Source organism: Somniosus microcephalus, chromosome 23 (genome assembly GCF_052327205.1).
Source record: "Somniosus microcephalus isolate GS21.2 chromosome 23, FLI_Smic_1.0, whole genome shotgun sequence".
Taxonomy (NCBI): domain Eukaryota; kingdom Metazoa; phylum Chordata; class Chondrichthyes; order Squaliformes; family Somniosidae; genus Somniosus; species Somniosus microcephalus.
Window position 1 is genome coordinate 71,603,731 of NC_141009.1, and position 72,089 is coordinate 71,675,819.

Sequence of the window (72,089 nt, forward strand, 5' to 3'; positions counted from 1 at the left end):
CAGTCCCCGATCACTGGGAGTTTATCCGGAGAGTCCCCAATCACTGGGAGGTTATCCGACAGTCCCCGATCACTGGGAGTATTTCCGACAGTCCCCGATCACTGGGAGTTTATCCGACAGTCCCCGATCCCTGGCAGTTTATCCGACAGTCCCCGATCACCGGGAGTTTATCCGACAGTCCCCGATCACTGGGAGTTGATCCGAAAGTCCCCGATCACTGGGAGTTTATCCGACAGTCCCCGATCACTGGGAGTTTATCCGGTGAGGCCCCGATCACTGGGAGTTTATCCAACAGTCCCCGATCACTGGGAGTTTATCCGACAGTCCCCGATCACTGGGAGTTTATCCGGTGAGGCCCCGATCACTTGGAGTTTATCCGACAGTCCCCGATCACTGGGAGTTTATCCAACAGTCCCCGATCACTGGGAGTTTATCTGACAGTCCCCGCTCACTGGGAGTTTATCCGACAGTCCCCGATCACTCGGAGTTTATCCGAGAGTCCCCGATCACTGGGAGTTTATCCGGAAAGTCCCCGATCACTGGGAGTTTATCCGACAGTCCCCGATCACTGGGAGTTTATCCGGAGAGTCCCCGATCACTGGGAGTTTATCCGACATATCCCCGATCACTGGGAATTTATCCGACTGTCCCAATTCACTGGGAGTTTATCCCACAGTCCCCGATCACTGGGAGTTTATCCGACAGTTCCCGATCACTGGGAGTTTATCCGGAGAGTCCCCGATCTCTGGGAGTTTATCCGACAGTCCCCGATCACTGGGAGTTTATCCGAGATTCCCCTATCACCGGGAGTTTATCCGACAGTCCCCGATCACTGTGAGTTTATCCGACAGTCCCCGATCACTGGAAGTTTATCCGGAGAGTCCCCGATCACTGGGAGTTTATCCGACAGTCTCTGATCACTGGGATTTTATCCGACAGTCCCAATTCACTGGGAGTTTATCCCACAGTCCCCGATCACTGGGAGTTTATCCGGAGAGACCCCGATCACTGGGAGTTTATCCGACAGTCCCCGATCACTGGGAGTTTATCCGACAGTCCCCGTTCACTGGGAGTTTATCCGACGGTCCCCGATCACTGGGAATTTATCCGACAGTCCCCGATCACTGGGAGTTTATCCGACAGTCCCCGATCACTGGGAGTTTATCCGACATATCCCCGATCACTGGGAGTTTATCCGACAGTCCCAATTCACTCGGATTTTATCCCACAGTGCCCGATCACTGGGAGTTTATCCGACAGTCCCCGATCACTGGGAGTTTATCCGACAGTCCCCGATCAGTGGGAGTTTATCCGGAGAGTCACCGATCACTGGGAATTTATCCGACAGTCCCCGATCACTGGGAGTTTATCCGACAGTCCCCAATCACTGGGAGTTTATCCGATAGTCCCCGATCACTGGGAGTTTATCCCACAGTCCCCGATCACTGGGAGTTTATCCGACATTCCCCTATCACCGGGAGTTTATCCGACAGTCCCCGATCACTAGGAGTTTATCCGACAGTCCCCGATCACTGGGAGTTTATCCTAATGTCCCCGATCACTGGGAGTTTATCCGACAATCCCCGATCCCTGGGAGTTGATCCGACAGTCCCCGATCCCTGGGAATTTATCCGACAGTCCCCGATCACTGGGAGTTTATCCGACAGTCCCCGATCACTGGGAGTTTATCCGACAGTCCCCGATCACTGGGAGTTTATCCGACAGTCCCCGATCACTGGGAGTTTATCCGGAGAGTCCCCGATCACTGGGAGTTTATCCGGAGTGTCCCCGATCACTGGGAGTTTATCAGACAGTCCCCGATCACTGGGAGTTTATCCGAAAGTCCCCGATCACTGGGAGTTTATCCGATAGTCCCCGATCACTGGGAGTTTATCTGACAGTCCCAGATCACTGGGAGTTTATCCGGAGAGTCCCCGTTCACTGGGAGTTTATCCGACAGTCCCCGATCACTGGGAGTTTATCCGACAGTCCCCGATCACTGGGAGTTTATCCCACAGTCCCCGATCACTGGGAGTTTATCCGACAGTCCCCGATCACTGGGAGTTAAACCGACAGTCCCCGATCACTGGGAGTTAATCCGACAGTCCCCGATCACTGGGAGTTTATCCGACAGTCCCAGATCACTGGGAGTTTATCCGACAGTCCCCGATCACTGGGAGTTTATCCGACAGTCCCCGACCACTGGGAGTTTATCCGACAGTCCCCGATCACTGGGAGTTTATCCGACATTCCCCGATCACTGGGAGTTTATCCGACAGTCCCCGATCACTGGGAGTTTATCCGACAGTCCCAGATCACTGGGAGTTTATCCGACAGTCCCCGATCACTGGGAGTTTATCCGACAGTCCCTGATCACTGGGAGTTTATCCGACAGTCCCCGATCACTGGGAGTTTATCCGGAGAGTCCCCGATCACTGGGAGTTTATCCGACAGTCCCCGATCACTGGGAGTTTATCCGACAGTCCCCGATCACTGGGAGTTTATCCGACAGTCCCCGATCACTGGGAGTTTATCCGACAGTCCCTGATCACTGGGAGTTTATCCGACAGTCCCCGATCACTGGGAGTTTATCCGACAGTCCCCAATCACTGGGAGTTTATCCGACAGTCCCCGATCACTGGGAGTTTATCCGACAGTCCCCGATCACTGGGAGTTTATCCGACAGTCCCCGATCACTGGGAGTTTATCCGACAGTCCCCGATTCCTGGGAGTTTATCCGACAGTCCCCGATCACTGGGAGTTTATCCGACAGTCCCCGTTCACTGGGACTTTATCCGACAGTCCCCGCTAACTGGGAGTTTATCCGACATTCCCGGATCACTGGGAGTTTATCCGACAGTCCCCGATCACTGGGAGTTTATCCGACAGTCCCCGATCACTGGGAGTTTATCCGACAGTCCCCAATCACTGGGAGTTTATCCGGAGAGTCCCCGGTCACTGGGAGTTTATCCGGAGAGTCCCCGATCACTGGGAGTTTATCCGACAGTCCCCAATCACTGGGAGTTTATCCGACAGTTCTCGTCCACTGGGAGTTAATCCGGAGAGTCCCCGATCACTGGGAGTTTATCCGACAGTGCCCGATCCCTGGGAGTTTATCCGACAGTCCCCGATCCCTGGGAATTTATCCAACAGTCCCCGATCACTGGGAGTTTATCCGACAGTCCCCGATCCCTGGGAGTTTATCCGACAGTCTCTGATCACTGGGACTTTATCCGACAGTCCCCGATCCCAGGGAGTTTATCCGACAGTCCCCGATCACTGGGAGTTTATCCGACAGTCCCCGTTCACTGGGACTTTATCCGACAGTCCCCGCTAACTGGGAGTTTATCCGACATTCCCGGATCACTGGGAGTTTATCCGACAGTCCCCGATCACTGGGAGTTTATCCGACAGTCCCCGATCACTGGGAGTTTATCCGACAGTCCCCAATCACTGGGAGTTTATCCGGAGAGTCCCCGGTCACTGGGAGTTTATCCGGAGAGTCCCCGATCACCGGGAGTTTATCCGACAGTCCCCAATCACTGGGAGTTTATCCGACAGTTCTCGTCCACTGGGAGTTAATCCGGAGAGTCCCCGATCACTGGGAGTTTATCCGACAGTCCCCGATCACTGGGAGTTTATCCGACAGTCCCCGATCACTGGGAGTTTATCCGACAGTCCCCGATCACTGGGAGTTTATCCGACAGTTCCCGATCACTGGGAGTTTATCCTAATGTCCCCGATCACTGGGAGTTTATCCGACAGTGCCCGATCCCTGGGAGTTTATCCGACAGTCCCCGATCCCTGGGAATTTATCCAACAGTCCCCGATCACTGGGAGTTTATCCGACAGTCCCCGATCCCTGGGAGTTTATCCGACAGTCTCTGATCACTGGGAGTTTTTCCGACAGTCCCCGATCACTGGGAGTTTATCCGACAATTCCCGATCACTGGGAGTTTATCCGACAGTCCCCGATCACTGGGAGTTTATCCGGAGAGGCCCCGATCACTGGGAGTTTATCCGACAGTCCCCGATCACTGGGAGTTTATCCGGAGAGTCCCCGATCACTGGGAGTTTATCCGACAGTCCCCGATCACTGGGAGTTTATCCGACAGTCCCCGATCACTGGGAGTTTATCCGGAGAGGCCCCGATCACTGGGAGTTTATCCGACAGTCCCCGATCACTGGGAGTTTATCCGGAGAGTCCCCGATCACTGGGAGTTTATCCGACAGTCCCCGATCACTGGGAGTTTATCCGACGGTCCCCGATCACTGGGAGTTTATCCGACAGTCCCCGATCACTGGGAGTTTATCCGACAGTCCCCGATACCTGGGAGTTTATCCGACATATCCCCGATCACTGGGAGTTTATCCGACAGTCCCAATTCACTGGGATTTTATCCCACAGTGCCCGATCACTGGGAGTTTATCCGACAGTCCCCGATCACTGGGAGTTTATCCGACAGTCCCCGATCACTGGGAGTTTATCCGGAGAGTCACCGATCACTGGGAGTTTATCCGACAGTCCCCGATCACTGGGAATTTACCCGAAAGTCCCCAATCACTGGGAGTTTATCTGACAGTCCCCGATCACTGAGAGTTTATCCCACAGTCCCCAATCACTGGGAGTTTATCCGACATTCCCCTATCACCGGGAGTTTATCCGACAGTCCACGATCACTGGGAGTTTATCCGACACTCCCCGAGCACTGGGAGTTTATCCAGAGAGTCCCCGATCACTGGGAGTTTATCCGACAGTCCCCGATCACTGGGAGTTTATCCGACAGTCCCCGAGCACTGGGAGCTTATCCGACAGTCCCCGATCACTGGGAGTTTATCCGACAGTCCCCGATCACTGTGAGTTTATCTGACAGTCCCCGATCACTGGAAGTTTATCCGGAGAGTCCCCGATCACTGGGAGTTTATCCGACAGTCTCTGATCACTGGGAGATTATCCGACGGGCCCCGATCACTGGGAGTTTATCCGACAGTCCCCGATCACTGGGAGTTTATCCAACAGTCCCCGATCACTGGGAGATTATCCGACAGTCCCCGATCACTGGGAGTTTATCCGACAGTCCCCGATCACTGGGAGTTTATCCGACAGTCTCTGATCACTGGGAGATTTTCCGACGGCCCCCGATCACTGGGAGTTTATCCAACAGTCCCCGATCACTGGGAGTTTATCCGACAGTCCCCGATCACTGGTAGTTTATCCGACAGTCCCCGATCACTGGTAGTTTATCCGACAGTCCACGGTCACTGGGAGTTTATCCGACAGTCCCCGATCACTGGGAGTTTATCCGACATATCCCCGATCACTGGGAGTTTATCCGACAGTCCCCGATCACGGGGAGTTTATCCGACAGTCCCCGTTCACTGGGAGTTTATCCGACAGTCCCCGATCACTGGGAGTTTATCCGACAGTCCCCGATCACTGGGAGTTTATCCAACAGTCCCCGATCACTGGAAGTTTATCCGACAGTCCCCGATCACTGGGAGTTTATCCGACATTCCCCTATCACTGGGAGTTTATCCGACAGTCCCCGATCACTGGGAGTTTATCCGACAGTCCCCGATCACTGCGATTTTATCCGACTGTCCCCGATCACTGGGAGTTTATCCGACAGTCCCCGATCACTGGGAGTTTATCCGACAGTCCCCGATCACTGGGAGTTTATCCGACAGTCCCCGATCACTGGGAGTTTATCCGACAGTCCCCGATCACGGGGAGTTTATCCGACAGTCCCCGATCACTGGGAGTTTATCCGGAGAGTCCCCAATCACTGGGAGTTTATCCGACAGTCCCCGATCACTGGGAGTATTTCCGACAGTCCCCGATCACTGGGAGTTTATCCGAAAGTCCCCGATCACTGGGAGTTTATCCGACAGTCCCCGATCACTGGGAGTATTTCCGACAGTTCTCGTCCACTGGGAGTTAATCCGGAGAGTCCCCGATCACTGGGAGTTTATCCGACAGTCCCCGATCACTGGGAGTTTATCCGACAGTCCCCGATCACTGGGAGTTTATCCGACAGTCCCCGATCACTGGGAGTTTATCCGACAGTTCCCGATCACTGGGAGTTTATCCTAATGTCCCCGATCACTGGGAGTTTATCCGACAGTGCCCGATCCCTGGGAGTTTATCCGACAGTCCCCGATCCCTGGGAATTTATCCAACAGTCCCCGATCACTGGGAGTTTATCCGACAGTCCCCGATCCCTGGGAGTTTATCCGACAGTCTCTGATCACTGGGAGTTTATCCGACAGTCCCCGATCCCTGGGAGTTTATCCGACAGTCCCCGATCACTGGGAGTTTATCCGACAGTCCCCGTTCACTGGGACTTTATCCGACAGTCCCCGCTAACTGGGAGTTTATCCGACATTCCCGGATCACTGGGAGTTTATCCGACAGTCCCCGATCACTGGGAGTTTATCCGACAGTCCCCGATCACTGGGAGTTTATCCGACAGTCCCCAATCACTGGGAGTTTATCCGGAGAGTCCCCGGTCACTGGGAGTTTATCCGGAGAGTCCCCGATCACTGGGAGTTTATCCGACAGTCCCCAATCACTGGGAGTTTATCCGACAGTTCTCGTCCACTGGGAGTTTATCCAGAGAGTCCCCGATCACTGGGAGTTTATCCGACAGTCCCCGATCACTGGGAGTTTATCCGACAGTCCCCGATCACTGGGAGTTTATCCGACAGTCCCCGATCACTGGGAGTTTATCCGACAGTTCCCGATCACTGGGAGTTTATCCTAATGTCCCCGATCACTGGGAGTTTATCCGACAGTGCCCGATCCCTGGGAGTTTATCCGACAGTCCCCGATCCCTGGGAATTTATCCAACAGTCCCCGATCACTGGGTGTTTATCCGACAGTCCCCGATCCCTGGGAGTTTATCCGACAGTCTCTGATCACTGGGAGTTTATCCGACAGTCCCCGATCACTGGGAGTTTATCCGACAGTTCCCGATCACTGGGAGTTTATCCGACAGTCCCCGATCACTGGAAGTTTATCCGGAGAGGCCCCGATCACTGGGAGTTTATCCGACAGTCCCCGATCACTGGGAGTTTATCCGGAGAGTCCCCGATCACTGGGAGTTTATCCGACAGTCCCCGATCACTGGGAGTTTATCCGACAGTCCCCGATCACTGGGAGTTTATCCGGAGAGGCCCCGATCACTGGGAGTTTATCCGACAGTCCCCGATCACTGGGAGTTTATCCGGAGAGTCCCCGATCACTGGGAGTTTATCCGACAGTCCCCGATCACTGGGAGTTTATCCGACGGTCCCCGATCACTGGGAGTTTATCCGACAGTCCCCGATCACTGGGAGTTTATCCGACAGTCCCCGATCCCTGGGAGTTTATCCGACATATCCCCGATCACTGGGAGTTTATCCGACAGTCCCCGATCACTGGGAGTTTATCCGACAGTCCCCGATCACTGGGAGTTTATCCGGAGAGTCACCGATCACTGGGAGTTTATCCGACAGTCCCCGATCACTGGGAATTTACCCGAAAGTCCCCAATCACTGGGAGTTTATCTGACAGTCCCCGATCACTGAGAGTTTATCCCACAGTCCCCAATCACTGGGAGTTTATCCGACATTCCCCTATCACCGGGAGTTTATCCGACAGTCCACGATCACTGGGAGTTTATCCGACACTCCCCGAGCACTGGGAGTTTATCCAGAGAGTCCCCGATCACTGGGAGTTTATCCGACAGTCCCCGATCACTGGGAGTTTATCCGACAGTCCCCGAGCACTGGGAGCTTATCCGACAGTCCCCGATCACTGGGAGTTTATCCGACAGTCCCCGATCACTGTGAGTTTATCTGACAGTCCCCGATCACTGGAAGTTTATCCGGAGAGTCCCCGATCACTGGGAGTTTATCCGACAGTCTCTGATCACTGGGAGATTATCCGACGGGCCCCGATCACTGGGAGTTTATCCGACAGTCCCCGATCACTGGGAGTTTATCCAACAGTCCCCGATCACTGGGAGATTATCCGACAGTCCCCGATCACTGGGAGTTTATCCGACAGTCCCCGATCACTGGGAGTTTATCCGACAGTCTCTGATCACTGGGAGATTTTCCGACGGCCCCCGATCACTGGGAGTTTATCCAACAGTCCCCGATCACTGGGAGTTTATCCGACAGTCCCCGATCACTGGTAGTTTATCCGACAGTCCCCGATCACTGGTAGTTTATCCGACAGTCCACGGTCACTGGGAGTTTATCCGACAGTCCCCGATCACTGGGAGTTTATCCGACATATCCCCGATCACTGGGAGTTTATCCGACAGTCCCCGATCACGGGGAGTTTATCCGACAGTCCCCGTTCACTGGGAGTTTATCCGACAGTCCCCGATCACTGGGAGTTTATCCGACAGTCCCCGATCACTGGGAGTTTATCCAACAGTCCCCGATCACTGGAAGTTTATCCGACAGTCCCCGATCACTGGGAGTTTATCCGACATTCCCCTATCACTGGGAGTTTATCCGACAGTCCCCGATCACTGGGAGTTTATCCGACAGTCCCCGATCACTGCGATTTTATCCGACTGTCCCCGATCACTGGGAGTTTATCCGACAGTCCCCGATCACTGGGAGTTTATCCGACAGTCCCCGATCACTGGGAGTTTATCCGACAGTCCCCGATCACTGGGAGTTTATCCGACAGTCCCCGATCACGGGGAGTTTATCCGACAGTCCCCGATCACTGGGAGTTTATCCGGAGAGTCCCCAATCACTGGGAGTTTATCCGACAGTCCCCGATCACTGGGAGTATTTCCGACAGTCCCCGATCACTGGGAGTTTATCCGAAAGTCCCCGATCACTGGGAGTTTATCCGACAGTCCCCGATCACTGGGAGTATTTCCGACAGTTCTCGTCCACTGGGAGTTAATCCGGAGAGTCCCCGATCACTGGGAGTTTATCCGACAGTCCCCGATCACTGGGAGTTTATCCGACAGTCCCCGATCACTGGGAGTTTATCCGACAGTCCCCGATCACTGGGAGTTTATCCGACAGTTCCCGATCACTGGGAGTTTATCCTAATGTCCCCGATCACTGGGAGTTTATCCGACAGTGCCCGATCCCTGGGAGTTTATCCGACAGTCCCCGATCCCTGGGAATTTATCCAACAGTCCCCGATCACTGGGAGTTTATCCGACAGTCCCCGATCCCTGGGAGTTTATCCGACAGTCTCTGATCACTGGGAGTTTATCCGACAGTCCCCGATCCCTGGGAGTTTATCCGACAGTCCCCGATCACTGGGAGTTTATCCGACAGTCCCCGTTCACTGGGACTTTATCCGACAGTCCCCGCTAACTGGGAGTTTATCCGACATTCCCGGATCACTGGGAGTTTATCCGACAGTCCCCGATCACTGGGAGTTTATCCGACAGTCCCCGATCACTGGGAGTTTATCCGACAGTCCCCAATCACTGGGAGTTTATCCGGAGAGTCCCCGGTCACTGGGAGTTTATCCGGAGAGTCCCCGATCACTGGGAGTTTATCCGACAGTCCCCAATCACTGGGAGTTTATCCGACAGTTCTCGTCCACTGGGAGTTTATCCAGAGAGTCCCCGATCACTGGGAGTTTATCCGACAGTCCCCGATCACTGGGAGTTTATCCGACAGTCCCCGATCACTGGGAGTTTATCCGACAGTCCCCGATCACTGGGAGTTTATCCGACAGTTCCCGATCACTGGGAGTTTATCCTAATGTCCCCGATCACTGGGAGTTTATCCGACAGTGCCCGATCCCTGGGAGTTTATCCGACAGTCCCCGATCCCTGGGAATTTATCCAACAGTCCCCGATCACTGGGTGTTTATCCGACAGTCCCCGATCCCTGGGAGTTTATCCGACAGTCTCTGATCACTGGGAGTTTATCCGACAGTCCCCGATCACTGGGAGTTTATCCGACAGTTCCCGATCACTGGGAGTTTATCCGACAGTCCCCGATCACTGGAAGTTTATCCGGAGAGGCCCCGATCACTGGGAGTTTATCCGACAGTCCCCGATCACTGGGAGTTTATCCGGAGAGTCCCCGATCACTGGGAGTTTATCCGACAGTCCCCGATCACTGGGAGTTTATCCGACAGTCCCCGATCACTGGGAGTTTATCCGGAGAGGCCCCGATCACTGGGAGTTTATCCGACAGTCCCCGATCACTGGGAGTTTATCCGGAGAGTCCCCGATCACTGGGAGTTTATCCGACAGTCCCCGATCACTGGGAGTTTATCCGACGGTCCCCGATCACTGGGAGTTTATCCGACAGTCCCCGATCACTGGGAGTTTATCCGACAGTCCCCGATCCCTGGGAGTTTATCCGACATATCCCCGATCACTGGGAGTTTATCCGACAGTCCCAATTCACTGGGATTTTATCCCACAGTGCCCGATCACTGGGAGTTTATCCGACAGTCCCCGATCACTGGGAGTTTATCCGACAGTCCCCGATCACTGGGAGATTATCCGGAGAGTCACCGATCACTGGGAGTTTATCCGACAGTCCCCGATCACTGGGAATTTACCCGAAAGTCCCCAATCACTGGGAGTTTATCCGACATTCCCCTATCACCGGGAGTTTATCCGACAGTCCACGATCACTGGGAGTTTATCCGACACTCCCCGAGCACTGGGAGTTTATCCGGAAAGTCCCCGATCACTGGGAGTTTATCCGACAGTCCCCGATCACTGGGAGTTTATCCGACAGTCCCCGAGCACTGGGAGCTTATCCGACAGTCCCCGATCACTGGGAGTTTATCCGACAGTCCCCGATCACTGTGAGTTTATCTGACAGTCCCCGATCACTGGAAGTTTATCCGGAGAGTCCCCGATCACTGGGAGTTTATCCGACAGTCTCTGATCACTGGGAGATTATCCGACGGGCCCCGATCACTGGGAGTTTATCCGACAGTCCCCGATCACTGGGAGTTTATCCAACAGTCCCCGATCACTGGGAGATTATCCGACAGTCCCCGATCAATGGGAGTTTATCCGACAGTCCCCGATCACTGGGAGTTTATCCGACAGTCTCTGATCACTGGGAGATTTTCCGACGGCCCCCTTTCACTGGGAGATTATCCGACAGTCCCCGATCACTGGTAGTTTATCCGACAGTCCCCGATCACTGGTAGTTTATCCGACAGTCCACGGTCACTGGGAGTTTATCCGACAGTCCCCGATCACTGGGAGTTTATCCGACATATCCCCGATCACTGGGAGTTTATCCGACAGTCCCCGATCACGGGGAGTTTATCCGACAGTCCCCGTTCACTGGGAGTTTATCCGACAGTCCCCGTTCACTGGGAGTTTATCCGACAGTCCCCGATCACTGGGAGTTTATCCGACAGTCCCCGATCACTGGAAGTTTATCCGACAGTCCCCGTTCACTGGGAGTTTATCCGACATTCCCCTATCACTGGGAGTTTATCCGACAGTCCCCGATCACTGGGAGTTTATCCGACAGTCCCCGATCACTGGGAGTTTATCCGACAGTCCCCGATCACTGCGATTTTATCCGACTGTCCCCGATCACTGGGAGTTTATCCGACAGTCCCCGATCACTGGGAGTTTATCCGACAGTCCCCGATCACTGGGAGTTTATCCGACAGTCCCCGATCACTGGGAGTTTATCCGACAGTCCCCGATCACTGGGAGTTTATCCGACAGTCCCCGATCACTGGGAGTTTATCCGACAGTCCCCGATCACTGGGAGTTTATCCGGAGAGTCCCCAATCACTGGGAGTTTATCCGACAGTCCCCGATCACTGGGAGTATTTCCGACAGTCCCCGATCACTGGGAGTTTATCCGACAGTCCCCGATCACTGGGAGTTTATCCGACAGTCCCCGATCACTGGGAGTATTTCCGACAGTCCCCGATCACTGGGAGTATTTCCGACAGTCCCCGTTCACTGGGAGTTTATCCGACGGTCCCCGATCACTGGGAGTTTATCCGACAGTCCCCGATCACTGGGAGTTTATCCGACAGTCCCCGATCCCTGGGAGTTTATCCGACATATCCCCGATCACTGGGAGTTTATCCGACAGTCCCAATTCACTGGGATTTTATCCCACAGTGCCCGATCACTGGGAGTTTATCCGACAGTCCCCGATCACTGGGAGTTTATCCGACAGTCCCCGATCACTGGGAGTTTATCCGGAGAGTCACCGATCACTGGGAGTTTATCCGACAGTCCCCGATCACTGGGAATTTACCCGAAAGTCCCCAATCACTGGGAGTTTATCCGACAGTCCCCGATCACTGAGAGTTTATCCCACAGTCCCCAATCACTGGGAGTTTATCCGACATTCCCCTATCACCGGGAGTTTATCCGACAGTCCACGATCACTGGGAGTTTATCCGACACTCCCCGAGCACAGGGAGTTTATCCGGAGAGTCCCCGATCACTGGGAGTTTATCCGACAGTCCCCGATCACTGGGAGTTTATCCGACAGTCCCCGAGCACTGGGAGCTTATCCGACAGTCCCCGATCACTGGGAGTTTATCCGACAGTCCCCGATCACTGTGAGTTTATCTGACAGTCCCCGATCACTGGGAGTTTATCCGACGGGCCCCGATCACTGGGAGTTTATCCGACGGGCCCCGATCACTGGGAGATTATCCGACAGTCCCCGATCACTGGGAGTTTATCCGACAGTCCCCGATCACTGGGAGTTTATCCGACAGTCTCTGATCACTGGGAGATTTTCCGACGGCCCCCGATCACTGGGAGTTTATCCGACAGTCCCCGATCACTGGGAGTTTATCCGACAGTCCCCGATCACTGGGAGTTTATCCGACATATCCCCGATCACTGGGAGTTTATCCGACAGTCCCCGATCACGGGCAGTTTATCCGACAGTCCCCGTTCACTGGGAGTTTATCCGACAGTCCCCGATCACTGGGAGTTTATCCGACAGTCCCCGATCACTGGGAGTTTATCCGACAGTCCCCGATCACTGGGAGTTTATCCGAGAGTCCCCGATCACTGGGAGTTTATCCGACAGTCCCCGATCACGGGGAGTTTATCCGACAGTCCCCGATCACTGGGAGTTTATCCGACAGTCCCCGATCACTGGGAGTTTATCCGACATTCCCCTATCACTGGGAGTTTATCCGACAGTCCCCGATCACTGGGAGTTTATCCGACAGTCCCCGATCACTGGGAGTTTATCCGACAGTCCCCGATCACTGGGAGTTTATCCGACAGTCCCCGATCACTGGGAGTTTATCCGACAGTCCCCGATCACTGGGAGTTTATCCGACAGTCCCCGATCACTGGGAGTTTATCCGACAGTCCCCGATCACTGGGAGTTTATCCGACTGTCCCCGATCACTGGGAGTTTATCCGACAGTCCCCGATCACTGGGAGTTTATCCGACAGTCCCCGATCACTGGGAGTTTATCCGACAGTCCCCGATCACTGGGAGTTTATCCGACAGTCCCCGATCACTGGGAGTTTATCCGACAGTCCCCGATCACTGGGAGTTTATCCGACAGTCCCCGGTCACTGGGAGTTTATCCGACTGTCCCCGATCACTGGGAGTTTATCCGACATATCCCCGATCACTGGGAGTTTATCCGACAGTCCCCGATCACTGGGAGTTTATCCGACAGTCCCCGATCACTGGGAGTTTATCCGACAGTCCCCGATCACTGGGAGTTTATCCGACAGTCCCCGATCACTGGGAGTTTATCCGACAGTCCCCGATCACTGGGAGTTTATCCGACAGTCCCCGATCACTGGGAGTTTATCCGACAGTCCCCGATCACTGGGAGTTTATCCGGAGAGTCCCCAATCACTGGGAGTTTATCCGACAGTCCCCGATCACTGGGAGTATTTCCGACAGTCCCCGATCACTGGGAGTTTATCCGACAGTCCCCGATCACTGGGAGTTTATCCGACAGTCCCCGATCACTGGGAGTATTTCCGACAGTCCCCGATCACTGGGAGTATTTCCGACAGTCCCCGTTCACTGGGAGTTTATCCGACAGTCCCCGATCACTGGGAGTTTATCCGACAGTCCCCGATCACTGGGAGTTTATCCGACAGTCCCCGATCACTGGGAGTTTATCCGACAGTCGCCGATCACTGGGAGTTTATCCGGAGAGGCCCCGATCACTGGGAGTTTATCCGAAAGTCCCCGATCACTGAGAGATTATCCGACAGTCCCCGATCACTGGGAGTTTATCCGACAGTCCCCGATCAATGGGAGTTTATCCGACAGTCCCCGATCACTGGGAGTTTATCCGACATTCCCCGATCACTGGGAATTTATCCGACAGTCCCCGATCACTGGGAATTTATCTGACAGTCCCCAATCACTGGGAGTTTATCCGACATATCCCCGATCGCTGGGAATTTATCCGACTGTCCCAATTCACTGGGAGTTTAACCCACAGTCCCCGATCACTGGGAGTTTATCCGACAGTCCCCGATCACTGGGAGTTTATCCGGAGAGGCCCCGATCACTGGGAGTTTATCCGACAGTCCGCGATCACTGGGAGTTTATCCGACAGTCCCCGATCACTGGGAGTTTATCCGACAGTCCCCGATCACTGGGAGTTTATCCGACATACCGCTATCACCGGGAGTTTATCCGACAGTCCCCGATCACTGGGAGTTTATCCGACAGTCCCCGATCACTGGGGGTTTATCCGACGGTCCCCGATCACTGGGAGCTTATCCGACAGTCCCCGATCACTGGGAGTTTATCCGACAGTCCGCGATCCCTGGGAGTTTATCCGACAGTCCCCGGTCACTGGGAGTTTATCCGACAGTCGCCGATCAGTGGGAGTTTATCCGGAGAGGCCCCGATCACTGGGAGTTTATCCGACAGTCCCCGATCACTGGCAGTTTATCCGACAATCCCCGATCACTGGGAGTTTATCCGACAGTCCCCGATCACTGGGAGTTTATCCGGAGAGGCCCCGATCACTGGGACTTTATCCGACAGTCCCCGATCACTCGGAGATTATCAGACAGTCCCCGATCACTGGGAGTTAATCCGACAGTCCCCGATCACTGGGAGTTTATCCGACAGTCCCCGATCACTGGGAGTTTATCCGGAGAGTCCCCAATCACTGGGAGGTTATCCGACAGTCCCCGATCACTGGGAGTGTTTCCGACAGTCCCCGATCACTGGGAGTTTATCCGACAGTCCCCGATCCCTGGCAGTTTATCCGACAGTCCCCGATCACCGGGAGTTTATCCGACAGTCCCCGATCACTGGGAGTTGATCCGAAAGTCCCCGATCACTGGGAGTTTATCCGACAGTCCCCGATCACTGGGAGTTTATCCGGAGAGTCCCCGATCACTGGGAGTTTATCCGACATATCCCCGATCACTGGGAATTTATCCGACTGTCCCAATTCACTGGGAGTTTATCCCACAGTCCCCGATCACTGCGAGTTTATCCGACAGTTCCCGATCACTGGGAGTTTATCCGGAGAGTCCCCGATCTCTGGGAGTTTATCCGACAGTCCCCGATCACTGGGAGTTTATCCGAGATTCCCCTATCACCGGGAGTTTATCCGACAGTCCCCGATCACTGTGAGTTTATCCGACAGTCCCCGATCACTGGAAGTTTATCCGGAGAGTTCCCGATCACTGGGAGTTTATCCGACAGTCTCTGATCACTGGGATTTTATCCGACAGTCCCAATTCACTGGGAGTTTATCCCACAGTCCCCGATCACTGGGAGTTTATCCGGAGAGTCCCCGATCACTGGGAGTTTATCCGACAGTCCCCGATCACTGGGAGTTTATCCGACAGTCCCCGTTCACTGGGAGTTTATCCGACGGTCCCCGATCACTGGGAATTTATCCGACAGTCCCCGATCACTGGGAGTTTATCCGACAGTCCCCGATCACTGGGAGTTTATCCGACATATCCCCGATCACTGGGAGTTTATCCGACAGTCCCAATTCACTCGGATTTTATCCCACAGTGCCCGATCACTGGGAGATTATCCGACAGTCCCCGATCAGTGGGAATTTATCCGGAGAGTCACCGATCACTGGGAATTTATCCGACAGTCCCCGATCACTGGGAGTTTATCCGACAGTCCCCAATCACTGGGAGTTTATCCGATAGTCCCCGATCACTGGGAGTTTATCCCACAGTCCCCGATCACTGGGAGTTTATCCGACATTCCCCTGTCACCGGGAGTTTATCCGACAGTCCCCGATCACTGGGAGTTTATCCGATACTCCCCGAGCACTGGGAGTTTATCCGACAGTCCCCGATCACTGGGAGTTTATCCGACAGTCCCCGGTCACTGTGAGTTTATCCGACAGTCCCCGATCACTGGAAGTTTATCCGGAGAGTCCCCGATCACTGGGAGTTTATCCGACAGTCTCTGATCAGTGGGAGATTATCCGACGGGTCCCCGATCACTGGGAGTTTATCCGGAGAGTCCCCGATCACTGGGAGTTTATCCGACAGTCCCCGATCACTGGGAGATAATCCGACATTCCCCGATCACTGGGAGTTTATCCGACAGTCCCCGATCACTGGGAGTTTATCCGACAGTCCCCGATCACTGGGAGTTTATCCGACAGTCCCCGATCACTGGGAGTTTATCCGACAGTCCCCGATCACTGGGAGTTTATCCTAATGTCCCCGATCACTGGGAGTTTGTCCGACAATCCCCGATCCCTGGGAGTTGATCCGACAGTCCCCGATCCCTGGGAATTTATCCGACAGTCCGCGAACACTGGGAGTTTATCCGACAGTCCCCAATCACTGGGAGTTTATCCGACAGTCCCCGATCACTGGGAGTTTATCCGACAGTCCCCGATCACTGGGAGTTTATCCGGAGAGCCCCGATCACTGGGAGTTTATCCGGAGAGTCCCCGATCACTGGGAGTTTATCCGACAGTCCCCGATCACTGGGAGTTTATCCGAAAGTCCCCGATCACTGGGAGTTTATCCCATGGTCCCCGATCACTGGGAGTTTATCTGACAGTCCCAGATCACTGGGAGTTTATCCGGAGAGTCACCGTTCACTGGGAGTGTATCCGACAGTCCCCGATCACTGGGAGTTAAACCGACAGTCCCCGATCACTGGGAGTTAATCCGACAGTCCCCGATCACTGGGAGTTTATCCGACAGTCCCAGATCACTGGGAGTTTATCCGACAGTCCCCGATCACTGGGAGTTTATCCGACAGTCCCCGATCACTGGGAGTTTATCCGACATTCCCCGATCACTGGGAGTTTATCCGACAGTCCCCGATCACTGGGAGTTTATCCGACAGTCCCCGATCACTGGGAGTCGATCCGACAGTCCGCGATCACTGGGAGTTTATCCGACAGTCCCCGATCACTGGGAGTTTATCCGACAGTCCCCGATCACTGGGAGTTTATCCGGCAGTCCCCGATCACTGGGAGTTTATCCGACAGTCCCCGATCACTGGGAGTTTATCGCACAGTCCCCGATCACTGGGAGTTTATCCGACAGTCTCTGATCACTGTGAGTTTATCCGACAGTCCCCGATCACTGGGAGTTTATCCGAGAGTCCCCGGTCACTGGGAGTTTATCCGACAGTCCCCGATCACTGGGAGTTTATCCGACAGTCCCCGATCACTGGGAGTTTATCCGACAGTCCCCGATCACTGGGAGTTTATCCGACAGTCCCCGATCACTGGGAGTTTATCCGGATAGTCCCCGATCACTGGGAGTTTATCCGACAGTCCCCGATCACTGGGAGTTTATCCGACAGTCCCCGATCACTGGGAGTTTATCCGGAGAGGCCCCGATCACTGGGAGTTTATCCGACAGACCCCGATCACTGGGAGATTATCCGGAGAGTCCCCGATCACTGGTAGTTTATCCGACAGTCCCCGATCACTGGGAGTTTATCCGACAGTCCCCGATCACTGGGAGTTTATCCGACGGTCCCCGATCACTGGGAGTTTATCCGACAGTCCCCGATCACTGGGAGTTTATCCGACGGTCCCCGATCACTGGGAGTTTATCCGACATATCCCCGATCACTGGGAGTTTATCCGACAGTCCCAATTCACTGGGATTTTATCCCACAGTGCCCGATCACTGGGAGTTTATCCGACAGTTCCCGATCACTGGGAGTTTATCCGACAGTCCCCGATCACTGAGAGTTCATCCGGAGAGTCACCGAACACTGGGAGTTTATCCGACTGTCCCCGATCACTGGGAGTTTCTCCGACAGTCCCCAATCACTGGGAGTTTATCCGACAGTCCCAGATCACTGGGAGTTTATCCCACAGTCCCCGATCACTGGGAGTTTATCCGACATTCCCCTATCACCGGGAGTTTATCCGACAGTCCCCGATCCCTGGGAGTTTATCCGACACTCCCCGAGCACTGGGAGTTTATCCGGAGAGTCCCGATCACTGGGAGTTTATCCGACAGTCCCCGATCACTGGGAGTTTATCCGACAGTCCCCGAGCACTGGGAGCCTATCCGACAGTCCCCGATCACTGGGAGTTTATCCGACAGTCCCCGGTCACTGTGAGTTTATCCGACAGTCCCCGATCACTGGAAGTATATCCGACAGTCCCCGATCACTGGAAGTTTATCCGACAGTCCCCGATCACTGGGAGTTTATCAGACAGTCCCCGATCACTGGGAGTATTTCCGACAGTCCCCGATCACTGGGAGTTTATCCGACAGTCCCCGATCACTGGGAGTTTATCCGACAGTCCCCGATCACTGGGAGTATTTCCGACAGTCCCCGATCACTGGGAGTTTTTCCGACAGTCCCCGATCACTGGGAGTATTTCCGACAGTCCCCGATCACTGGGAGTATTTCCGACAGTCCCCGATCACTGGGAGTTTATCCGACAGTCCCCGATCACTGGGAGTTTATCCGACAGTCCCCGATCACTGGGAGTTTATCCGACAGTCTCTGATTACTGGGAGATTATCCGACGGTCCCCGATCACTGGGAGTTTATCCGACATATCCCCGATCACTGGGAGTTTATCCGACAGTCCCAATTCACTGGGAGTTCATCCCACAGTCCCCGATCACTGGGAGTTTATCCGGAGACTCCCCGATCACTGGGAGTTTATCCGACAGTCCCCGATCACTGGGAGTTTATCCGACAGTCCCCGTTCACTGGGAGTTTATCCGACAGTCCCCGATCACTGGGAGTTTATCCGACAGTCCCCGATCACTGGGAGTTTATCCGACAGTCCCCGATCACTGGGAGTTTATCCGACAGTCCCCGATCACTGGGAGTTTATCCGAAAGTCCCCGATCACTGGGAGTTTATCCGACAGTCCCCGATCACTGGGAGTTTATCCGACAGTCCCCGATCACTGGGAGTTTATCCGACAGTCCCCGATCCCTGGGAGTTTATCCGACAGTCCCCGATCACTGGGAGTTTATCCGACAGTCCCCGTTCACTGGGACTTTATCCGACAGTCCCCGCTCACTGGGAGTTTATCCGACATTCCCCGATCACTGGGAGTTTATCCGACAGTCCCCGATCACTGGGAGCTTATCCGACAGTCCCCGATCACTGGGAGTTTATCCGACAGTCCCCGATCACTGGGAGTTTATCCGACAGTCCCCGATCACTGGGAGTTAATCCGACAGTCCCCGATCACTGGGAGTTTATCCGGAGAGTCCCCGATCACTGGGAGATTATCCGACAGTCCCCAATCACTGGGAGTTTATCCGACAGTTCCCAACCACTGGGAGTTAATCCGGAGAGTCCCCGATCACTGGGAGTTTATCCGACAGTCCCTGATCACTGGGAGTTTATCCGACAGTCCCCGATCACTGGGAGTTTATCCGACAGTCCCAGATCACTGGGAGTTTATCCTAATGTCCCCGATCACTGGGAGATTATCCGACAATCCCCGATCCCGGGGAGTTGATCCGACAGTCCTCGATCCCTGGGAATTTATCCGACAGTCCCCGATCACTGGGAGTTTATCCGACAGTCCCCGATCACTGGGAGTTTATCCGACAGTCCCCGATCACTGGGACTTTATCCGACAGTCCCCGATCACTGGGAGTTTATCTGACAGTCCCCGATCACTGGGAATTTATCTGACAGTCCCCGATCACTGGGTGTTTATCCGATAGTCCCCGATCACTGGGAGTTTATCTGACAGTCCCCGATCACTGGGAGTTTATCCGGAGAGTCCCCGTTCACTGGGAGTGTATCCGACAGTCCCCGATCACTGGGAGTTAATCCGACAGTCCCCGATCACTGGGAGTTAATCCGACAGTCCCCGATCACTGGGAGTTTATCCGACAGTCCCAGATCACTGGGAGTTTATCCGACAGTCCCCGATCACTGGAGTTTATCCGACAGTCCCCGACCACTGGGAGTTTATCCGACAGTCCCCGATCACTGGGAGATTATCCGACATTCCCCGATCACTGGGAGTTTATCCGACAGTCCCCGATCACTGGGAGTTTATCCGACAGTCCCCGATCACTGGGAGTTTATCCGACAGTCCCCGATCACTGGGAGTTTATCCGACAGTCCCCGATCACTGGGAGTTTATCCGACAGTCCCCGATCACTGGGAGTTTATCCGGCAGTCCCCGATCACTGGGAGTTTATCCGACAGTCACCGATCACTGGGAGTTTATCCCACAGTCCCCGATCACTGGGAGTTTATCCGACAGTCTCTGATCACTGGGAGTTTATCCGACAGTCCCCGATCACTGGGAGTTTATCCGACAGTCCCCGATCACTGGGAGTTTATCCGATGTCCCCGATCACTGGGAGTTTATCCGACAGTCCCCGATCGCTGGGAGTTTATCCGACAGTCCCCGATCACTGGGAGTTTATCCGACAGTCCCCGATCACTGGGAGTTTATCCGACAGTCCCCGATCACTGGGAGTTTATCCGACAGTCCCCGATCACTCGGAGTTTATCCGGAGAGTCCCCGATCACTGGGAGTTTATCCGACAGTCCCCGATCACTGGGAGTTTATCCGACAGTCCCCGATCACTGGGAGTTTATCCGGAGAGGCCCCGATCACTGGGAGTTTATCCGACAGTCCCCGATCACTGGGAGTTTATCCGGAGAGTCCCCGATCACTGGGAGTTTATCCGACAGTCCCCGATCACTGGGAGTTTATCCGACGGTCCCCGATCACTGGGATTTTATCCGACAGTCCCCGATCACTGGGAGTTTATCCAACGGTCCCCGATCACTGGGAGTTTATCCGACATATCCCCGATCACTGGGAGTTTATCCGACAGTCCCAATTCACTGGGATTTTATCCCACAGTGCCCGATCACTGGGAGTTTATCCGACAGTCCCCGATCACTGGGAGTTTATCCGACAGTCCCCGATCACTGGGAGTTTATCCGGATAGTCACCGATCACTGGGAGTTTATCCGACAGTCCCCGATCACTGGGAGTTTATCCGACAGTCCCCAATCACTGGGAGTTTATCCGACAGTCCCCGATCACTGGGAGTTTATCCCACAGTCCCCGATCACTGGGAGTTTATCCGACATTCCCCTATCACCGGGAGTTTATCCGACAGTCCCCGATCACTGTGAGTTTATCCGACACTCCCCGAGCACTGCGAGTTTATCCGGAGAGTCCCCGATCACTGGGAGTTTATCCGACAGTCCCCGATCACTGGGAGTTTATCCGACAGTCCCCGAGCACTGGGAGCTTATCCGACAGTCCCCGATCACTGAGAGTTTATTCGACAGTCCCCGGTCACTGTGAGTTTATCCGACAGTCCCCGATCACTGGAAGTATATCCGACAGTCCCCGATCACTGGGAGTTTATCCGACAGTTCCCGATCACTGGGAGTTTATCCGACAGTCCCCGATCACTGGGAGTTTATCCGGAGAGTCCCCAATCACTGGGAGTTTATCCGACAGTCCCCGATCACTGGGAGTTTATCTGACAGTCCCCGATCACTGGGAGTTTATCCGACAGTCCCCGATCACTGGGAGTTTATCCGGCAGTCCCCGATCACTGGGAGTTTATCCGACAGTCACCGATCACTGGGAGTTTATCCCACAGTCCCCGATCACTGGGAGATTATCCGACATTCCCCGATCACTGGGAGTTTATCCGACAGTCCCCGATCACTGGGAGTTTATCCGACAGTCCCCGATCACTGGGAGTTTATCCGACAGTCCCCGATCACTGGGAGTTTATCCGACAGTCCCCAATCACTGGGAGTTTATCCGACAGTCCCCGATCACTGGGAGTATATCCGGCAGTCCCCGATCACTGGGAGTTTATCCGACAGTCACCGATCACTGGGAGTTTATCCCACAGTCCCCGATCACTGGGAGTTTATCCGACAGTCTCTGATCACTGGGAGATTATCCGACAGTCCCCGATCACTGGGAGTTTATCCGACAGTCCCCGATCACTGGGAGTTTATCCGATGTCCCCGATCACTGGGAGTTTATCCGACAGTCCCCGATCACTGGGAGTTTATCCGACAGTCCCCGATCACTGGGAGTTTATCCGACAGTCCCCGATCACTGGGAGTTTATCCGACAGTCCCCGATCACTGGGAGTTTATCCGACAGTCCCCGATCACTCGGAGTTTATCCGGAGAGTCCCCGATCACTGGGAGTTTATCCGACAGTCCCCGATCACTGGGAGTTTATCCGACAGACCCCGATCACTGGGAGTTTATCCGACAGTCCCCGATCACTGGGAGTTTATCTGACAGTCCCCGATCACTGGGAGTTTATCCGACAGTCCCCGATCACTGGGAGTTTATCCGGCAGTCCCCGATCACTGGGAGTTTATCCGACAGTCCCCGATCACTGGGAGTTTATCGCACAGTCCCCGATCACTGGGAGTTTATCCGACAGTCTCTGATCACTGTGAGTTTATCCGACAGTCCCCGATCACTGGGAGTTTATCAGAGAGTCCCCGGTCACTGGGAGTTTATCCGACAGTCCCCGATCACTGGGAGTTTATCCGACAGTCCCCGATCACTGGGAGTTTATCCGACAGTCCCCGATCACTGGGAGTTTATCCGACAGTCCCCGATCACTGGGAGTTTATCCGGATAGTCCCCGATCACTGGGAGTTTATCCGACAGTCCCCGATCACTGGGAGTTTATCCGACAGTCCCCGATCACTGGGAGTTTATCCGGAGAGGCCCCGATCACTGGGAGTTTATCCGACAGACCCCGATCACTGGGAGATTATCCGGAGAGTCCCCGATCACTGGTAGTTTATCCGACAGTCCCCGATCACTGGGAGTTTATCCGACAGTCCCCGATCACTGGGAGTTTATCCGACGGTCCCCGATCACTGGGAGTTTATCCGACAGTCCCCGATCACTGGGAGTTTATCCGACGGTCCCCGATCACTGGGAGTTTATCCGACATATCCCCGATCACTGGGAGTTTATCCGACAGTCCCAATTCACTGGGATTTTATCCCACAGTGCCCGATCACTGGGAGTTTATCCGACAGTTCCCGATCACTGGGAGTTTATCCGACAGTCCCCGATCACTGAGAGTTCATCCGGAGAGTCACCGAACACTGGGAGTTTATCCGACTGTCCCCGATCACTGGGAGTTTCTCCGACAGTCCCCAATCACTGGGAGTTTATCCGACAGTCCCAGATCACTGGGAGTTTATCCCACAGTCCCCGATCACTGGGAGTTTATCCGACATTCCCCTATCACCGGGAGTTTATCCGACAGTCCCCGATCCCTGGGAGTTTATCCGACACTCCCCGAGCACTGGGAGTTTATCCGGAGAGTCCCGATCACTGGGAGTTTATCCGACAGTCCCCGATCACTGGGAGTTTATCCGACAGTCCCCGAGCACTGGGAGCCTATCCGACAGTCCCCGATCACTGGGAGTTTATCCGACAGTCCCCGGTCACTGTGAGTTTATCCGACAGTCCCCGATCACTGGAAGTATATCCGACAGTCCCCGATCACTGGAAGTTTATCCGACAGTCCCCGATCACTGGGAGTTTATCCGACAGTCCCCGATCACTGGGAGTTTATCCGGAGAGTCCCCAATCACTGGGAGTTTATCAGACAGTCCCCGATCACTGGGAGTATTTCCGACAGTCGCCGATCACTGTGAGTTTATCCGACAGTCCCCGATCACTGGGAGTTTATCCGACAGTCCCCGATCACTGGGAGTATTTCCGACAGTCCCCGATCACTGGGAGTTTTTCCGACAGTCCCCGATCACTGGGAGTATTTCCGACAGTCCCCGATCACTGGGAGCATTTCCGACAGTCCCCGATCACTGGGAGTTTATCCGACAGTCCCCGATCACTGGGAGTTTATCCGACAGTCCCCGATCACTGGGAGTTTATCCGACAGTCTCTGATTACTGGGAGATTATCCGACGGTCCCCGATCACTGGGAGTTTATCCGACATATCCCCGATCACTGGGAGTTTATCCGACAGTCCCAATTCACTGGGAGTTCATCCCACAGTCCCCGATCACTGGGAGTTTATCCGGAGACTCCCCGATCACTGGGAGTTTATCCGACAGTCCCCGATCACTGGGAGTTTATCCGACAGTCCCCGTTCACTGGGAGTTTATCCGACAGTCCCCGATCACTGGGAGTTTATCCGACAGTCCCCGATCACTGGGAGTTTATCCGACAGTCCCCGATCACTGGGAGTTTATCCGACAGTCCCCGATCACTGGGAGTTTATCCGAAAGTCCCCGATCACTGGGAGTTTATCCGACAGTCCCCGATCACTGGGAGTTTATCCGACAGTCCCCGATCACTGGGAGTTTATCCGACAGTCCCCGATCCCTGGGAGTTTATCCGACAGTCCCCGATCACTGGGAGTTTATCCGACAGTCCCCGTTCACTGGGACTTTATCCGACAGTCCCCGCTCACTGGGAGTTTATCCGACATTCCCCGATCACTGGGAGTTTATCCGACAGTCCCCGATCACTGGGAGCTTATCCGACAGTCCCCGATCACTGGGAGTTTATCCGACAGTCCCCGATCACTGGGAGTTTATCCGACAGTCCCCGATCACTGGGAGTTAATCCGACAGTCCCCGATCACTGGGAGTTTATCCGGAGAGTCCCCGATCACTGGGAGATTATCCGACAGTCCCCAATCACTGGGAGTTTATCCGACAGTTCCCAACCACTGGGAGTTAATCCGGAGAGTCCCCGATCACTGGGAGTTTATCCGACAGTCCCTGATCACTGGGAGTTTATCCGACAGTCCCCGATCACTGGGAGTTTATCCGACAGTCCCCGATCACTGGGAGTTTATCCTAATGTCCCCGATCACTGGGAGATTATCCGACAATCCCCGATCCCGGGGAGTTGATCCGACAGTCCCCGATCCCTGGGAATTTATCCGACAGTCCCCGATCACTGGGAGTTTATCCGACAGTCCCCGATCACTGGGAGTTTATCCGACAGTCCCCGATCACTGGGAGTTTATCCGACAGTCCCCGATCACTGGGAGTTTATCCGGAGAGTCCCCGATCACTGGGAGTTTATCCGGAGAGTCCCCGATCACTGGGAGTTTATCCGACAGTCCCCGATCACTGGGAATTTATCCGACAGTCCCCGATCACTGGGTGTTTATCCGATAGTCCCCGATCACTGGGAGTTTATCTGACAGTCCCCGATCACTGGGAGTTTATCCGGAGAGTCCCCGTTCACTGGGAGTGTATCCGACAGTCCCCGATCACTGGGAGTTAATCCGACAGTCCCCGATCACTGGGAGTTAATCCGACAGTCCCCGATCACTGGGAGTTTATCCGACAGTCCCAGATCACTGGGAGTTTATCCGACAGTCCCCGATCACTGGAGTTTATCCGACAGTCCCCGACCACTGGGAGTTTATCCGACAGTCCCCGATCACTGGGAGATTATCCGACATTCCCCGATCACTGGGAGTTTATCCGACAGTCCCCGATCACTGGGAGTTTATCCGACAGTCCCCGATCACTGGGAGTTTATCCGACAGTCCCCGATCACTGGGAGTTTATCCGACAGTCCCCGATCACTGGGAGTTTATCCGACAGTCCCCGATCACTGGGAGTTTATCCGGCAGTCCCCGATCACTGGGAGTTTATCCGACAGTCACCGATCACTGGGAGTTTATCCCACAGTCCCCGATCACTGGGAGTTTATCCGACAGTCTCTGATCACTGGGAGTTTATCCGACAGTCCCCGATCACTGGGAGTTTATCCGACAGTCCCCGATCACTGGGAGTTTATCCTATGTCCCCGATCACTGGGAGTTTATCCGACAGTCCCCGATCGCTGGGAGTTTATCCGACAGTCCCCGATCACTGGGAGTTTATCCGACAGTCCCCGATCACTGGGAGTTTATCCGACAGTCCCCGATCACTGGGAGTTTATCCGACAGTCCCCGATCACTCGGAGTTTATCCGGAGAGTCCCCGATCACTGGGAGTTTATCCGACAGTCCCCGATCACTGGGAGTTTATCCGACAGTCCCCGATCACTGGGAGTTTATCCGGAGAGGCCCCGATCACTGGGAGTTTATCCGACAGTCCCCGATCACTGGGAGTTTATCCGGAGAGTCCCCGATCACTGGGAGTTTATCCGACAGTCCCCGATCACTGGGAGTTTATCCGACGGTCCCCGATCACTGGGATTTTATCCGACAGTCCCCGATCACTGGGAGTTTATCCAACGGTCCCCGATCACTGGGAGTTTATCCGACATATCCCCGATCACTGGGAGTTTATCCGACAGTCCCAATTCACTGGGATTTTATCCCACAGTGCCCGATCACTGGGAGTTTATCCGACAGTCCCCGATCACTGGGAGTTTATCCGACAGTCCCCGATCACTGGGAGTTTATCCGGATAGTCACCGATCACTGGGAGTTTATCCGACAGTCCCCGATCACTGGGAGTTTATCCGACAGTCCCCAATCACTGGGAGTTTATCCGACAGTCCCCGATCACTGGGAGTTTATCCCACAGTCCCCGATCACTGGGAGTTTATCCGACATTCCCCTATCACCGGGAGTTTATCCGACAGTCCCCGATCACTGTGAGTTTATCCGACACTCCCCGAGCACTGGGAGTTTATCCGGAGAGTCCCCGATCACTGGGAGTTTATCCGACAGTCCCCGATCACTGGGAGTTTATCCGACAGTCCCCGAGCACTGGGAGCTTATCCGACATATCCCCGATCACTGGGAGTTTATCCGACAGTCCCAATTCACTGGGATTTTATCCCACAGTGCCCGATCACTGGGAGTTTATCCGACAGTCCCCGATCACTGGGAGTTTATCCGACAGTCCCCGAGCACTGGGAGCTTATCCGACAGTCCCCGATCACTGAGAGTTTATTCGACAGTCCCCGGTCACTGTGAGTTTATCCGACAGTCCCCGATCACTGGAAGTATATCCGACAGTCCCCGATCACTGGGAGTTTATCCGACAGTTCCCGATCACTGGGAGTTTATCCGACAGTCCCCGATCACTGGGAGTTTATCCGGAGAGTCCCCAATCACTGGGAGTTTATCCGACAGTCCCCGATCACTGGGAGTTTATCTGACAGTCCCCGATCACTGGGAGTTTATCCGACAGTCCCCGATCACTGGGAGTTTATCCGGCAGTCCCCGATCACTGGGAGTTTATCCGACAGTCACCGATCACTGGGAGTTTATCCCACAGTCCCCGATCACTGGGAGATTATCCGACATTCCCCGATCACTGGGAGTTTATCCGACAGTCCCCGATCACTGGGAGTTTATCCGACAGTCCCCGATCACTGGGAGTTTATCCGACAGTCCCCGATCACTGGGAGTTTATCCGACAGTCCCCAATCACTGGGAGTTTATCCGACAGTCCCCGATCACTGGGAGTATATCCGGCAGTCCCCGATCACTGGGAGTTTATCCGACAGTCACCGATCACTGGGAGTTTATCCCACAGTCCCCGATCACTGGGAGTTTATCCGACAGTCTCTGATCACTGGGAGTTTATCCGACAGTCCCCGATCACTGGGAGTTTATCCGACAGTCCCCGATCACTGGGAGTTTATCCGATGTCCCCGATCACTGGGAGTTTATCCGACAGTCCCCGATCACTGGGAGTTTATCCGACAGTCCCCGATCACTGGGAGTTTATCCGACAGTCCCCGATCACTGGGAGTTTATCCGACAGTCCCCGATCACTGGGAGTTTATCCGACAGTCCCCGATCACTCGGAGTTTATCCGGAGAGTCCCCGATCACTGGGAGTTTATCCGACAGTCCCCGATCACTGGGAGTTTATCCGACAGTCCCCGATCACTGGGAGTTTATCCGACAGTCCCCGATCACTGGGAGTTTATCCGACAGTCCCCGATCACTGGGAGTTTATCCGACAGTCCCCGATCACTGGGAGTTTATCCGGCAGTCCCCGATCACTGGGAGTTTATCCGACAGTCCCCGATCACTGGGAGTTTATCGCACAGTCCCCGATCACTGGGAGTTTATCCGACAGTCTCTGATCACTGTGAGTTTATCCGACAGTCCCCGATCACTGGGAGTTTATCAGAGAGTCCCCGGTCACTGGGAGTTTATCCAACAGTCCCCGATCACTGGGAGTTTATCCGACAGTCCCCGATCACTGGGAGTTTATCCGACAGTCCCCGATCACTGGGAGTTTATCCGACAGTCCCCGATCACTGGGAGTTTATCCGGATAGTCCCCGATCACTGGGAGTTTATCCGACAGTCCCCGATCACTGGGAGTTTATCCGACAGTCCCCGATCACTGGGAGTTTATCCGGAGAGGCCCCGATCACTGGGAGTTTATCCGACAGACCCCGATCACTGGGAGATTATCCGGAGAGTCCCCGATCACTGGTAGTTTATCCGACAGTCCCCGATCACTGGGAGTTTATCCGACAGTCCCCGATCACTGGGAGTTTATCCGACGGTCCCCGATCACTGGGAGTTTATCCGACAGTCCCCGATCACTGGGAGTTTATCCGACGGTCCCCGATCACTGGGAGTTTATCCGACATATCCCCGATCACTGGGAGTTTATCCGACAGTCCCAATTCACTGGGATTTTATCCCACAGTGCCCGATCACTGGGAGTTTATCCGACAGTTCCCGATCACTGGGAGTTTATCCGACAGTCCCCGATCACTGAGAGTTCATCCGGAGAGTCACCGAACACTGGGAGTTTATCCGACTGTCCCCGATCACTGGGAGTTTCTCCGACAGTCCCCAATCACTGGGAGTTTATCCGACAGTCCCAGATCACTGGGAGTTTATCCCACAGTCCCCGATCACTGGGAGTTTATCCGACATTCCCCTATCACCGGGAGTTTATCCGACAGTCCCCGATCCCTGGGAGTTTATCCGACACTCCCCGAGCACTGGGAGTTTATCCGGAGAGTCCCGATCACTGGGAGTTTATCCGACAGTCCCCGATCACTGGGAGTTTATCCGACAGTCCCCGAGCACTGGGAGCCTATCCGACAGTCCCCGATCACTGGGAGTTTATCCGACAGTCCCCGGTCACTGTGAGTTTATCCGACAGTCCCCGATCACTGGAAGTATATCCGACAGTCCCCGATCACTGGAAGTTTATCCGACAGTCCCCGATCACTGGGAGTTTATCCGACAGTCCCCGATCACTGGGAGTTTATCCGGAGAGTCCCCAATCACTGGGAGTTTATCAGACAGTCCCCGATCACTGGGAGTATTTCCGACAGTCCCCGATCACTGGGAGTTTATCCGACAGTCCCCGATCACTGGGAGTTTATCCGACAGTCCCCGATCACTGGGAGTATTTCCGACAGTCCCCGATCACTGGGAGTTTTTCCGACAGTCCCCGATCACTGGGAGTATTTCCGACAGTCCCCGATCACTGGGAGTATTTCCGACAGTCCCCGATCACTGGGAGTTTATCCGACAGTCCCCGATCACTGGGAGTTTATCCGACAGTCCCCGATCACTGGGAGTTTATCCGACAGTCCCCGATCACTCGGAGTTTATCCGGAGAGTCCCCGATCACTGGGAGTTTATCCGACAGTCCCCGATCACTGGGAGTTTATCCGACAGTCCCCGATCACTGGGAGTTTATCCGGAGAGGCCCCGATCACTGGGAGTTTATCCGACAGTCCCCGATCACTGGGAGTTTATCCGGAGAGTCCCCGATCACTGGGAGTTTATCCGACAGTCCCCGATCACTGGGAGTTTATCCGACGGTCCCCGATCACTGGGAGTTTATCCGACAGTCCCCGATCACTGGGAGTTTATCCAACGGTCCCCGATCACTGGGAGTTTATCCGACATATCCCCGATCACTGGGAGTTTATCCGACAGTCCCAATTCACTGGGATTTTATCCCACAGTGCCCGATCACTGGGAGTTTATCCGACAGTCCCCGATCACTGGGAGTTTATCCGACAGTCCCCGATCACTGGGAGTTTATCCGGAGAGTCACCGATCACTGGGAGTTTATCCGACAGTCCCCGATCACTGGGAGTTTATCCGACAGCCCCAATCACTGGGAGTTTATCAGACAGTCCCCGATCACTGGGAGTATTTCCGACAGTCCCCGATCACTGGGAGTTTACCCGACAGTCCCCGATCACTGGGAGTTTATCCGATAGTCCCCGATCACTGGGAGTATTTCCGACAGTCCCCGATCACTGGGAGTATTTCCGACAGTCCCCTATCACTGGGAGTATTTCCGACAGTCCCCGATCACTGGGAGTTTATCCGACAGTCCCCGATCACTGGGAGTTTATCCGGAGAGGCCCCGATCACTGGGAGTTTATCCGACAGTCTCTGATTACTGGGAGATTATCCGACGGTCCCAGATCACTGGGAGTTTATCCGACATATCCCCGATCACTGGGAGTTTATCCGACAGTCCCAATTCACTGGGAGTTTATCCCAGAGTCCCCGATCACTGGGAGTTTATCCGGAGACTCCCCGATCACTGGGAGTTTATCCGACAGTCTCCGATCACTGGGAGTTTATCCGACTGTCCCCGTTCACTGGGAGTTTATCCGACAGTCCCCGATCACTGGGAGTTTATCCGACAGTGCCCGATCACTGGGAGTTTATCCGACAGTCCCCGATCACTGGGAGTTTATCCGACAGTCCCCGATCACTGGGAGCTTATCCGACAGTCCCCGATCACTGGGAGTTTATCCGACAGTCCCCGATCACTGGGAGTTTATCCGACAGTCCCCGATCACTGGGAGTTTAGCCGACAGTCCCCGATCCCTGGGAGTTTATCCGACAGTCCCCGATCACTGGGAGTTTATCCGACAGTCTCCGTTCACTGGGACTTTATCCGACAGTCCCCGCTCACTGGGAGTTTATCCGACATTCCCCGATCACTGGGAGTTTATCCGACAGTCCGCGATCACTGGGAGCTTATCCGACAGTCCCCGATCACTGGGAGTTTATCCGACAGTCCCCGATCACTGGGAGTTTATCCGACAGTCCCCGATCACTGGGAGTTAATCCGACAGTCCCCGATCACTGGGAGTTTATCCGGAGATTCCCCGATCACTGGGAGATTATCCGACAGTCCCCAATCACTGGGAGTTTATCCGACAGTTCCCGACCACTGGGAGTTAATCCGGAGAGTCCCCGATCACTGGGAGTTTATCCGACAGTCCCCGATCACTGGGAGTTTATCCGACAGTCCCCGATCACTGGGAGTTTATCCGACAGTCCCCGTACTGGGAGTTTATCCTAATGTCCCCGATCACTGGGAGATTATCCGACAATCCCCGATCCCTGGGAGTTGATCCGACAGTCCCCGATCCCTGGGAATTTATCCGACAGTCCCCGATCACTGGGAGTTTATCCGACAGTCCCCGATCACTGGGAGTTTATCCGACAGTCCCCGATCACTGGGAGTTTATCCGACAGTCCCCGATCACTGGGAGATTATCCGGAGAGTTCCCGATCACTGGGAGTTTATCCGGAGAGTCCCCGATCACTGGGAGTTTATCCGACAGTCCCCGATCACTGGGAATTTATCCGACAGTCCCCGATCACTGGGAGTTTATCCGATAGTCCCCGATCACTGGGAGTTTATCTGACAGTCCCCGATCACTGGGAGTTTATCCGGAGAGTCCCCATTCACTGGGAGTGTATCCGACAGTCCCCGATCACTGGGAGTTAATCCGACAGGCCCCAATCACTGGGAGTTAATCCGACAGTCCCCGATCACTGGGAGTTTATCCGACAGTCCCAGATCACTGGGAGTTTATCCGACAGTCCCCGATCACTGGGAGTTTATCCGACAGTCCCAGATCACTGGGAGTTTATCCGACAGTCCCCGATCACTGGAGTTTATCCGACAGTCCCCGACCACTGGGAGTTTATCCGACAGTCCCCGATCACTGGGAGATTATCCGACATTCCCCGATCACTGGGAGTTTATCCGACAGTCCCCGATCACTGGGAGTTTATCCGACAGTCCCCGATCACTGGGAGTTTATCCGACAGTCCCCGATCACTGGGAGTTTATCCGACAGTCCCCGATCACTGGGAGTTTATCCGACAGTCCCCGATCACTGCGAGTTTATCCGGCAGTCCCCGATCACTGGGAGTTTATCCGACAGTCACCGATCACTGGGAGTTTATCCCACAGTCCCCGATCACTGGGAGTTTATCCGACAGTCTCTGATCACTGGGAGTTTATCCGACAGTCCCCGATCACTGGGAGTATATCCGACAGTCCCCGATCACTGGGAGTTTATCCGATGTCCCCGATCACTGGGACTTTATCCGACAGTCCCCGATCGCTGGGAGTTTATCCGACAGTCCCCGATCACTGGGAGTTTATCCGACAGTCCCCGATCACTGGGAGTTTATCCGACAGTCCCCGATCACTGGGAGTTTATCCGACAGTCCCCGATCACTCGGAGTTTATCCGGAGAGTCCCCGATCACTGGGAGTTTATCCGACAGTCCCCGATCACTGGGAGTTTATCCGACAGTCCCCGATCACTGGGAGTTTATCCGGAGAGGCCCCGATCACTGGGAGTTTATCCGACAGTCCCCGATCACTGGGAGTTTATCCGGAGAGTCCCCGATCACTGGGAGTTTATCCGACAGTCCCCGATCACTGGGAGTTTATCCGACGGTCCCCGATCACTGGGATTTTATCCGACAGTCCCCGATCACTGGGAGTTTATCCAACGGTCCCCGATCACTGGGAGTTTATCCGACATATCCCCGATCACTGGGAGTTTATCCGACAGTCCCAATTCACTGGGATTTTATCCCACAGTGCCCGATCACTGGGAGTTTATCCGACAGTCCCCGATCACTGGGAGTTTATCCGACAGTCCCCGATCACTGGGAGTTTATCCGGATAGTCACCGATCACTGGGAGTTTATCCGACAGTCCCCGATCACTGGGAGTTTATCCGACAGTCCCCAATCACTGGGAGTTTATCCGACAGTCCCCGATCACTGGGAGTTTATCCCACAGTCCCCGATCACTGGGAGTTTATCCGACATTCCCCTATCACCGGGAGTTTATCCGACAGTCCCCGATCACTGTGAGTTTATCCGACACTCCCCGAGCACTGGGAGTTTATCCGGAGAGTCCCCGATCACTGGGAGTTTATCCGACAGTCCCCGATCACTGGGAGTTTATCCGACAGTCCCCGAGCACTGGGAGCTTATCCGACATATCCCCGATCACTGGGAGTTTATCCGACAGTCCCAATTCACTGGGATTTTATCCCACAGTGCCCGATCACTGGGAGTTTATCCGACAGTCCCCGATCACTGGGAGTTTATCCGACAGTCCCCGAGCACTGGGAGCTTATCCGACAGTCCCCGATCACTGAGAGTTTATTCGACAGTCCCCGGTCACTGTGAGTTTATCCGACAGTCCCCGATCACTGGAAGTATATCCGACAGTCCCCGATCACTGGGAGTTTATCCGACAGTTCCCGATCACTGGGAGTTTATCCGACAGTCCCCGATCACTGGGAGTTTATCCGGAGAGTCCCCAATCACTGGGAGTTTATCCGACAGTCCCCGATCACTGGGAGTTTATCTGACAGTCCCCGATCACTGGGAGTTTATCCGACAGTCCCCGATCACTGGGAGTTTATCCGGCAGTCCCCGATCACTGGGAGTTTATCCGACAGTCACCGATCACTGGGAGTTTATCCCACAGTCCCCGATCACTGGGAGATTATCCGACATTCCCCGATCACTGGGAGTTTATCCGACAGTCCCCGATCACTGGGAGTTTATCCGACAGTCCCCGATCACTGGGAGTTTATCCGACAGTCCCCGATCACTGGGAGTTTATCCGACAGTCCCCAATCACTGGGAGTTTATCCGACAGTCCCCGATCACTGGGAGTATATCCGGCAGTCCCCGATCACTGGGAGTTTATCCGACAGTCACCGATCACTGGGAGTTTATCCCACAGTCCCCGATCACTGGGAGTTTATCCGACAGTCTCTGATCACTGGGAGTTTATCCGACAGTCCCCGATCACTGGGAGTTTATCCGACAGTCCCCGATCACTGGGAGTTTATCCGATGTCCCCGATCACTGGGAGTTTATCCGACAGTCCCCGATCACTGGGAGTTTATCCGACAGTCCCCGATCACTGGGAGTTTATCCGACAGTCCCCGATCACTGGGAGTTTATCCGACAGTCCCCGATCACTGGGAGTTTATCCGACAGTCCCCGATCACTCGGAGTTTATCCGGAGAGTCCCCGATCACTGGGAGTTTATCCGACAGTCCCCGATCACTGGGAGTTTATCCGACAGTCCCCGATCACTGGGAGTTTATCCGACAGTCCCCGATCACTGGGAGTTTATCCGACAGTCCCCGATCACTGGGAGTTTATCCGACAGTCCCCGATCACTGGGAGTTTATCCGGCAGTCCCCGATCACTGGGAGTTTATCCGACAGTCCCCGATCACTGGGAGTTTATCGCACAGTCCCCGATCACTGGGAGTTTATCCGACAGTCTCTGATCACTGTGAGTTTATCCGACAGTCCCCGATCACTGGGAGTTTATCAGAGAGTCCCCGGTCACTGGGAGTTTATCCGACAGTCCCCGATCACTGGGAGTTTATCCGACAGTCCCCGATCACTGGGAGTTTATCCGACAGTCCCCGATCACTGGGAGTTTATCCGACAGTCCCCGATCACTGGGAGTTTATCCGGATAGTCCCCGATCACTGGGAGTTTATCCGACAGTCCCCGATCACTGGGAGTTTATCCGACAGTCCCCGATCACTGGGAGTTTATCCGGAGAGGCCCCGATCACTGGGAGTTTATCCGACAGACCCCGATCACTGGGAGATTATCCGGAGAGTCCCCGATCACTGGTAGTTTATCCGACAGTCCCCGATCACTGGGAGTTTATCCGACAGTCCCCGATCACTGGGAGTTTATCCGACGGTCCCCGATCACTGGGAGTTTATCCGACAGTCCCCGATCACTGGGAGTTTATCCGACGGTCCCCGATCACTGGGAGTTTATCCGACATATCCCCGATCACTGGGAGTTTATCCGACAGTCCCAATTCACTGGGATTTTATCCCACAGTGCCCGATCACTGGGAGTTTATCCGACAGTTCCCGATCACTGGGAGTTTATCCGACAGTCCCCGATCACTGAGAGTTCATCCGGAGAGTCACCGAACACTGGGAGTTTATCCGACTGTCCCCGATCACTGGGAGTTTCTCCGACAGTCCCCAATCACTGGGAGTTTATCCGACAGTCCCAGATCACTGGGAGTTTATCCCACAGTCCCCGATCACTGGGAGTTTATCCGACATTCCCCTATCACCGGGAGTTTATCCGACAGTCCCCGATCCCTGGGAGTTTATCCGACACTCCCCGAGCACTGGGAGTTTATCCGGAGAGTCCCGATCACTGGGAGTTTATCCGACAGTCCCCGATCACTGGGAGTTTATCCGACAGTCCCCGAGCACTGGGAGCCTATCCGACAGTCCCCGATCACTGGGAGTTTATCCGACAGTCCCCGGTCACTGTGAGTTTATCCGACAGTCCCCGATCACTGGAAGTATATCCGACAGTCCCCGATCACTGGAAGTTTATCCGACAGTCCCCGATCACTGGGAGTTTATCCGACAGTCCCCGATCACTGGGAGTTTATCCGGAGAGTCCCCAATCACTGGGAGTTTATCAGACAGTCCCCAATCACTGGGAGTATTTCCGACAGTCCCCGATCACTGGGAGTTTATCCGACAGTCCCCGATCACTGGGAGTTTATCCGACAGTCCCCGATCACTGGGAGTATTTCCGACAGTCCCCGATCACTGGGAGTTTTTCCGACAGTCCCCGATCACTGGGAGTATTTCCGACAGTCCCCGATCACTGGGAGTATTTCCGACAGTCCCCGATCACTGGGAGTTTATCCGACAGTCCCCGATCACTGGGAGTTTATCCGACAGTCCCCGATCACTGGGAGTTTATCCGACAGTCCCCGATCACTCGGAGTTTATCCGGAGAGTCCCCGATCACTGGGAGTTTATCCGACAGTCCCCGATCACTGGGAGTTTATCCGACAGTCCCCGATCACTGGGAGTTTATCCGGAGAGGCCCCGATCACTGGGAGTTTATCCGACAGTCCCCGATCACTGGGAGTTTATCCGGAGAGTCCCCGATCACTGGGAGTTTATCCGACAGTCCCCGATCACTGGGAGTTTATCCGACGGTCCCCGATCACTGGGAGTTTATCCGACAGTCCCCGATCACTGGGAGTTTATCCAACGGTCCCCGATCACTGGGAGTTTATCCGACATATCCCCGATCACTGGGAGTTTATCCGACAGTCCCAATTCACTGGGATTTTATCCCACAGTGCCCGATCACTGGGAGTTTATCCGACAGTCCCCGATCACTGGGAGTTTATCCGACAGTCCCCGATCACTGGGAGTTTATCCGGAGAGTCACCGATCACTGGGAGTTTATCCGACAGTCCCCGATCACTGGGAGTTTATCTGACAGCCCCAATCACTGGGAGTTTATCAGACAGTCCCCGATCACTGGGAGTATTTCCGACAGTCCCCGATCACTGGGAGTTTACCCGACAGTCCCCGATCACTGGGAGTTTATCAGATAGTCCCCGATCACTGGGAGTATTTCCGACAGTCCCCGATCACTGGGAGTATTTCCGACAGTCCCCTATCACTGGGAGTATTTCCGACAGTCCCCGATCACTGGGAGTTTATCCGACAGTCCCCGATCACTGGGAGTTTATCCGGAGAGGCCCCGATCACTGGGAGTTTATCCGACAGTCTCTGATTACTGGGAGATTATCCGACGGTCCCAGATCACTGGGAGTTTATCCGACATATCCCCGATCACTGGGAGTTTATCCGACAGTCCCAATTCACTGGGAGTTTATCCCAGAGTCCCCGATCACTGGGAGTTTATCCGGAGACTCCCCGATCACTGGGAGTTTATCCGACAGTCTCCAATCACTGGGAGTTTATCCGACTGTCCCCGTTCACTGGGAGTTTATCCGACAGTCCCCGATCACTGGGAGTTTATCCGACAGTGCCCGATCACTGGGAGTTTATCCGACAGTCCCCGATCACTGGGAGTTTATCCGACAGTCCCCGATCACTGGGAGCTTATCCGACAGTCCCCGATCACTGGGAGTTTATCCGACAGTCCCCGATCACTGGGAGTTTATCCGACAGTCCCCGATCACTGGGAGTTTAGCCGACAGTCCCCGATCCCTGGGAGTTTATCCGACAGTCCCCGATCACTGGGAGTTTATCCGACAGTCTCCGTTCACTGGGACTTTATCCGACAGTCCCCGCTCACTGGGAGTTTATCCGACATTCCCCGATCACTGGGAGTTTATCCGACAGTCCGCGATCACTGGGAGCTTATCCGACAGTCCCCGATCACTGGGAGTTTATCCGACAGTCCCCGATCACTGGGAGTTTATCCGACAGTCCCCGATCACTGGGAGTTAATCCGACAGTCCCCGATCACTGGGAGTTTATCCGGAGATTCCCCGATCACTGGGAGATTATCCGACAGTCCCCAATCACTGGGAGTTTATCCGACAGTCCCCGTACTGGGAGTTTATCCTAATGTCCCCGATCACTGGGAGATTATCCGACAATCCCCGATCCCTGGGAGTTGATCCGACAGTCCCCGATCCCTGGGAATTTATCCGACAGTCCCCGATCACTGGGAGTTTATCCGACAGTCCCCGATCACTGGGAGTTTATCCGACAGTCCCCGATCACTGGGAGTTTATCCGACAGTCCCCGATCACTGGGAGATTATCCGGAGAGTTCCCGATCACTGGGAGTTTATCCGGAGAGTCCCCGATCACTGGGAGTTTATCCGACAGTCCCCGATCACTGGGAATTTATCCGACAGTCCCCGATCACTGGGAGTTTATCCGATAGTCCCCGATCACTGGGAGTTTATCTGACAGTCCCCGATCACTGGGAGTTTATCCGGAGAGTCCCCATTCACTGGGAGTGTATCCGACAGTCCCCGATCACTGGGAGTTAATCCGACAGGCCCCAATCACTGGGAGTTAATCCGACAGTCCCCGATCACTGGGAGTTTATCCGACAGTCCCAGATCACTGGGAGTTTATCCGACAGTCCCCGATCACTGGGAATTTATCCGACAGTCCCCGACCACTGGGAGTTTATCCGACGGTCCACGATCACTGGGAGATTATCCGACATTCCCCGATCACTGGGAGTTTATCCGACAGTCCCCGATCACTGGGAGCTTATCCGACAGTCCCCGATCACTGGGAGTTTATCCGACAGTCCCCGATCACTGGGAGTTTATCCGACAGTCCCCGGTCACTGTGAGTTTATCCGACAGTCCCCGATCACTGGAAGTATATCCGACAGTCCCCGATCACTGGGAGTTTATCCGACAGTCCCCGATCACTGGGAGTTTATCCGACAGTCCCCGATCAATGGGAGTTTATCCGGAGAGTCCGCAATCACTGGGAGTTTATCCGACAGTCCCCGATCACTGGGAGTTTATCCGACAGTCCCCGATCACTGGGAGTTTATCCGACAGTCCCCGATCACTGGGAGTTTATCCGGCAGTCCCCGATCACTGGGAGTTTATCCGACAGTCACCGATCACTGGGAGTTTATCCCACAGTCCCCGATCACTGGGAGTTTATCCGACAGTCTCTGATCACTGGGAGTTTATCTGACAGTCCCCGATCACTGGGAGTTTATCCGACAGTCCCCGATCACTGGGAGTTTATCCGATGTCCCCGATCACTGGGAGTTTATCCGACAGTCCCCGATCACTGGGAGTTTATCCGACAGTCCCCGATCACTGGGAGTTTATCCGACAGTCCCCGATCACTGGGAGTTTATCCGACAGTCCCCGATCACTGGGAGTTTATCCGACAGTCCCCGATCACTCGGAGTTTTTCCGGAGAGTCCCCGATCACTGGGAGTTTATCCGACAGTCCCCGATCACTGGGAGTTTATCCGACAGTCCCCGATCACTGGGAGTTTATCCGGAGAGGCCCCGATCACTGGGAGTTTATCCGACAGTCCCCGATCACTGGGAGTTTATCCGGAGAGTCCCCGATCACTGGGAGTTTATCCGACAGTCCCCGATCACTGGGAGTTTATCCGACAGTCCCCGATCACTGGGAGTTTATCCGGAGAGGCCCCGATCACTGGGAGTTTATCCGACGGTCCCCGATCACTGGGAGTTTATCCGGAGAGTCCCCGATCACTGGGAGTTTATCCGACAGTCCCCGATCACTGGGAGTTTATCCGACAGTCCCCGATCACTGGGAGTTTATCCGACAGTCCCCGATCACTGGGAGTTTATCCGACAGTCCCCGATCACTGGGAGTTTATCCGACAGTCCCCGATCACTCGGAGTTTATCCGGAGAGTCCCCGATCACTGGGAGTTTATCCGACAGTCCCCGATCACTGGGAGTTTATCCGACAGTCCCCGATCACTGGGAGTTTATCCGACAGTCCCCGATCACTGGGAGTTTATCCGACAGTCCCCGATCACTGGGAGTTTATCCGACAGTCCCCGATCACTGGGAGTTTATCCGGCAGTCCCCGATCACTGGGAGTTTATCCGACAGTCCCCGATCACTGGGAGTTTATCGCACAGTCCCCGATCACTGGGAGTTTATCCGACAGTCTCTGATCACTGTGAGTTTATCCGACAGTCCCCGATCACTGGGAGTTTATCAGAGAGTCCCCGGTCACTGGGAGTTTATCCGACAGTCCCCGATCACTGGGAGTTTATCCGACAGTCCCCGATCACTGGGAGTTTATCCGACAGTCCCCGATCACTGGGAGTTTATCCGACAGTCCCCGATCACTGGGAGTTTATCCGGATAGTCCCCGATCACTGGGAGTTTATCCGACAGTCCCCGATCACTGGGAGTTTATCCGACAGTCCCCGATCACTGGGAGTTTATCCGGAGAGGCCCCGATCACTGGGAGTTTATCCGACAGACCCCGATCACTGGGAGATTATCCGGAGAGTCCCCGATCACTGGTAGTTTATCCGACAGTCCCCGATCACTGGGAGTTTATCCGACAGTCCCCGATCACTGGGAGTTTATCCGACGGTCCCCGATCACTGGGAGTTTATCCGACAGTCCCCGATCACTGGGAGTTTATCCGACGGTCCCCGATCACTGGGAGTTTATCCGACATATCCCCGATCACTGGGAGTTTATCCGACAGTCCCAATTCACTGGGATTTTATCCCACAGTGCCCGATCACTGGGAGTTTATCCGACAGTTCCCGATCACTGGGAGTTTATCCGACAGTCCCCGATCACTGAGAGTTCATCCGGAGAGTCACCGAACACTGGGAGTTTATCCGACTGTCCCCGATCACTGGGAGTTTCTCCGACAGTCCCCAATCACTGGGAGTTTATCCGACAGTCCCAGATCACTGGGAGTTTATCCCACAGTCCCCGATCACTGGGAGTTTATCCGACATTCCCCTATCACCGGGAGTTTATCCGACAGTCCCCGATCCCTGGGAGTTTATCCGACACTCCCCGAGCACTGGGAGTTTATCCGGAGAGTCCCGATCACTGGGAGTTTATCCGACAGTCCCCGATCACTGGGAGTTTATCCGACAGTCCCCGAGCACTGGGAGCCTATCCGACAGTCCCCGATCACTGGGAGTTTATCCGACAGTCCCCGGTCACTGTGAGTTTATCCGACAGTCCCCGATCACTGGAAGTATATCCGACAGTCCCCGATCACTGGAAGTTTATCCGACAGTCCCCGATCACTGGGAGTTTATCCGACAGTCCCCGATCACTGGGAGTTTATCCGGAGAGTCCCCAATCACTGGGAGTTTATCAGACAGTCCCCAATCACTGGGAGTATTTCCGACAGTCCCCGATCACTGGGAGTTTATCCGACAGTCCCCGATCACTGGGAGTTTATCCGACAGTCCCCGATCACTGGGAGTATTTCCGACAGTCCCCGATCACTGGGAGTTTTTCCGACAGTCCCCGATCACTGGGAGTATTTCCGACAGTCCCCGATCACTGGGAGTATTTCCGACAGTCCCCGATCACTGGGAGTTTATCCGACAGTCCCCGATCACTGGGAGTTTATCCGACAGTCCCCGATCACTGGGAGTTTATCCGACAGTCCCCGATCACTCGGAGTTTATCCGGAGAGTCCCCGATCACTGGGAGTTTATCCGACAGTCCCCGATCACTGGGAGTTTATCCGGAGAGGCCCCGATCACTGGGAGTTTATCCGACAGTCCCCGATCACTGGGAGTTTATCCGGAGAGTCCCCGATCACTGGGAGTTTATCCGACAGTCCCCGATCACTGGGAGTTTATCCGACGGTCCCCGATCACTGGGAGTTTATCCGACAGTCCCCGATCACTGGGAGTTTATCCAACGGTCCCCGATCACTGGGAGTTTATCCGACATATCCCCGATCACTGGGAGTTTATCCGACAGTCCCAATTCACTGGGATTTTATCCCACAGTGCCCGATCACTGGGAGTTTATCCGACAGTCCCCGATCACTGGGAGTTTATCCGACAGTCCCCGATCACTGGGAGTTTATCCGGAGAGTCACCGATCACTGGGAGTTTATCCGACAGTCCCCGATCACTGGGAGTTTATCTGACAGCCCCAATCACTGGGAGTTTATCAGACAGTCCCCGATCACTGGGAGTATTTCCGACAGTCCCCGATCACTGGGAGTTTACCCGACAGTCCCCGATCACTGGGAGTTTATCAGATAGTCCCCGATCACTGGGAGTATTTCCGACAGTCCCCGATCACTGGGAGTATTTCCGACAGTCCCCTATCACTGGGAGTATTTCCGACAGTCCCCGATCACTGGGAGTTTATCCGACAGTCCCCGATCACTGGGAGTTTATCCGGAGAGGCCCCGATCACTGGGAGTTTATCCGACAGTCTCTGATTACTGGGAGATTATCCGACGGTCCCAGATCACTGGGAGTTTATCCGACATATCCCCGATCACTGGGAGTTTATCCGACAGTCCCAATTCACTGGGAGTTTATCCCAGAGTCCCCGATCACTGGGAGTTTATCCGGAGACTCCCCGATCACTGGGAGTTTATCCGACAGTCTCCAATCACTGGGAGTTTATCCGACTGTCCCCGTTCACTGGGAGTTTATCCGACAGTCCCCGATCACTGGGAGTTTATCCGACAGTGCCCGATCACTGGGAGTTTATCCGACAGTCCCCGATCACTGGGAGTTTATCCGACAGTCCCCGATCACTGGGAGCTTATCCGACAGTCCCCGATCACTGGGAGTTTATCCGACAGTCCCCGATCACTGGGAGTTTATCCGACAGTCCCCGATCACTGGGAGTTTAGCCGACAGTCCCCGATCCCTGGGAGTTTATCCGACAGTCCCCGATCACTGGGAGTTTATCCGACAGTCTCCGTTCACTGGGACTTTATCCGACAGTCCCCGCTCACTGGGAGTTTATCCGACATTCCCCGATCACTGGGAGTTTATCCGACAGTCCGCGATCACTGGGAGCTTATCCGACAGTCCCCGATCACTGGGAGTTTATCCGACAGTCCCCGATCACTGGGAGTTTATCCGACAGTCCCCGATCACTGGGAGTTAATCCGACAGTCCCCGATCACTGGGAGTTTATCCGGAGATTCCCCGATCACTGGGAGATTATCCGACAGTCCCCAATCACTGGGAGTTTATCCGACAGTCCCCGTACTGGGAGTTTATCCTAATGTCCCCGATCACTGGGAGATTATCCGACAATCCCCGATCCCTGGGAGTTGATCCGACAGTCCCCGATCCCTGGGAATTTATCCGACAGTCCCCGATCACTGGGAGTTTATCCGACAGTCCCCGATCACTGGGAGTTTATCCGACAGTCCCCGATCACTGGGAGTTTATCCGACAGTCCCCGATCACTGGGAGATTATCCGGAGAGTTCCCGATCACTGGGAGTTTATCCGGAGAGTCCCCGATCACTGGGAGTTTATCCGACAGTCCCCGATCACTGGGAATTTATCCGACAGTCCCCGATCACTGGGAGTTTATCCGATAGTCCCCGATCACTGGGAGTTTATCTGACAGTCCCCGATCACTGGGAGTTTATCCGGAGAGTCCCCATTCACTGGGAGTGTATCCGACAGTCCCCGATCACTGGGAGTTAATCCGACAGGCCCCAATCACTGGGAGTTAATCCGACAGTCCCCGATCACTGGGAGTTTATCCGACAGTCCCAGATCACTGGGAGTTTATCCGACAGTCCCCGATCACTGGGAATTTATCCGACAGTCCCCGACCACTGGGAGTTTATCCGACGGTCCACGATCACTGGGAGATTATCCGACATTCCCCGATCACTGGGAGTTTATCCGACAGTCCCCGATCACTGGGAGCTTATCCGACAGTCCCCGATCACTGGGAGTTTATCCGACAGTCCCCGATCACTGGGAGTTTATCCGACAGTCCCCGGTCACTGTGAGTTTATCCGACAGTCCCCGATCACTGGAAGTATATCCGACAGTCCCCGATCACTGGGAGTTTATCCGACAGTCCCCGATCACTGGGAGTTTATCCGACAGTCCCCGATCAATGGGAGTTTATCCGGAGAGTCCGCAATCACTGGGAGTTTATCCGACAGTCCCCGATCACTGGGAGTTTATCCGACAGTCCCCGATCACTGGGAGTTTATCCGACAGTCCCCGATCACTGGGAGTTTATCCGGCAGTCCCCGATCACTGGGAGTTTATCCGACAGTCACCGATCACTGGGAGTTTATCCCACAGTCCCCGATCACTGGGAGTTTATCCGACAGTCTCTGATCACTGGGAGTTTATCTGACAGTCCCCGATCACTGGGAGTTTATCCGACAGTCCCCGATCACTGGGAGTTTATCCGATGTCCCCGATCACTGGGAGTTTATCCGACAGTCCCCGATCACTGGGAGTTTATCCGACAGTCCCCGATCACTGGGAGTTTATCCGACAGTCCCCGATCACTGGGAGTTTATCCGACAGTCCCCGATCACTGGGAGTTTATCCGACAGTCCCCGATCACTCGGAGTTTTTCCGGAGAGTCCCCGATCACTGGGAGTTTATCCGACAGTCCCCGATCACTGGGAGTTTATCCGACAGTCCCCGATCACTGGGAGTTTATCCGGAGAGGCCCCGATCACTGGGAGTTTATCCGACAGTCCCCGATCACTGGGAGTTTATCCGGAGAGTCCCCGATCACTGGGAGTTTATCCGACAGTCCCCGATCACTGGGAGTTTATCCGACGGTCCCCGATCACTGGGAGTTTATCCGACAGTCCCTGATCACTGGGAGTTTATCCGACGGTCCCCGATCACTGGGAGTTTATCCGACATATCCCCGATCACTGGGAGTTTATCCGACAGTCCCAATTCACTGGGATTTTATCCCACAGTGCCCGGTCACTGGGAGTTTATCCGACAGTCCCCGATCACTGGGAGTTTATCCGACAGTCCCCGATCACTGGGAGTTTATCCGGAGAGTCACCGTTCACTGGGAGTTTATCCGACAGTCCCCGATCACTGGGAGTTTATCCGACAGTCCCCAATCACTGGGAGTTTATCCGACAGTCCCCGATCACTGGGAGTTTATCCCACAGTCCCCGATCACTGGGTTTTTTTCCGACATTCCCCTATCACCGGGAGTTTATCCGACAGTCCCCGATCTCTGGGAGTTTATCCGACACTCCCCGAGCACTGGGAGTTTATCCGGAGAGTCCCCGATCAGTGGGAGTTTATCCGACAGTCCCCGATCACTGGGAGTTTATCCGACAGTCCCCGAGCACTGGGAGCTTATCCGACAGTCCCCGATCACTGGGAGTTTATCCGACAGTCCCCGATCACTGGGAGTTTATCCGACAGTCCCCGATCACTGGGAGTTTATCCGACAGTCCCCGATCACTGGGAGTATTTCCGACAGTCCCCGATCACTGGGAGTATTTCCGACAGTCCCCGATCACTGGGAGTATTTCCGACAGTCCCCGATCACTGGGAGTTTATCCGACAGTCCCCGATCACTGGGAGTTTATCCGACAGTCCCCGATCACTGGGAGTTTATCCGACAGTCCCCGATCACTGGGAGTTTATCCGGAGAGGCCCCGATCACTGGGAGTTTATCCGACAGTCTCTGATTACTGGGAGATTATCCGACGGTCCCCGATCACTGGGAGTTTATCCGACATATCCCCGATCACTGGGAGTTTATCCCACAGTCCCCGATCACTGGGAGTTTATCCGGAGACTCCCCGATCACTGGGAGTTTATCCGACAGTCCCCGATCACTGGGAGTTTATCCGACAGTCCCCGTTCACTGGGAGTTTATCCGACAGTCCCCGATCACTGGGAGTTTATCCGACAGTCCCCGATCACTGGGAGTTTATCCGACAGTCCCCGATCACTGGGAGTTTATCCGACAGTCCCCGATCACTGGGAGTATTTCCGACAGTCCCCGATCACTGGGAGTTTATCCGACAGTCCCCGATCACTGGGAGTTTATCCGACTGTCCCCGATCACTGGGAGTTTATCCGACAGTCCCCGATCACTGGGAGTTTATCCGACAGTCCCCGATTCCTGGGAGTTTTTCCGACAGTCCCCGATCACTGGGAGTTTATCCGACAGTCCCCGTTCACTGGGACTTTATCCGACAGTCCCCGCTCACTGGGAGTTTATCCGACATTCCCCGATCACTGGGAGTTTATCCGACAGTCCCCGATCACTGGGAGCTTATCCGACAGTCCCCGATCACTGGGAGTTTATCCGACAGTCCCCGATCACTGGGAGTTTATCCGACAGTCCCCGATCACTGGGAGTTAATCCGACAGTCCCCGATCACTGGGAGTTTATCCGGAGAGTCCCCGATCACTGGGAGATTATCCGACAGTCCCCAATCACTGGGAGATTATCCGACAGTTCCCGACCACTGGGAGTTAATCCGGAGAGTCCCCGATCACTGGGAGTTTATCCGACAGTCCCCGATCACTGGGAGTTTATCCGACAGTCCCCGATCACTGGGAGTTTATCCGACAGTCCCCGATCACTGGGAGTTTATCCTAATGTCCCCGATCACTGGGAGATTATCCGACAATCCCCGATCCCTGGGAGTTGATCCGACAGTCCCCGATCCCTGGGAATTTATCCGACAGTCCCCGATCACTGGGAGTTTATCCGGAGAGTCCCCGATCACTGGGAGGTTATCCGACAGTCCCCGATCAGTGGGAGTATTTCCGACAGTCCCCGATCACTGGGAGTTTATCCGACAGTCCCCGATCCCTGGGAGTTTATCAGACAGTCCCCGATCACTGGGAGTTTATCCGACAGTCCCCGATCACTGGGAGTTGATCCGACAGTCCCCGATCACTGGGAGTTTATCCGACTGTCCCCGATCTCTGGGAGTTTATCCGACAGTCCCCGATCACTGGGAGTTTATCCGACAGTTCCCGATCACTGGGAGTTTATCCGACAGTCCCCGATCACTGGGAGTTTATCCGACAGTCCCCGATCACTGGGAGTATTTCAGACAGTCCCCAATCACTGGGAGTATTTCCGACAGTCCCCGATCACTGGGAGTATTTCCGACAGTCCCCGATCACTGGGAGTTTATCCGACAGTCCCCGATCACTGGGAGTTTATCCGACAGTCCCCGATCACTGGGAGTTTATCCGACAGTCCCCGATCACTGGGAGTTTATCCGGAGAGGCCCCGATCACTGGGAGTTTATCCGACAGTCTCTGATTACTGGGAGATTATCCGACGGTCCCCGATCACTGGGAGTTTATCCGACATATCCCCGATCACTGGGAGTTTATCCGACAGTCCCAATTCACTGGGAGTTTATCCCACAGTCCCCGATCACTGGGAGTTTATCCGGAGACTCCCCGATCACTGGGAGTTTATCCGACAGTCCCCAATCACTGGGAGTTTATCCGACAGTCCCCGTTCACTGGGAGTTTATCCGACAGTCCCCGATCACTGGGAGTTTATCCGACAGTCCCCGATCACTGGGAGTTTATCCGACAGTCCCCTATCACTGGGAGTTTATCCGACAGTCCCCGATCACTGGGAGTTTATCCGACAGTCCCCGATCACTGGGAGTTTATCCGACAGTCCCCGATCACTGGGAGTTTATCCGACAGTCCCCGATCACTGGGAGTTTATCCGACAGTCCCCGATCCCTGGGAGTTTATCCGACAGTCCCCGATCACTGGGAGTTTATCCGACAGTCCCCGTTCACTGGGACTTTATCCGACAGTCCCCGCTCACTGGGAGTTTATCCGACATTCCCCGATCACTGGGAGTTTATCCGACAGTCCCCGATCACTGGGAGCTTATCCGACAGTCCCCGATCACTGGGAGTTTATCCGACAGTCCCCGATCACTGGGAGTTTATCCGACAGTCCCCGATCACTGGCAGTTAATCCGACAGTCCCCGATCACTGGGAGTTTATCCGGAGAGTCCCCGATCACTGGGAGATTATCCGACAGTCCCCAATCACTGGGAGTTTATCCGACAGTTCCCGACCACTGGGAGTTAATCCGGACAGTCCCCGATCACTGGGAGTTTATCCGACAGTCCCCGATCACTGGGAGTTTATCCGACAGTCCCCGATCACTGGGAGTTTATCCGACAGTCCCCGATCACTGGGAGTTTATCCTAATGTCCCCGATCACTGGGAGATTATCCGACAATCCCCGATCCCTGGGAGTTGATCCGACAGTCCCCGATCCCTGGGAATTTATCCGACAGTCCCCGATCACTGGGAGTTTATCCGACAGTCCCCGATCACTGGGAGTTTATCCGACAGTCCCCGATCACTGGGAGTTTATCCGACAGTCCCCGATCACTGGGAGTTTATCCGGAGAGTCCCCGATCACTGGGAGTTTATCCGGAGTGTCCCCGATCACTGGGAGTTTATCCGACAGTCCCCGATCACTGGGAATTTATCCGACAGTCCCCGATCACTGGGAGTTTATCCGATAGTCCCCGATCACTGGGAGTTTATCTGACAGTCCCCGATCACTGGGAGTTTATCCGGAGAGTCCCCGTTCACTGGGAGTGTATCCGGCAGTCCCCGATCACTGGGAGTTAATCCGACAGTCCCCGATCACTGGGAGTTAATCCGACAGTCCCCGATCACTGGGAGTTTATCCGACAGTCCCAGATCACTGGGAGTTTATCCGACAGTCCCCGATCACTGGAGTTTATCCGACAGTCCCCGACCACTGGGAGTTTATCTGACAGTCCCCGATCACTGGGAGATTATCCGACATTCCCCGATCACTGGGAGTTTATCCGACAGTCCCCGATCACTGGGAGTTTATCCGACAGTCCCCGATGACTGGGAGTTTATCCGACAGTCCCCGATCACTGGGAGTTTATCCGACAGTCCCCGATCACTGGGAGTTTATCCGACAGTCCCCGATCACTGGGAGTTTATCCGGCAGTCCCCGATCACTGGGAGTTTATCCGACAGTCACCGATCACTGGGAGTTTATCCCACAGTCCCCGATCACTGGGAGTTTATCCGACAGTCTCTGATCACTGGGAGTTTATCCGACAGTCCCCGATCACTGGGAGTTTATCCGACAGTCCCCGATCACTGGGAGTTTATCCGATGTCCCCGATCACTGGGAGTTTATCCGACAGTCCCCGATCGCTGGGAGTTTATCCGACAGTCCCCGATCACTGGGAGTTTATCCGACAGTCCCCGATCACTGGGAGTTTATCCGACAGTCCCCGATCACTGGGAGTTTATCCGACAGTCCCCGATCACTCGGAGTTTATCCGGAGAGTCCCCGATCACTGGGAGTTTATCCGACAGTCCCCGATCACTGGGAGTTTATCCGACAGTCCCCGATCACTGGGAGTTTATCCGGAGAGTCCCCATTCACTGGGAGTTTATCCGACAGTCCCCGATCACTGGGAGTTTATCCGGAGAGTCCCCGATCACTGGGAGTTTATCCGACGGTCCCCGATCACTGGGAGTTTATCCGACGTTCCCCGATCACTGGGAGTTTATCCGACAGTCCCCGATCACTGGGAGTTTATCCAACGGTCCCCGATCACTGGGAGTTTATCTGACATATCCCCGATCACTGGGAGTTTATCCGACTGTCCCAATTCACTGGGAATTTATCCCACAGTGCCCGATCAGTGGGAGTTTATCCGACAGTCCCCGATCACTGGGAGTTTATCCGACAGTCCCCGATCACTGGGAGTTTATCCGGAGAGTCACCGATCACTGGGAGTTTATCCGACAGTCCCCGATAACTGGGAGTTTATCCGACAGTCCCCGATCACTGGGAGTTTATCCCACAGTCCCCGATCACTGGGAGTTTATCCGGAGACTCCCCGATCACTGGGAGTTTATCCGACAGTCTCTGATTACTGGGAGATTATCCGACGGTCCCCGATCACTGGGAGTTTATCCGACATATCCCCGATCACTGGGAGTTTATCCGACAGTCCCAATTCACTGGGAGTTTATTCCACAGTCCCCGATCACTGGGAGTTTATCCGGAGACTCCCCGATCACTGGGAGTTTATCCGACAGTCCCCGATCACTGGGAGTTTATCCGACAGTCCCCTATCACTGGGAGTTTATCCGACAGTCCCCGATCACTGGGAGTTTATCCGACAGTCCCCGATCACTGGGAGTTTATCCGACAGTCCCCGATCACTGGGAGTTTATCCGACAGTCCCCGATCACTGGGAGTTTATCCGACAGTCCCCGATCCCTGGGAGTTTATCCGACAGTCCCCGATCACTGGGAGTTTATCCGACAGTCCCCGTTCACTGGGACTTTATCCGACAGTCCCCGCTCACTGGGAGTTTATCCGACATTCCCCGATCACTGGGAGTTTATCCGACAGTCCCCGATCACTGGGAGCTTATCCGACAGTCCCCGATCACTGGGAGTTTATCCGACAGTCCCCGATCACTGGGAGTTTATCCGACAGTCCCCGATCACTGGGAGTTAATCCGACAGTCCCCGATCACTGGGAGTTTATCCGGAGAGTCCCCGATCACTGGGAGATTATCCGACAGTCCCCAATCACTGGGAGTTTATCCGACAGTTCCCGACCACTGGGAGTTAATCCGGACAGTCCCCGATCACTGGGAGTTTATCCGACAGTCCCCGATCACTGGGAGTTTATCCGACAGTCCCCGATCACTGGGAGTTTATCCGACAGTCCCCGATCACTGGGAGTTTATCCTAATGTCCCCGATCACTGGGAGATTGTCCGACAATCCCCGATCCCTGGGAGTTGATCCGACAGTCCCCGATCCCTGGGAATTTATCCGACAGTCCCCGATCACTGGGAGTTTATCCGACAGTCCCCGATCACTGGGAGTTTATCCGACAGTCCCCGATCACTGGGAGTTTATCCGACAGTCCCCGATCACTGGGAGTTTATCCGGAGAGTCCCCGATCACTGGGAGTTTATCCGGAGTGTCCCCGATCACTGGGAGTTTATCCGACAGTCCCCGATCACTGGGAATTTATCCGACAGTCCCCGATCACTGGGAGTTTATCCGATAGTCCCCGATCACTGGGAGTTTATCTGACAGTCCCCGATCACTGGGAGTTTATCCGGAGAGTCCCCGTTCACTGGGAGTGTATCCGACAGTCCCCGATCACTGGGAGTTAATCCGACAGTCCCCGATCACTGGGAGTTAATCCGACAGTCCCCGATCACTGGGAGTTTATCCGACAGTCCCAGATCACTGGGCGTTTATCCGACAGTCCCCGATCACTGGAGTTTATCCGACAGTCCCCGACCACTGGGAGTTTATCTGACAGTCCCCGATCACTGGGAGATTATCCGACATTCCCCGATCACTGGGAGTTTATCCGACAGTCCCCGATCACTGGGAGTTTATCCGACAGTCCCCGATGACTGGGAGTTTATCCGACAGTCCCCGATCACTGGGAGTTTATCCGACAGTCCCCGATCACTGGGAGTTTATCCGACAGTCCCCGATCACTGGGAGTTTATCCGGCAGTCCCCGATCACTGGGAGTTTAACCGACAGTCACCGATCACTGGGAGTTTATCCCACAGTCCCCGATCACTGGGAGTTTATCCGACAGTCTCTGATCACTGGGAGTTTATCCGACAGTCCCCGATCACTGGGAGTTTATCCGACAGTCCCCGATCACTGGGAGTTTATCCGATGTCCCCGATCACTGGGAGTTTATCCGACAGTCCCCGATCGCTGGGAGTTTATCCGACAGTCCCCGATCACTGGGAGTTTATCCGACAGTCCCCGATCACTGGGAGTTTATCCGACAGTCCCCGATCACTGGGAGTTTATCCGACAGTCCCCGATCACTCGGAGTTTATCCGGAGAGTCCCCGATCACTGGGAGTTTATCCGACAGTCCCCGATCACTGGGAGTTTATCCGACAGTCCCCGCTCACTGGGAGTTTATCCGGAGAGGCCCCGATCACTGGGAGTTTATCCGACAGTCCCCGATCACTGGGAGTTTATCCGACGGTCCCCGATCACTGTGAGTTTATCCGACAGTCCCCGATCACTGGGAGTTTATCCAACGGTCCCCGATCACTGGGAGTTTATCTGACATATCCCCGATCACTGGGAGTTTATCCGACTGTCCCAATTCACTGGGAATTTATCCCACAGTGCCCGATCACTGGGAGTTTATCCGACAGTCCCCGATCACTGGGAGTTTATCCGACAGTCCCCGATCACTGGGAGTTTATCCGGAGAGTCACCGATCACTGGGAGTTTATCCGACAGTCCCCGATAACTGGGAGTTTATCCGACAGTCCCCGATCACTGGGAGTTTATCCCACAGTCCCCGATCACTGGGAGTTTATCCGGAGACTCCCCGATCACTGGGAGTTTATCCGACAGTCTCTGATTACTGGGAGATTATCCGACGGTCCCCGATCACTGGGAGTTTATCCGACATATCCCCGATCACTGGGAGTTTATCCGACAGTCCCAATTCACTGGGAGTTTATCCCACAGTCCCCGATCACTGGGAGTTTATCCGGAGACTCCCCGATCACTGGGAGTTTATCCGACAGTCCCCGATCACTGGGAGTTTATCCGACAGTCCCCGTTCACTGGGAGTTTATCCGACAGTCCCCGATCACTGGGAGTTTATCCGACAGTCCCCGATCACTGGGAGTTTATCCGACAGTCCCCGATCACTGGGAGTTTATCCGACAGTCCCCGATCACTGGGACTTTATCCGACAGTCCCCGATCACTGGGAGTTTATCCGACAGTCCCCGATCACTGGGAGTTTATCCGACAGTCCCCGATCACTGGGAGTTTAGCCGACAGTCCCCGATCCCTGGGAGTTTATCCGACAGTCCCCGATCACTGGGAGTTTATCCGACAGTCCCCGTTCACTGGGACTTTATCCGACAGTCCCCGCTCACTGGGAGTTTATCCGACATTCCCCGATCACTGGGAGTTTATCCGACAGTCCGCGATCACTGGGAGCTTATCCGACAGTCCCCGATCACTGGGAGTTTATCCGACAGTCCCCGATCACTGGGAGTTTTTCCGACAGTCCCCGATCACTGGGAGTTAATCCGACAGTCCCCGATCACTGGGAGTTTATCCGGAGATTCCCCGATCACTGGGAGATTATCCGACAGTCCCCAATCACTGGGAGTTTATCCGACAGTTCCCGACCACTGGGAGTTAATCCGGAGAGTCCCCGTTCACTGGGAGTTTATCCGACAGTCCCCGATCACTGGGAGTTTATCCGACAGTCCCCGATCACTGGGAGTATATCCGACAGTCCCCGATCACTGGGAGTTTATCCTAATGTCCCCGATCACTGGGAGATTATCCGACAATCCCCGATCCCTGGGAGTTGATCCGACAGTCCCCGATCCATGGGAATTTATCCGACAGTCCCCGATCACTGGGAGTTTATCCGACAGTCCCCGATCACTGGGAGTTTATCCGACAGTCCCCGATCTCTGGGAGTTTATCCGACAGTCCCCGATCACTGGGAGTTTATCCGGAGAGTCCCCGATCACTGGGAGTTTATCCGGAGAGTCCCCGATCACTGGGAGTTTATCCGACAGTCCCCGATCACTGGGAATTTATCCGACGGTCCCCGATCACTGGGAGTTTATCCGACAGTCCCCGATCACTGGGAGTTTATCCAACGGTCCCCGATCACTGGGAGTTTATCCGACATATCCCCGATCACTGGGAGTTTATCCGGAGAGTCCCCGATCACTGGGAGTTTATCCGACAGTCCCCGATCACTGGGAGTTTATCCGACGGTCCCCGATCACTGGGAGTTTATCCGACAGTCCCCGATCACTGGGAGTTTATCCAACGGTCCCCGATCACTGGGAGTTTATCCGACATATCCCTGATCACTGGGAGTTTATCCGACAGTCCTAATTCACTGGGATTTTATCCCACAGTGCCCGATCACTGGGAGTTTATCCGACAGTCCCCGATCACTGGGAGTTTATCCGACAGTCCCCGATCACTGGGAGTTTATCCGGAGAGTCACCGATCACTGGGAGTTTAACTGACAGTCCCCGATCACTGGGAGTTTATCCGACAGTCCCCGATCACTGGGAGTTTATCCGACAGTCCCCGATCACTGGGAGTTTATCCGACAGTCCCCGATCACTGGGAGTTTATCCGACAGTCCCCGATCACTGGGAGTTTATCCCACAGTCCCCGATCACTGGGAGTTTATCCGACATTCCCCTATCACCGGGAGTTTATGCGACAGTCCCCGATCACTGGGAATTTATCCGGAGAGTCCCCGATCACTGGGAGTTCATCCGACAGTCCCCGATCACTGGGAGTTTATCCGACAGTCCCCGAGCACTGGGAGCTTATCCGACAGTCCCCGATCACTGGGAGTTTATCCGACAGTCCCCGGTCACTGTGAGTTTATCCGACAGTCCCCGATCACTGGAAGTATATCCGACAGTCCCCGATCACTGGGAGTTTATCCGACATTCCCCGATCACTGGGAGTTTATCCGACAGTCCCCGATCACTGGGAGTTTATCCGACAGTCCCCGATCACTGGGAGTTTATCAGGCAGTCCCCGATCACTGGGAGTTTATCCGACAGTCACCGATCACTGGGAGTTTATCCCACAGTCCCCGATCAATGGGAGTTTATCCGACAGTCTCTGATCACTGGGAGTTTATCTGACAGTCCCCGATCACTGGGAGTTTATCCGACAGTCCCCGATCACTGGGAGTTTATCCGATGTCCCCGATCACTGGGAGTTTATCCGACAGTCCCCGATCACTGGGAGTTTATCCGACAGTCCCCGATCACTGGGAGTTTATCCGACAGTCCCCGATCACTGGGAGTTTATCCGACAGTCCCCGATCACTGGGAGTTTATCCGACAGTCCCCGATCACTGGGAGTTTATCCGACGGTCCCCGATCACTGGGAGTTTATCCGACAGTCCCCGATCACTGGGAGTTTATCCAACGGTCCCCGATCACTGGGAATTTATCCGACATATCCCCGATCACTGGGAGTTTATCCGGAGAGTCCCCGATCACTGGGAGTTTATCCGACAGTCCCCGATCACTGGGAGTTTATCCGACGGTCCCCGATCACTGGGAGTTTATCCGACAGTCCCCGATCACTGGGAGTTTATCCAACGGTCCCCGATCACTGGGAGTTTATCCGACATATCCCCGATCACTGGGAGTTTATCCGACTGTCCTAATTCACTGGGATTTTATCCCACAGTGCCCGATCACTGGGAGTTTATCCGACAGTCCCAGATCACTGGGAGTTTATCCGACAGTCCCCGATCACTGGGAGTTTATCCGGAGAGTCACCGATCACTGGGAGTTTATCTGACAGTCCCCGATCACTGGGAGTTTATCCGACAGTCCCCAATCACTGGGAGTTTATCCGACATTCCCCTATCACCGGGAGTTTATCCGACAGTCCCCGATCACTGGGAATTTATCCGGAGAGTCCCCAATCACTGGGAATTTATCCGAAAGTCCCCGATCACTGGGAGTTTATCCTACAGTCCCCGAGCACTGGGAGCTTATCCGACAGTCCCCGATCACTGGGAGTTTATCCGACAGTCCCCGGTCACTGTGAGTTTATCCGACAGTCCCCGATCACTGGAAGTATATCCGACAGTCCCCGATCACTGGGAGTTTATCCGACAGTCCCCGATCACTGGGAGTTTATCCGACAGTCCCCGATCACTGGGAGTTTATCCAGAGAGTCCGCAATCACTGGGAGTTTATTTAACAGTCCCCGATCACTGGGAGTTTATCCGACAGTCCCCGATCACTGGGAGTTTATCCGACAGTCCCCGATCACTGGGAGTTTATCCGGCAGTCCCCGATCACTGGGAGTTTATCCGACAGTCACCGATCACTGGGAGTTTATCCCACAGTCCCCGATCACTGGGAGTTTATCCGACAGTCTCTGATCACTGGGAGTTTATCTGACAGTCCCCGATCACTGGGAGTTTATCCGACAGTCCCCGATCACTGGGAGTTTATCCGATGTCCCCGATCACTGGGAGTTTATCCGACAGTCCCCGATCACTGGGAGTTTATCCGACAGTCCCTGATCACTGGGAGTTTATCCGACAGTCCCCGATCACTGGGAGTTTATCCGACAGTCCCCGATCACTGGGAGTTTATCCGACAGTCCCCGATCACTCGGAGTTTTTCCGGAGAGTCCCCGATCACTGGGAGTTTATCCGACAGTCCCCTATCACTGGGAGTTTATCCGACAGTCCCCGATCACTGGGAGTTTATCCGGAGAGGCCCCGATCACTGGGAGTTTATCCGACAGTCCCCGATCACTGGGAGTTTATCCGGAGAGTCCCCGATCACTGGGAGTTTATCCGACAGTCCCCGATCACTGGGAGTTTATCCGACGGTCCCCGATCACTGGGAGTTTATCCGACAGTCCCCGATCACTGGGAGTTTATCCGACAGTCCCCGATCACTGGGAGTTTATCCCACAGTCCCCGATCACTGGGAGTTTATCCGACATTCCCCTATCACCGGGAGTTTATCCGACAGTCCCCGATCACTGGGAATTTATCCGGAGAGTCCCCGATCACTGGGAGTTTATCCGACAGTCCCCGATCACTGGGACTTTATCCGACAGTCCCCGAGCACTGGGAGCTTATCCGACAGTCCCCGATCACTGGGAGTTTATCCGACAGTCCCCGGTCACTGTGAGTTTATCCGACAGTCCCCGATCACTGGAAGTATATCCGACAGTCCCCGATCACTGGGAGTTTATCCGACAGTCCCCGATCACTGGGAGTTTATCCGACAGTCCCCGATCACTGGGAGTTTATCCGACAGTCCCCGATCACTGGGAGTTTATCAGGCAGTCCCCGATCACTGGGAGTTTATCCGACAGTCACCGATCACTGGGAGTTTATCCCACAGTCCCCGATCAATGGGAGTTTATCCGACAGTCTCTGATCACTGGGAGTTTATCTGACAGTCCCCGATCACTGGGAGTTTATCCGACAGTCCCCGATCACTGGGAGTTTATCAGATGTCCCCGATCACTGGGAGTTTATCCGACAGTCCCCGATCACTGGGAGTTTATCCGACAGTCCCCGATCACTGGGAGTTTATCCGACAGTCCCCGATCACTGGGAGTTTATCCGACAGTTCCCGATCACTGGGAGTTTATCCGACAGTCCCCGATCACTGGGAGTTTATCCGACGGTCCCCGATCACTGGGAGTTTATCCGACAGTCCCCGATCACTGGGAGTTTATCCAACGGTCCCCGATCACTGGGAATTTATCCGACATATCCCCGATCACTGGGAGTTTATCCGGAGAGTCCCCGATCACTGGGAGTTTATCCGACAGTCCCCGATCACTGGGAGTTTATCCGACGGTCCCCGATCACTGGGAGTTTATCCGACAGTCCCCGATCACTGGGAGTTTATCCAACGGTCCCCGATCACTGGGAGTTTATCCGACATATCCCCGATCACTGGGAGTTTATCCGACTGTCCTAATTCACTGGGATTTTATCCCACAGTGCCCGATCACTGGGAGTTTATCCGACAGTCCCCGATCACTGGGAGTTTATCCGACAGTCCCCGATCACTGGGAGTTTATCCGGAGAGTCACCGATCACTGGGAGTTTATCTGACAGTCCCCGATCACTGGGAGTTTATCCGACAGTCCCCAATCACTGGGAGTTTATCCGACAGTCCCCGATCACTGGGAGTTTATCCCACAGTCCCCGACCACTGGGAGTTTATCCGACATTCCCCTATCACCGGGAGTTTATCCGACAGTCCCCGATCACTGGGAATTTATCCGGAGAGTCCCCAATCACTGGGAATTTATCCGAAAGTCCCCGATCACTGGGAGTTTGTCCTACAGTCCCCGAGCACTGGGAGCTTATCCGACAGTCCCCGATCACTGGGAGTTTATCCGACAGTCCCCGGTCACTGTGAGTTTATCCGACAGTCCCCGATCACTGGAAGTATATCCGACAGTCCCCGATCACTGGGAGTTTATCCGACAGTCCCCGATCACTGGGAGTTTATCCGACAGTCCCCGATCACTGGGAGTTTATCCGGAGAGTCCCCGTTCACTGGGAGTTTATCCGACAGTCCCCGATCACTGGGAGTTTATCCGACAGTCCCCGATCACTGGGAGTTTATCCGACAGTCCCCGATCACTGGGAGTTTATCCGGCAGTCCCCGATCACTGGGAGTTTATCCGACAGTCACCGATCACTGGGAGTTTATCCCACAGTCCCCGATCACTGGGAGTTTATCCGACAGTCTCTGATCACTGGGAGTTTATCTGACAGTCCCCGATCACTGGGAGTTTATCCGACAGTCCCCGATCACTGGGAGTTTATCCGATGTCCCCGATCACTGGGAGTTTATCCGACAGTCCCCGATCACTGGGAGTTTATCCGACAGTCCCCGATCACTGGGAGTTTATCCGACAGTCCCCGATCACTGGGAGTTTATCCGACAGTCCCCGATCACTGGGAGTTTATCCGACAGTCCCCGATCACTCGGAGTTTTTCCGGAGAGTCCCCGATCACTGGGAGTTTATCCGACAGTCCCCTATCACTGGGAGTTTATCCGACAGTCCCCGATCACTGGGAGTTTATCCGGAGAGGCCCCGATCACTGGGAGTTTATCCGACAGTCCCCGATCACTGGGAGTTTATCCGGAGAGTCCCCGATCACTGGGAGTTTATCCGACAGTCCCCGATCACTGGGAGTTTATCCGACGGTCCCCGATCACTGGGAGTTTATCCGACAGTCCCCGATCACTGGGAGTTTATCCGACTGTCCCCGATCACTGGGAGATTATCCGACATATCCCCGATCACTGGGAGTTTATCCGACAGTCCCAATTCACTGGGATTTTATCCCACAGTGCCCGGTCACTGGGAGTTTATCCGACAGTCCCCGATCACTGGGAGTTTATCCGACAGTCCCCGATCACTGGGAGTTTATCCGGAGAGTCACCGATCACTGGGAGTTTATCCGACAGTCTCTGATTACTGGGAGATTATCCGACGGTCCCCGATCACTGGGAGTTTATCCGACATATCCCCGATCACTGGGAGTTTATCCGACAGTCCCAATTCACTGGGAGTTTATCCCACAGTCCCCGATCACTGGGAGTTTATCCGGAGACTCCCCGATCACTGGGAGTTTATCCGACAGTCCCCGATCACTGGGAGTTTATCCGACAGTCCCCGTTCACTGGGAGTTTATCCGACAGTCCCCGATCACTGGGAGTTTATCCGACAGTCCCCGATCACTGGGAGTTTATCCGACAGTCCCCGATCACTGGGAGTTTATCCGACAGTCCCCGATCACTGGGAGTTTATCCGACAGTCCCCGATCACTGGGAGTTTATCCGACAGTCCCCGATCACTGGGAGTTTATCCGACAGTCCCCGATCACTGGGAGTTTAGCCGACAGTCCCCGATCCCTGGGAGTTTATCCGACAGTCCCCGATCACTGGGAGTTTATCCGACAGTCCCCGTTCACTGGGACTTTATCCGACAGTCCCCGCTCACTGGGAGTTTATCCGACATTCCCCGATCACTGGGAGCTTATCCGACAGTCCGCGATCACTGGGAGCTTATCCGACAATCCCCGATCACTGGGAGTTTATCCGACAGTCCCCGGTCACTCGGAGTTTATCCGACAGTCCCCGATCACTGGGAGTTAATCCGACAGTCCCCGATCACTGGGAGTTTATCCGGAGATTCCCCGATCACTGGGAGATTATCCGACAGTCCCCAATCACTGGGAGTTTATCCGACAGTTCCCGACCACTGGGAGTTAATCCGGAGAGTCCCCGTTCACTGGGAGTTTATCCGACAGTCCCCGATCACTGGGAGTTTATCCGACAGTCCCCGATCACTGGGAGTATATCCGACAGTCCCCGATCACTGGGAGTTTATCCTCATGTCCCCGATCACTGGGAGATTATCCGACAATCCCCGATCCCTGGGAGTTGATCCGACAGTCCCCGATCCCTGGGAATTTATCCGACAGTCCCCGATCGCAGGGAGTTTATCCGACAGTCCCCGATCACTGGGAGTTTATCCGACAGTCCCCGATCTCTGGGAGTTTATCCGACAGTCCCCGATCACTGGGAGTTTATCCGGAGAGTCCCCGATCACTGGGAGTTTATCCGGAGAGTCCCCGATCACTGGGAGTTTATCCGACAGTCCCCGATCACTGGGAATTTATCCGACGGTCCCCGATCACTGGGAGTTTATCCGACAGTCCCCGATCACTGGGAGTTTATCCAACGGTCCCCGATCACTGGGAGTTTATCAGACATATCCCCGATCACTGGGAGTTTATCCGGAGAGTCCCCGATCACTGGGAGTTTACCCGACAGTCCCCGATCACTGGGAGTTTATCCGACGGTCCCCGATCACTGGGAGTTTATCCGACAGTCCCCGATCACTGGGAGTTTATCCAACGGTCCCCGATCACTGGGAGTTTATCCGACATATCCCCGATCACTGGGAGTTTATCCGACAGTCCTAATTCACTGGGATTTTATCCCACAGTGCCCGATCACTGGGAGTTTATCCGACAGTCCCCGATCACTGGGAGTTTATCCGACAGTCCCCGATCACTGGGAGTTTATCCGGAGAGTCACCGATCACTGGGAGTTTATCTGACAGTCCCCGATCACTGGGAGTTTATCCGACAGTCCCCAATCACTGGGAGTTTATCCGACATATCCCCGATCACTGGGAGTTTATCCGACAGTCCTAATTCACTGGGATTTTATCCCACAGTGCCCGATCACTGGGAGTTTATCCGACAGTCCCCGATCACTGGGAGTTTATCCGACAGTCCCCGATCACTGGGAGTTTATCCGGAGAGTCACCGATCACTGGGAGTTTATCTGACAGTCGCCGATCACTGGGAGTTTATCCGACAGTCCCCAATCACTGGGAGTTTATCCGACAGTCCCCGATCACTGGGAGTTTATCCCACAGTCCCCGATCACTGGGAGTTTATCCGACATTCCCCTATCACCGGGAGTTTATCCGACAGTCCCCGATCACTGGGAATTTATCCGGAGAGTCCCCGATCACTGGGAGTTTATCCGACAGTCCCCGATCACTGGGAGTTTATCCGACAGTCCCCGGTCACTGTGAGTTTATCCGACAGGCCCCGATCACTGGAAGTATATCCGACAGTCCCCGATCACTGGGAGTTTATCCGACAGTCCCCGATCACTGGGAGTTTATCCGACAGTCCCCGATCACTGGGAGTTTATCCGGAGAGTCCGCAATCACTGGGAGTTTATTTAACAGTCCCCGATCACTGGGAGTTTATCCGACAGTCCCCGATCACTGGGAGTTTATCCGACAGTCCCCGATCACTGGGAGTTTATCAGGCAGTCCCCGATCACTGGGAGTTTATCCGACAGTCACCGATCACTGGGAGTTTATCCCACAGTCCCCGATCAATGGGAGTTTATCCGACAGTCTATGATCACTGGGAGTTTATCTGACAGTCCCCGATCACTGGGAGTTTATCCGACAGCCCCGATCACTGGGAGTTTATCCGATGTCCCCGATCACTGGGAGTTTATCCGACAGTCCCCGATCACTGGGAGTTTATCCGACAGTCCCCGATCACTGGGAGTTTATCCGACAGTCCCCGATCACTGGGAGTTTAGCCGACAGTCCCCGATCTCTGGGAGTTTATCCGACAGTCCCCGATCACTCGGAGTTTATCCGACAGTCCCCGATCACTGGGAGTTTATCCGACGGTCCCCGATCACTGGGAGTTTATCCGACAGACCCCGATCACTGGGAGTTTATCCAACGGTCCCCGATCACTGGGAGTTTATCCGACATATCCCCGATCACTGGGAGTTTATCCGGAGAGTCCCCGATCACTGGGAGTTTATCCGACAGTCCCCGATCACTGGGAGTTTATCCAACGGTCCCCGATCACTGGGAGTTTATCCGACATATCCCCGATCACTGGGAGTTTATCCGACTGTCCTAATTCACTGGGAGATTATCAGACAGTCCCCGATCACTGGGAGTTTATCCGACAGTCCCCGATCACTGGGAGTTTATCCGACAGTCCCCGATCACTGGGAGTTTATCCGGAGAGTCACCGATCACTGGGAGTTTATCTGACAGTCCCCGATCACTGGGAGTTTATCCGACAGTCCCCAATCACTGGGAGTTTATCCGACAGTCCCCGATCACTGGGAGTTTATCCCACAGTCACCGATCACTGGGAGTTTATCCGACATTCCCCTATCACCGGGAGTTTATCCGACAGTCCCCGATCACTGGGAATTTATCCGGAGAGTCCCCGATCACTGGGAGTTTATCCGACAGTCCCCGAGCACTGGGAGCTTATCCGACAGTCCCCGATCACTGGGAGTTTATCCGACAGTCCCCGGTCACTGTGAGTTTATCCGACAGTCCCCGATCACTGGAAGTATATCCGACAGTCCCCGATCACTGGGAGTTTATCCGACAGTCCCCGATCACTGGGAGTTTATCCGACATTCCCCGATCACTAGGAGTTTATCCGACAGTCCCCGATCACTGGGAGTTTATCCGACAGTCCCCGATCACTGGGAGTTTATCCGGCAGTCCCCGATCACTGGGAGTTTATCCGACAGTCACCGATCACTGGGAGTTCATCCCACAGTCCCCGATCACTGGGAGTTTATCCGACAGTCTCTGATCACTGGGAGTTTATCTGACAGTCCCCGATCACTGGGAGTTTATCCGACAGTCCCCGATCACTGGGAGTTTATCCGATGTCCCCGATCACTGGGAGTTTATCCGACAGTCCCCGATCACTGGGAGTTTATCCGACAGTCCCCGATCACTGGGAGTTTATCCGACAGTCCCCGATCACTGGGAGTTTATCCGACAGTCCCCGATCACTGGGAGTTTATCCGACAGTCCCCGATCACTCGGAGTTTTTCCGGAGAGTCCCCGATCACTGGGAGTTTATCCGACAGTCCCCTATCACTGGGAGTTTATCCGAAAGTCCCCGATCACTGGGAGTTTATCCGGAGAGGCCCCGATCACTGGGAGTTTATCCGACAGTCCCCGATCACTGGGAGTTTATCCGGAGAGTCCCCGATCACTGGGAGTTTATCCGACAGTCCCCGATCACTGGGAGTTTATCCGACGGTCCCCGATCACTGGGAGTTTATCCGACAGTCCCCGATCACTGGGAGTTTATCCGACGGTCCCCGATCACTGGGAGATTATCCGACATATCCCCGATCACTGGGAGTTTATCCGACAGTCCCAATTCACTGGGATTTTATCCCACAGTGCCCGGTCACTGGGAGTTTATCCGACAGTCCCCGATCACTGGGAGTTTATCCGACAGTCCCCGATCACTGGGAGTTTATCCGGAGAGTCACCGATCACTGGGAGTTTATCCGACAGTCTCTGATTACTGGGAGATTATCCGACGGTCCCCGATCACTGGGAGTTTATCCGACATATCCCCGATCACTGGGAGTTTATCCGACAGTCCCAATTCACTGGGAGTTTATCCCACAGTCCCCGATCACTGGGAGTTTATCCGGAGACTCCCCGATCACTGGGAGTTTATCCGACAGTCCCCGATCACTGGGAGTTTATCCGACAGTCCCCGTTCACTGGGAGTTTATCCGACAGTCCCCGATCACTGGGAGTTTATCCGACAGTCCCCGATCACTGGGAGTTTATCCGACAGTCCACGATCACTGGGAGTTTATCCGACAGTCCCCGATCACTGGGAGTTTATCCGACAGTCCCCGATCACTGGGAGTTTATCCGACAGTCCCCGATCACTGGGAGTTTATCCGACAGTCCCCGATCACTGGGAGTTTAGCCGACAGTCCCCGATCCCTGGGAGTTTATCCGACAGTCCCCGATCACTGGGAGTTTATCCGACAGTCCCCGTTCACTGGGACTTTATCCGACAGTCCCCGCTCACTGGGAGTTTATCCGACATTCCCCGATCACTGGGAGCTTATCCGACAGTCCGCGATCACTGGGAGCTTATCCGACAGTCCCCGATCACTGGGAGTTTATCCGACAGTCCCCGATCACTGGGAGTTTATCCGACAGTCCCCGATCACTGGGAGTTAATCCGACAGTCCCCAATCACTGGGAGTTTATCCGGAGATTCCCCGATCACTGGGAGATTATCCGACAGTCCCCAATCACTGGGAGTTTATCCGACAGTTCCCGACCACTGGGAGTTAATCCGGAGAGTCCCCGTTCACTGGGAGTTTATCCGACAGTCCCCGATCACTGGGAGTTTATCCGACAGTCCCCGATCACTGGGAGTATATCCGACAGTCCCCGATCACTGGGAGTTTATCCTAATGTCCCCGATCACTGGGAGATTATCCGACAATCCCCGATCCCTGGGAGTTGATCCGACAGTCCCCGATCCCTGGGAATTAATCCGACAGTCCCCGATCACTGGGATTTTATCCGACAGTCCCCGATCACTGGGAGTTTATCCGACAGTCCCCGATCTCTGGGAGTTTATCCGACAGTCCCCGATCACTGGGAGTTTATCCGGAGAGTCCCCGATCACTGGGAGTTTATCCGGAGAGTCCCCGATCACTGGGAGTTTATCCAACGGTCCCCGATCACTGGGAGTTTATCCGACATATCCCCGATCACTGGGAGTTTATCCGGAGAGTCCCCGATCACTGGGAGTTTATCCGACAGTCCCCGATCACTGGGAGTTTATCCGACGGTCCCCGATCACTGGGAGTTTATCCGACAGTCCCCGATCACTGGGAGTTTATCCAACGGTCCCCGATCACTGGGAGTTTATCCGACATATCCCCGATCACTGGGAGTTTATCCGACAGTCCTAATTCACTGGGATTTTATCCCACAGTGCCCGATCACTGGGAGTTTATCCGACAGTCCCCGATCACTGGGAGTTTATCCGACAGTCCCCGATCACTGGGAGTTTATCCGGAGAGTCACCGATCACTGGGAGTTTATCTGACAGTCCCCGATCACTGGGAGTTTATCCGACAGTCCCCAATCACTGGGAGTTTATCCGACAGTCCCCGATCACTGGGAGTTTATCCCACAGTCCCCGATCACTGGGAGTTTATCCGACATTCCCCTATCACCCGGAGTTTATCCGACAGTCCCCGATCACTGGGAATTTATCCGGAGAGTCCCCGATCACTGGGAGTTTATCCGACAGTCCCCGATCACTGGGAGTTTATCCGACAGTCCCCGAGCACTGGGAGCTTATCCGACAGTCCCCGATCACTGGGAGTTTATCCGACAGTCCCCGGTCACTGTGAGTTTATCCGACAGTCCCCGATCACTGGAAGTATATCCGACAGTCCCCGATCACTGGGAGTTTATCCGACAGTCCCCGATCACTGGGAGTTTATCCGACAGTCCCCGATCACTGGGAGCTTATCCGACAGTCCCCGATCACTGGGAGTTTATCCGACAGTCCCCGATCACTGGGACTTTATCCGACAGTCCCCGATCACTGGGAGTTTATCCGGCAGTCCCCGATCACTGGGAGTTTATCCGACAGTAACCGATCACTGGGAGTTTATCCCACAGTCCCCGATCACTGGGAGTTTATCCGACAGTCTCTGATCACTGGGAGTTTATCTGACAGTCCCCGATCACTGGGAGTTTATCCGACAGTCCCCGATCACTGGGAGTTTATCCGGAGAGTCCCCGATCACTGGGAGTTTATCCGACAGTCCCCGATCACTGGGAGTTTATCCGACAGTCCCCGATCACTGGGAGTTTATCCGACAGTCCCCGATCACTGGGAGTTTATCCGACAGTCCCCGATCACTGGGAGTTTATCCGACAGTCCCCGATCACTCGGCGTTTTTCCGGAGAGTCCCCGATCACTGGGAGTTTATCCGACAGTCCCCGATCACTGGGAGTTTATCCGACAGTCCCCGATCACTGGGAGTTTATCCGGAGAGGCCCCGATCACTGGGAGTTTATCCGACAGTCCCCGATCACTGGGAGTTTATCCGGAGAGTCCCCGATCACTGGGAGTTTATCCGACAGTCCCCGATCACTGGGAGTTTATCTGACGGTCCCCGATCACTGGGAGTTTATCCGACAGTCCCCGATCACTGGGAGTTTATCCGACGGTCCCCGATCACTGGGAGATTATCCGACATATCCCCGATCACTGGGAGTTTATCCGACAGTCCCAATTCACTGGGATTTTATCCCACAGTGCCCGGTCACTGGGAGTTTATCCGACATTCCCCTATCACCGGGAGTTTATCCGACAGTCCCCGATCACTGGGAGTTTATCCGACACTCCCCGAGCACTGGGAGTTTATCCGGAGAGTCCCCGATCAGTGGGAGTTTATCCGACAGTCCCCGATCACTGGGAGTTTATCCGACAGTCCCCGAGCACTGGGAGCTTATCCGACAGTCCCCGATCACTGGGAGTTTATCCGACAGTCCCCGGTCACTGTGAGTTTATCCGACATTCCCCGATCACTGGAAGTATATCCGACAGTCCCCGATCTCTGGGAGTTTATCCGACAGTCCCCGATCACTGGGAGTTTATCCGACAGTCCCCGATCACTGGGAGTTTATCCGGAGAGTCCCCAATCACTGGGAGTTTATCAGACAGTCCCCGATCACTGGGAGTATTTCCGACAGTCCCCGATCACTGGGAGTTTATCCGACAGTCCCCGAGCACTGGGAGTTTATCCGACAGTCCCCGATCACTGGGAGTATTTCCGACAGTCCCCGATCACTGGGAGTTTATCCGACAGTCCCCGATCACTGGGAGTTTATCCGACAGTCCCCGATCACTGGGAGTTTATCCGATAGTCCCCGATCACTGGGAGTTTATCCGACATATCCCCGATCACTGGGAATTTATCCGACTGCCCCAATTCACTGGGAGTTCATCCGACAGTCCCCGATCACTGGGAGTTTATCCGGAGAGTCCCCGATCACTGGGAGTTTATCCGACTGTCCCCGATCATTGGGAGTTTATCCGACATTCCAGTATCACTGGGAGTTTATCCGACAGTCCCCGATCACTGGCTGTTTATCCGGCAGTCCCCGGTTACTGGGAGTTTATCCGACAGTCCCCGAGCACTGGGAGTTTATCCGACAGTCCCGGATCACTGGGAGTTTATCCGACAGTCCCCGATCACTGTGAGTTTATCCGACAGTCCCCGATCACTGGAAGTTTATCCGGAGAGTCCCCGATCACTGGGAGTTTATCCGACAGTCACCGATCACTGGGAGTTTATCCCACAGTCCCCGATCACTGGGAGTTTATCCGACAGTCTCTGATCACTGGGAGTTTATCCGACAGTCCCCGATCACTGGGAGTTTATCCGACAGTCCCCGATCACTGGGAGTTTATCCGATGTCCCCGATCACTGGGAGTTTATCCGACAGTCCCCAATCACTGGGAGTTTATCCGACAGTCCCCGATCACTGGGAGTTTATCCGACAGTGCCCGATCACTGGGAGTTTATCCGACAGTCCCCGATCACTGGGAGTTTATCCGACAGTCCCCGATCACTCGGAGTTTATCCGGAGAGTCCCCGATCACTGGGAGTTTATCCGACAGTCCCCGATCACTGGGAGTTTATCCGACAGTCCCCGATCACTGGGAGTTTATCCGGAGAGGCCCCGATCACTGGGAGTTTATCCGACAGTCCCCGATCACTGGGAGTTTATCCGGAGAGTCCCCGATCACTGGGAGTTTATCCGACAGTCCCCGATCACTGGGGGTTTATCCAACGGTCCCCGATCACTGGGAGTTTATCCGACATATCCCCGATCACTGGGAGTTTATCCGACAGTCCCAATTCACTGGGATTTTATCCCACAGTGCCCGATCATTGGGACTTTATCCGACAGTCCCCGATCACTGGGAGTTTATCCGACAGTCCCCGATCACTGGGAGTTTATCCGGAGAGTCACCGATCACTGGGAGTTTATCCGACAGTCCCCGATCACTGGGAGTTTATCCGACAGCCCCAATCACTGGGAGTTTATCAGACAGTCCCCGATCCCTGGGAGTATTTCGGACAGTCCCCGATCACTGGGAGTTTATCCGACAGTCCCCGATCACTGGGAGTTTATCCGACAGTCCCCGATCACTGGGAGTATTTCCGACAGTATCTGATCACTGGGAGTATTTCCGACAGTCCCCGATCACTGGGAGTATTTCCGACAGTCCCCGATCACTGGGAGTTTATCCGACAGTCCCCGATCACGGGGAGTTTATCCGACAGTCCCAGATCACTGGGAGTTTATCCGACAGTCCCCGATCACTGGGAGTTTATCCGGAGAGGCCCCGATCACTGGGAGTTTATCCGACAGTCTCTGATTACTGGGAGATTATCCGACGGTCCCCGATCACTGGGAGTTTATCCGACATATCCCCGATCACTGGGAGTTTATCCGACAGTCCCAATTGACTGGGAGTTTATCCCACAGTCCCCGATCACTGGGAGTTTATCCGGAGACTCCCTGATCACTGGGAGTTTATCCGACAGTCCCCGATCACTGGGAGTTTATCCGACAGTCCCCGTTCACTGGGAGTTTATCCGACAGTCCCCGATCACTGGGAGTTTATCCGACAGTCCCCGATCACTGGGAGTTTATCCGACAGTCCCCGATCACTGGGAGTTTATCCGACAGTCCCCGATCACTGGGAGTTTATCCGACAGTCCCCGATCACTGGGAGTTTATCCGACAGTCCCCGATCACTGGGAGTTTATCCGACAGTCCCCGATCACTGGGAGTTTATCCGACAGTCCCCGATCCCTGGGAGTTTATCCGACAGTCCCCGGTCACTGTGAGTTTATCCGACAGTCCGCGATCACTGGAAGTATATCCGACAGTCCCCGATCTCTGGGAGTTTATCCGACAGTCCCCGATCACTGGGAGTTTATCCGACAGTCCCCGATCACTGGGAGTTTATCCGGAGAGTCCCCAATCACTGGGAGTTTATCAGACAGTCCCCGATCACTGGGAGTATTTCCGACAGTCCCCGATCACTGGGAGTTTATCCGACAGTCCCCGATCACTGGGAGTTTATCCGACAGTCCCCGATCACTGGGAGTATTTCCGACAGTCCCCGATCACTGGGAGTTTATCCGACAGTCCCCGATCACTGGGAGTTTATCCGACAGTCCCCGATCACTGGGAGTTTATCCGATAGTCCCCGATCACTGGGAGTTTATCCGACATATCCCCGATCACTGGGAATTTATCCGACTGCCCCAATTCACTGGGAGTTCATCCGACAGTCCCCGATCACTGGGAGTTTATCCGGAGAGTCCCCGATCACTGGGAGTTTATCCGACTGTCCCCGATCACTGGGAGTTTATCCGACATTCCAGTATCACTGGGAGTTTATCCGACAGTCCCCAATCACTGGCTGTTTATCCGGCAGTCCCCGGTTACTGGGAGTTTATCCGACAGTCCCCGAGCACTGGGAGTTTATCCGACAGTCCCGGATCACTGGGAGTTTATCCGACAGTCCCCGATCACTGTGAGTTTATCCGACAGTCCCCGATCACTGGAAGTTTATCCGGAGAGTCCCCGATCACTGGGAGTTTATCCGACAGTCACCGATCACTGGGAGTTTATCCCACAGTCCCCGATCACTGGGAGTTTATCCGACAGTCTCTGATCACTGGGAGTTTATCCGACAGTCCCCGATCACTGGGAGTTTATCCGACAGTCCCCGATCACTGGGAGTTTATCCGATGTCCCCGATCACTGGGAGTTTATCCGACAGTCCCCGATCACTGGGAGTTTATCCGACAGTCCCCGATCACTGGGAGTTTATCCGACAGTCCCCGATCACTGGGAGTTTATCCGACAGTCCCCGATCACTGGCAGTTTATCCGACAGTCCCCGATCACTCGGAGTTTATCCGGAGAGTCCCCGATCACTGGGAGTTTATCCGACAGTCCCCGATCACTGGGAGTTTATCCGACAGTCCCCGATCACTGGGAGTTTATCCGGAGAGGCCCCGATCACTGGGAGTTTATCCGACAGTCCCCGATCACTGGGAGTTTATCCGGAGAGTCCCCGATCACTGGGAGTTTATCCGACAGTCCCCGATCACTGGGAGTTTTTCCGACGGTCCCCGATCACTGGGAGTTTATCCGACAGTCCCCGATCACTGGGAGTTTATCCAACGGTCCCCGATCACTGGGAGTTTATCCGACATATCCCCGATCACTGGGAGTTTATCCGACAGTCCCAATTCACTGGGATTTTATCCCACAGTGCCCGATCATTGGGACTTTATCCGACAGTCCCCGATCACTGGGAGTTTATCCGACAGTCCCCGATCACTGGGAGTTTATCCGGAGAGTCACCGATCACTGGGAGTTTATCCGACAGTCCCCGATCACTGGTAGTATTTCCAACAGTATCTGATCACTGGGAGTATTTCCGACAGTCCCCGATCACTGGGAGTATTTCCGACAGTCCCCGATCACTGGGAGTTTATCCGACAGTCCCCGATCACGGGGAGTTTATCCGACAGTCCCCGATCACTGGGAGTTTATCCGACAGTCCCCGATCACTGGGAGTTTATCCGGAGAGGCCCCGATCACTGGGAGTTTATCCGACAGTCTCTGATTACTGGGAGATTATCCGACGGTCCCCGATCACTGGGAGTTTATCCGACATATCCCCGATCATTGGGAGTTTATCCGACAGTCCCAATTCACTGGGAGTTTATCCCACAGTCCCCGATCACTGGGAGTTCATCCGGAGACTCCCCGATCACTGGGAGTTTATCCGACAGTCCCCGATCACTGGGAGTTTATCCGACAGTCCCCGTTCACTGGGAGTTTTTCCGACAGTCCCCGATCACTGGGAGTTTATCCGACAGTCCCCGATCACTGGGAGTTTATCCGACAGTCCCCGATCACTGGTAGTTTATCCGACAGTCCCCGATCACTGGGAGTGTATCCGACAGTCCCCGATCACTGGGAGTTTATCCGACAGTCCCCGATCACTGGGAGTTTATCCGACAGTCCCCGATCACTGGGAGTTTATCCGACAGTCCCCGATCCCTGGGAGTTTATCCGACAGTCCCCGATCACTGGGAGTTTATCCGACAATACCCGTTCACTGGGACTTTATCCGACAGTCCCCGCTCACTGGGAGTTTATCCGACATTCCCCGATCACTGGGAGTTTATCCGACAGTCCGCGATCACTGGGAGCTTATCCGACAGTCCCCGATCACTGGGAGTTTATCCGACAGTCCCCGATCACTGGGAGTTTATCCGACAGTCCCCGATCACTGGGAGTTAATCCGACAGTCCCCGATCACTGGGAGTTTATCCGGAGATTCCCCGATCACTGGGAGATTATCCGACAGTCCCCAATCACTGGGAGTTTATCCGACATTTCCCGACCACTGGGAGTTAATCCGGAGAGTCCCCGATCACTGGGAGTTTATCCGACAGTCCCCGATCACTGGGAGTTTATCCAACAGTCCCCGATCACTGGGAGTTTATCCGACAGTCCCCGATCACTGGGAGTTTATCCGACAGTCCCCGATCACTGGGAGTTTATCCTAATGTCCCCGATCACTGGGAGATTATCCGACAATCCCCGATCCCTGGGAGTTGATCCGACAGTCCCCGATCCCTGGGAATTTATCCGACAGTCCCCGATCACTGGGAGTTTATCCGACAGTCCCCGATCACTGGGAGTTTATCCGACAGTCCCCGATCACTGGGAGTTTATCCGACAGTCCCCGATCACTGGGAGTTTATCCGGAGAGCCCCGATCACTGGGAGTTTATCCGGAGAGTCCCCGATCACTGGGAGTTTATCCGACAGTCCCCGATCACTGGGAATTTATCCGACAGTCCCCGATCACTGGGAGTTTATCCGATAGTCCCCGATCACTGGGAGTTTATCTGACAGTCCCCGATCACTGGGAGTTTATCCGGAGAGTCCCCATTCACTGGGAGTGTATCCGACAGTCCCCGATCACTGGGAGTTTATCCGACAGTCCCCGATCACTGGGAGTTTATCCGATAGTCCCCGATCAC